Below are 63,202 nucleotides of genomic sequence, written 5' to 3' on the forward strand. Positions count from 1 at the left end.
CGGCAACACAATTTACATTTGCCGTTGATGCAGGCATGGTCTTTTCTGATTGGGCCTGCTCCAGTGGAACGATGCCAGATGGCATAATGACGTAATCGTGCCGCCTGCGCCAAAGGATAGCGCCGAATGACGAGGAAGGGAACTGATGGTTCACTTGCCTTGTCTGTGCTTGTAATTGAATTTGCGTCCTAAAGACGCAGATAGAACTGATCCGACCAAATGGTCCCGGGGACAGTGACATACAACATTGTAAAATAATACATACCTTACTTGGTGCCCTCCAGTTGTGTTGTGGATCTGTCGTTTTCCGACCAGAAAGGGCTGCAGCGCTACATAAACTTTAAGTCTGAGCAGGATCGGCCTTAAGTTGCATGTCACCCTATGCAAGAATCTCTATTGCTGCCCTCAACACACCAAAAATTAACCACATATATACTGTACAGATGTAGCCATCTTTATCTTGACTCTGGTAACTTGCTGAAGCGTGATATCACACAACAAAAGCCATTGAAAATCAATTTAAAAAGTCAAGTTAAAGTTTCTTGACACTGTGTATGAAATGCGTTTAAAGTAAAGATATAGATGGCTGTACATACATAAAGGTACATATATATATATATATATATATATATATATATATATACACATATACATACATACATAAATATACACATACCGGAACATATATAAATACATAAAGGCAAATATATACACACACAGGAACATGCATACAGGCACAGAAACACATGTACACATACAGACCCATATATACCCACACAGGCACACATATACACAGTACAGATAATGTAGTAGACGTTACCTGCAGTCCTATGTAACACCACAGACAACACACAGTGATAGCTCTCGGAGTACAGGTAATGCAGTAGATGTCACCTGAAGTGCTATGTAATACCACATATGTCACGAACTTTGGGTATGTGGATCCACTAGGCTGCACCGCCGTAGCGGAGTAGCAGCTGGCCCAACAACAGTGTACCAATTCTCTACAAAGTCCAAGCACAAGGGTACCTGTAATAGTCCAGACAGTAGCAAGGCTAGGCTCAAATGGTAATTTGACGGCAGGTGATGCAAAACGTGGCAGGAGGTACCAGGCGTGGCAGATGACATCAGGCGTGGTGTATGACCTCAGGCATAGCAAACAGCACAACACGACTCCAACACTAGAGAGGGCACAGAAACAAATACAGCATGTGATACGGGATACAGGTAGCAGGGCACTTTTATAGTCCAGGGTGATCTGGGAGTAAGTAGTAAATTCTTTACATGTGTGCGCGTTGGCACTTTAAGGCCGGGAATGAACTCGTGCACCCTACTGTTCACTGCAGGGCAGGACGGCCGCATGTGCTGGTGTCTCCAGGGAGGGAGACGCCGGCAGGATGAGAGGGGTCTGCGGTCCGCAACCTCAGCCAATACAGTACCCCCTCCCTTGCGCCCCCTCTTCTTGGGTCCAGAGCAACAGAGTCATTTCTTAATGAGGGTAGGGGCATTAAGATTTTTTTCTGGCTCCCAGGACCCCTCCTCAGGACCAAACCCTCTCCAATCCACTAAATAGAAAGTCCTTCCTCCTACCCTCTTGCAGTCCAGGATCGTCTTTACTGCAAACACATCGGAAGAACCGCTGGGAGCAACTGTAGGACTAGGAGTCTTACGGTAGCGCTTTAGCACCACAGGTTTCAGGAGGGACACATGAAAGGAGTTGGAGATTTTGAGAGTAGGAGGCAGCCGAAGCTTATAGGATACAGGGTTAGACTGTTGTAGGATCTCAAACGGACCGAGGAACCTGGGAGCAAATTTGTATGAAGGCACCTTCGAACGGATATTCCTTCAGGACAGCAAGACTTTGGGACCCGGGAAGAAACACAGGCGGCTCTCTTCTTCTTGTATCCGCTTTTCACTTCATGCGATCTACTGCCAGCAGAATAGAGCACTGGGTCTGCTGTCAGATTTGTAGAAAGTCCCCAAATGCAGAGTCAGCTGCGGGTACCTGGGATGTAGACGAAACAGGAAGAGGGATTCGTGGATGTTGGCCATAGACAATGAAGAACAGTGTGGAAGCAGTGGACTCACTTGTGTGGTTGTTATATGAGAACTCGGCCCATTGTAGAAGCTGTACCCAGTTATCATGCTGCATAGAGATGAAATGACGAAGATAATTCTCCATGATTTGATTAATCCTCTCGACTTGCCCATTGGACTGGGGATGGTAGGCTGAGCAAAAGTCCAAATTTCACATCCAGGAGTCTACAGATGGCTCTCCAGAATCTTGAGGTAAACTGAACCCCACGATCAAAAACAATATGGAGGGGCAAGCCATGCAAGCGGAAGATGTGCTGGATGAAGAGATTTGCCAGTCGAGGAGCAGAAGGTAGGCCGGTCAATGGGATAAAGTGTGCCATCTTCGAGAATGGATACATCACCACCCAGCCAGTATTGCATCCTGCTGAGAGAGGAAAATCAGTAACAAAATCCATTGCAAAGCATTGGGCACAAGCAGAGGTTGGAATAGACTGGCAGACCTGGAGTGAGCAACCTTGTTCGATGCACAGACAGTGCAGGAAGAGATAAATTCCACAATATCTTTGGGCAGCGTGAGCCACCAGAAATGACGAGCAGATCTCTAGTCTTACGAACACCCGCATTCCCCGCCAGTTTAGAGCGATGTCCCCAGCAAAGTATTCTTCTCCTGTCTGCCAACAGAACAAAAGTCCTGCCAGGAGGGATGTCTCTAACTTGCAGAGGATTAGCAGAAACAAAGCAGGACGGGTCTATGATACATTGAGGTATCTCCACAGTGTCCTCTGTTTCAAACAACCTGGAAAGGCATCGTCCCTCACATTTTTGTCAGCGGGACGGTAGTGGAGCACAAACTTGAAACGGGTGAAGAACAGCGACCACCTGGCTTGATGGGGGATTAGCCGTTAAACCGACTGGAGATAGGTAAGATTCTTGTGGTCGGTGTATATCAGGATGGGGTGAGGAGCGCCCTCTAGCAGTTGTCTCCACTCCTCTAGTGCCAACTTGATGGCCAGTAACTCCCGATTCTCAAGAGTAATTGCGCTCTGCGGGAGAGAAAAGTTCAAAATAATAGCTTTCCTTTAAAGCTTCTCTGGAACAGAAGTGCACCTGCACCAACAGAAGAAGCGTCCACCTCCAAGGAGAACTCTCGCGACACATCAGGATGATGGAAAAATCGAGCCTAAAATGAAGGCACTCTTGAGGCTATTAAACACGGATTCTGCCTCTGAAGTCCACAACTCGGCGTTCATACCTTTCTTGGTAAGGGTAGAGATGGGAGCCGTAAGAGATGAGAAATTTGGGATAAACTGCCGGTAGAAGTTATCCCAGGAAACACTGAGGACGTGGCCATTCCAGGATGGACTTGACTTTCTCAGGATCCATCTTGAGCCCCCGATCTGAGATGATGTAGCCCAGGAAGGGCAGAGAATATTTTTCAAAAAATGCACTTCTCCAATTTGGCATACAGGCGATTCTCTCTTAGTCACAACAGAACCTGGCGGACATGCCTTCGATGTATTGTCGGATCTGGGGAGAAGTTTAAAATGTCATCAAGATATACCCACGGATCGTGGCAGTTGTCTATGGACCCACTAGGCCGCACCGACTTAGCCGAGTAGCAGCTGGGCAAACAACAGTCCTAGTACAATAGTACCTTTAATAGTCTAGACAATAATGGAGGCTCGGCACAGATGAACTTGTAGACACCAGACATGGTGTATATTAGCAGGCGTGACTGGTGCCACAACACTACTCCAACAGGTTAAGGCACAGGAACAGATATAACACAGGATACAGGTAGCAGGCCACGGGAACAGGATAACACTAAGGGACCATTTGCTGAGACTAACATGGGTAAACACAACAACGCTCAGGCAATGAGTAAAACGGCAGAGCCCTTTTCATAATCCAGGGTGATCATGGGATAATTACAGATCTTACTCATGTGTGTTCACTGGCCCTTTAAGGCCGGACGCGAGCGCGCGCACACCCTATGGGAACCAGTGCAGGGATGCGGAAGCGAGTGCCGGCGTCTCTCAGGAGGGAGATGCCACCCGGCACTCATTCGTCCATGGCCGCGGTCGTCGGGGGCAGGTAAGAACGACGGTCCACGGCTGTGGACATTACAACAACCACACAGACATAGAGGAGATCTTGGAAGATATCATTCATGAATTCTTGGAAGCCCGCGGGGGGGTTACACAGGCCGAAGGGCATCACCAGGTTTTTATAGTGCCCGTCTCGAGTGTTAAATGCCGTCTTACACTCATCACCTTGACGGATTCGGATCAAGTTGTAGGCCCCACGCGAGTCTAGTTTAGAGAAGATTCTGGCTCCTCGTATAAAATAATTCAGAGATCAATGGCAAAGGGTATTTATTTTTGACCGTGTTCTGGTTGAGACCACGATAGCCAATGCAGGGTCGAAGAGATCTGTCTTTTTTCTTTACGAAGAAAAAAACGGCCCCAGCTGGGAGGAGGATTTTCATATGAAACCCCTCTCCAGATTCTCCTTGATATAGGCAGACATGGACTGAGTCTCTGGCAAGGAGAGGGGGTATACCCGTCCACGGGGAGGTGAAGCATTAGGAACCTGTTCAATTGGACAGCCGTATAATCCGATGTGGGAGAAGCATCTCAGCCTCCTTCTTGCTGAAGACTTCGGCAAACCGCGCATAATGAGTGGGTAATCCCGGTAAAGACTGAGACATAGGAGGCAGGACAGGACGGATCTGTAACAGGCAGCAGTGGGGACATTTGGAGCTCCATTGGAGAACTTCTCCGGAATTCCAGTCCAGGACTGGGGCATGAACCCCGAGCCAAGCCAGACCCAGCAACACAGGATTGACGGCTTTGGGCCTGACAGATAAAGGTTTCAGTGCATGATACAGCTGCTCTGTATACATGATACAAAGCAGCTGTATCTCATGAAGTAAAAATAATTTTTAATAAAAAGTATTTCAAATTAGCACCAAACAGACTGGTAAACTGTTTTTCAAAACAAACAACAAAAACCACATTCGAAGGTTTACATAGCCTTCAAACCTGTGGTGGGTAGTGAGATAATACCTAAGGGGGTGAAGAAGATATGATCCATATAATTTTTGTAATGTAAGCTCATCTTTTATGACCCGGCCTCCCTCCACACACAGAACAAGCAAGTTATTTTACCTTAACAAAGCCCCTGTCACCTACTGTGTGCCACCTGCCCCCCCCCCACAAAGCCTGTGCCCATGTGTCTCCTCACTGCCCTCTCACCTACAGAGCCCCTTAATCTGTGTGCCCCCTGCTCATGCCACATAGTGTCTACTCCCTGCCACTTGGCATCTCCCCCTTTGCTACAGACTTCTTCCCCTTACAGAGGCCATTTTACCTCGCACCTCACTGCCTCCACCACATAGCCACCTACTGTCACTCCTCGCTTACCATAGAGACGTTATCCCATGTAGTTATATAGAGGCACCCATAGAAAGTTGGACATCTCCCACACAGAGCCTCAGCAGATAATCCCCATCAATAAATGTTTTGTTATCAAATCCCATTTCCACTAGATCGACCATAAAAGCCTGAATGCTAAACTGTGATGCCAGGTAGGGGTCTGGTGGAAAGGTGTCTGAATTCCTTAAATAGGTATTCCGGTTACAACAAGTTACCCCCTATCCATAGGGTAGGGGGTAACTTGCTGATCGGTGGGTGTCCGACAGCTCGGACCCCCACCGTTTACGAGAACAGGGGACCCCAAGCCCCTGGTTTGAACCCAGCGGCAGGTCGCTCAAGCGCACTGCCACTCCATTCATTCTCTATGGCAGCGCCAGAGATAGCCGAGTGCAGTGTTTGGCTTTTTCCGGTGCTGCCATAAAGAATGAATGGAGCGGCAGTGTGCATGAGAGACCTGGCGCTCGGTTCAAATTAGGGGTTCGGAACCCCCGTTCTGGTAAACGGTGGGGGTCCGAGATGTCGGACACCCACCGATCAGCAAGTTACCCCTTACCCTACAGATAGGGGGTAACTTGTTGTAACCGGTATACCCATTTAAGAGGTCTGATCTGGGATCTGAATTATTTTCTGGTTTGGGGTCTGAAATTATTTAGAGGTCTGGTGTCTGAAGTGATTTTATCTTGTGGTGTCTACACAGATGACGTGTGTGCTGCGTGAGAAGAGAAGGCGAAAAAAAATCATCAAGGTGTGCCGCGGCAGTGGGAGATCTTAGGGACTGCAGCGGCCAGAACTACATCATGGTGAGTGACTCTGCAGTGTACAGGCAGCAGCTTTAGTGCAATAATTTTTTTTAATGTTGCCCCCACTGCAACCAGATTCTCTGCACACACACTGTTTCCATTTCTGCCCCCGCAGAGTCCCTGTTTCTTCCCTGTTCCTCCACAGACCCTGTCAGGTTGCATCTCCCCCTGACCACCCTCCCACCCATACCACTTTCTGTTCTCCCAGAAATCCCCTCCTCCTTCCCCCACCGAGCCCTGGCACTTAGTCTCTCCACCTTGCCCCCTTGATACTCACCAGCTGTCTCTGCCCTGCCCCTCCAAAGAGACCCTACTAGTTTGCTTTTAACAGCTGCCCTACCTCCCACCCCTTTACTTTGCGCCCGCCCCAATAGTGAGGGGGGGCACAGACTCCTTGGCTGTATGGGGCCCAGAAATTTCTCATGGCGGCCCTGCACACAGACACACAAATACATACACAGAGACACATATACACACATACTGGAACTTAACCCCTTAATGACCAGCCTATTTTGGACCTAATGACCAAGCTATTTTTTAAATTTTTCAATCGTCGCATTCCAAGAGCTATAACCTTTTTATTTTTGCGTCGACATAGCTGTATAAGGTCTTGTTTTTTGCGGGACAAGTTGTATTTTTTAATAGCACCATTTTTAGGTACATATTATTTATTGATTAACTTTTATTAACTTTTTTTTGGGGGGGAATAGAAAAAAATCTGAAATTTCGCCACTCTTTTATGCATCCTAAATCTACGCCGTTTACCGTGTGGTATAAATAACACAATAACTTTATTCAGCGAGTTGTTACGATTGCAACGATACCAAATTTGTATAGTTTTTGTATGTTTTACTACTTTTACACAGTAAAAACGCTTTTTTTTCTAAATTATTTGTTTTTGTGTCTCCATATTTGAAGAGCCGTAACGTTTTTATTTTTTCGCCGATGCAGTTGTATGAGGGCTTTTTTTTTGCGGGACGACTTGTAGTTTTTATTGGTACCATTTTGGAGTAGATGCGACTTTTGATCACTTTTTATCACATTTTTTTAAAGTCAGGATTCACAGAAAACAGCAATTTTTCCATAGTTTTGTATTAATTTTTTTACGGCGTTCACCGTGCGGGTTAAATAATGTAATAGATTTATAGTCGGGGTCGTTACGGATGCGGCGATACCAAATATGTGTAACTTTTTAACTTTATTTTGTTTTTTTAATAGCAAAGCATTTTGTAAGGGGAAAAGCTGGGTTTTTCATTTTTTTTCACATTTTTTTTAAATTAACTTTATTAAACTTTTTTTTCACTTTTTTACTAGTCCCACTAGGGGACTATAATATGCGATTCTGCGATCGCATTTATAATACACTGCAATACTTTTGTATTGCAGTGTATTACTGCCTGTCCGTTTAAAACGGACAGGCATCTGCTAGGTCATGCCTGCGGCATGATCTAGCAGGCATTCACTCCAGGCAGACCTGGGGGCCTTTATTAGACCCCCGGCTGCCATTAGAGACACAGACACTCAGCGATCGTATCGCCGGGTGTCGGTGGGGGAGAGAGGGAGCTCCCTCCCTCTCTCCAAAACTACTCAGATGCGGTGCTCGCTATTGAGCACCGCATCTGAGGGGTTAAACGTGTGAGATCGATACTAATATCGATCTCACACGGCAGAGCAGGGACGCTCCCAGCCCTCAGCTGCCTCTAGCAGCTGAGAGCAGGGAGATTTGACAGCTCCCTGCTCTGTTTACTTATTCCGATGCCGCGACGTAAAAAGTCTATGGCATCGGAATAAGGCCCGTTAGTGACCGACGTAGAAACACGATGGGCCGGTCACTAACGGGTAAAACATGGAGAAGGGAGGAAACCTCCAGCTCACCGGTTCTGCGTCTCCAGATATCTCGCTCGGATCCCCGTGACGGCCCGCGGCGTGTAGTACAAGGAAGAAGGAGAGATGATCCAGCGCTGAATGGAGTTTAAAAGGGAAAGATTGTTCCCACTTTTATTGGCAAAAATGTTTAAAAATGGAACAGAGACGCAGAGCCTACGCGTTTCGAACACGTGCAGTGTTCTTAATCATGGCAGAAGACATTTTTGCCAATAAAAGTGGGAACAATCTTTCCCTTTTAAACGCCATTCAGCGCTGGATCATCTCTCCTTCTTCCTGGAATTTAAACACATACAAACACAGAGGCAACTGGAGGCACAAACAGTAGACAGATTAAGCACTCACCATCTCTTTCCTTACAGGTTTCTTGCAGGACGGGCTGTGGGCGGAGCTTCCTCCTCTCCTCTTGCTTCTTCTGTTCCTGTCTCCTCCGTGCGGGCTCTGAGTCTGAGACACTCCAACTGTTCTTGGATTGGCTACAGCTGCTCATGTGAGCAGTTATGTCCAATCCATGAACAGAGGGCATGTCTTAGAAGCGCTGAACTGCACAAAGACTTTTTATGAAATAATAAACATGTCAGGAGAGGTGACAGATCCTCTATAAATCCAGTGACTTATAGGTGACAACTTCTCAGATTCTAGTAATTTTTTTCCTATTGTCCTCTCCATCCGGTCAAGACTTCATGACGACTTCTTCTGGCCATGACCCATTTCTGCAAAATTTGCAATTCCGATGTCTTCGGCTCCTCACTTTTCCAGCATTTTCACACCTATAAACGAAGATAAATTTCTCATGGTGCCACACACTGTGCCCCTAAATATAATAGAACCATACACTGCGCCCCTGAATAAAATAGTACCAAACACTTTACTCCTGAATATAATTGTGTCAAACGCTGTAAAGTAAAGCACCATACATAGCGCGATACAGAGCCCCCTGTACATAGCGCCACACACAGCCCCCTGTAAATAGCCCCACACACAACACCCTGTAGATAGCGCCACACAGCCCCCCTTTACATAGCGCCACACAGACCCCATCTAGATAGTTCCACACAGACCCCATGTAGATATTACCAAGCAGCCCTCTGTAGATAGCATTACACAGACCCCCTGTAGATGGTGCCACTCAGCCCCCTGTAGTGCCCCAAACCCCCCCTGTAGATAGCATCACACACAGTGGCCTGTAGATAGCACCACACCACCCCTATAGATAGCGCCCCACACACCCCCTGTAGATAGAATCCCACACAGCCCCCCTGTAGATAGCACCACAGAGACCCCCTGCAGATAGCGCCACACAGACCTCCTGTACATAGCACCACACACAGCCCCCTGTAGATAGTGCCACACATAGCCCCCTGTAGATAGCGCCACACACAGCACCCTGCAGATAGCGCGACACACCCGCTGCAGATAGCGCCCCCAAGCCATTGTAGATAGAGCCATCAAGCACTCTGTAGATAGTATCACAGACCCCCTGTAGATAGTGCCACACAGCCCCTCTGTAGATAGCGCCACCCCCTATAGATAGCGCCACCCCCTGTAGATAGTGCCACACCCCACCTGTAGAAATTGCCACACCCCTCATGTAGATAGTATCACACACAGCCCTCCCCTGTAGATAGCGCCACTTAGACCCCGTGTAGATAGCGCCACACAGACCCCATGTAGATAGCGCCACTCATAACCCCTGTAATTAGCGCCACACACCCTGCTGTAGATAGTGCCATACATCCCCCTGTAGATAGTACCACACAGCCCCCTGTAGATACCGCCACACCCCCCCGATAGATAGCGTCACAACCCCCCTCTAGATAGCACTACACACAGCCCCTGTAGATAGTATCATATACAACCCCCCCCCTGTAAATAGTGCCACACACCCACCTGGTAGATAGTGCCACACACAACCCCTTGTAGACAGCATCAAACAGCCCCCCCGTGTAGATAGCACCAACCCCCTTTTAGAAATCGCCACACAACCCCCTGTAGATGCGCCACCCCCTGTAGTTAGTGCCTCACTTACCTGTCCCCTTTCCAGCGCCGTCCTCTTCTTCGATGATGCAGGCCTGGTCTCTTCTGTCCAGGCCGCATCCAGCGGAATTACGCAAGCGGCGCGATGACATCATTGTGCTAACGTCATCACACTACCTGTATAAAAAAATAAAAGCCGACGGTTCCCTTGCTTTGCCAGTGATGTCAATTTTATCATTTATCATTATCATTTTTAAATGATTCCAGGTGCCTTTACGGACGCGGATACAATTGATTCCAGGGGCCTTTATCTTTGTCACGGTTTTTGCCGCAATACGCGGCAAAAAACGTGACAAAACTAAGATGTGGTCTTTGGGCGGCCATGGGCCCCCCGGGAGCGTCGGGCCCCGGGCGGCCGCCCATAACAGACCTATGGGGATGCGCCACTGCATCAGATCGCTGCAGCCAATCACAGGATGCAGCAGTCACATGGGATGAAACTTCATCCTAGGAAGCCAGGCTGCAGGACAGCGGTGAGACGCGTCGCCATGGCTACATAAGTATGAATCTTTTTTTCAGGTGCAGTTTTTAGCGTGGACATTCCGGTCGATAAAACTGCACACCAATTAACTGCAGGTTTTTGGCCGCAATTCCCTGCAGGTGCATTGTGTTTTTCCACAGGGTATCCGCCCTGTGTGAAAATACCCTAATAGTTCCTGTTTGTGTCTAGAAAACTGCTCCTTATCAGCAGTGAAATGATGAAATACGCAACCAGGGAATGTCAGGTCTAGGCTTACTCACTGAGACTTTACTCACCACTACTTATTCATTTGTGCGACCTTTTATTATTTGAAACCTGATATAGTGAAGCTGTAGTCACATGTGTCGCCAAGACTGTCATGGGTATTCTTGTAAAATTATAGTAGAAAAAAAATCTAAAAAAATCTCATTCACACACTGCGGAAAAAATCTGCCGATAAAACGTTCATAAATTGACCGGCAGTTTTTCAATCCGCAACATGTCAATTTATGCTTTGGAAACACTGCTCTTCTATTGCGGTTTTACCCATTAAATTAAATTTGGAGGGAAACCCCACAACAATAAGCAAGTATTGTGATTTTTGAATTGGAAAAGCAGTGATTCCGCTGCAAAAATTAGCAAATCATACATTTTTTTTAAACTTTTTTGGATTTAAGATTAAGTATAATAATAATAAAAAATTTGGTTTGTATTGCACTCCACGTTTTCTGGTAAAATTTACTATATCTGTAAAGCGTACATTAACTGATCAGCGAAACATGGGGTCATTTGATTTATCCCTCCACATTGTGAATAACATTAAATTTAAGAGATTTCTTCCAATTTTTGAGAAGCTCCAGACACATGCTTGTAAAAATACCAGCCTGTATATAGCAGTATATCAGCTCTGTAAGTTATTTGGTTGGGGAGATATGTGTCTTTATCTATCCCAATACTTTTATCTAAGGGTATGTTCACACAGGGCGGATACACTGCGCAAAAGCTCACAGTATGAAAAATTGGATACTTACCATCGCGACGTGCTGCAGCCCTGGGATGATGTTTCATCCCATGTGACCGCTGTAGCATGTGATCTGCAGCCTATGATTGGCTGCATCGGTCACATGGAATGAAACATCATCCCAAGAGGCCGTCCTGGATGAAGAAACACAGAATTCTGTGTAAGTAGAAGATTTTTTTTTTTTCTAAGTTGCATTTTCAAAAAATGCCACATTTGCTATCTGTTGTGGGTTTTACCTCCCCATTGAATTAAATGCGGAAAACCCGCAACAAATAAGCAGTGTTTACGCAAATACAATTAACATGCTGTGGACTAAAAAACCGCACTGCAGGTCAGTTTTTTTTTCGCTCACCATTTACACAGCATGTGGATGAGATTTGTTCAAATCTCATCCACTTTGCTGCTACTGTATTATGCTGCGGACTTTCTGCAAAAAAATCAGTTGCTGAAAATCAGCAGTATTTACTCTACGTGTGAACTCACCCTAAGGGTATGTTCACACACTTAACCAAAGATGTCTGAAAATACGGAGCTGTTTTCAAGGGAAAACAGCTCTTGATTTTCAGCCATTTTTTAAACAAACTAGCGTTTTTCACGTCCGTTTTTGGAGCTGTTTTTCTATAGTCAATGAAAAACAGCTCCAAAAATGGCTCAAGCGGTGACATACACTTCTTTTTCGCTGGCATTTTTTTACGCGGCCGTTTTTTCAAAACGCCCCATCGGAACAATACGCCGTATTTCCCATTGAAATCAATGGCCAGATGTTTGGAGGCGTTCTGCTTTCTATTTTTCGGCTGTTTACAGCCCGAAAAACGGCCGAAAATAATCCCTGTGAAGATACTCTAAAAATCTGCTTAGGCGGAGTGTCCTTAGCCTTCCAGCTGCTGATCAACTCAGTGCTGCATTATGATGTATTAACCCCTGAAAGCCAATTAACCTCTTCACGCTATATAACATATATCTGTCATGAGCGAGTGCTATTTCCTGCTTTGTGATGGATATATATGTCACGATGATCTTGCGGGTCCTGCCATTGTAACCACGAGATCAGCGCCACGAACGCAGCTGTTATACACAGCCGGCTCCTGACACAACTGACGGGATCAAAGAGAACTATTAGGCCGGGTTTACACGAGCGTTTGCGTTTTGCACTTAACAGCTCCGTGTGGCCTCAGCATATGATGCGCGGCTGCGTGCTTTTCGCACAGCCGCCATCATTATGACACTCTGTTTCGATGTTTGTAAACAGAAAAGCACGTGGTGCTTTTCTGTTTTCATTCATCCTTTTCACTGCTGTTGCGCGAATCACGCTGTTCGCACGGAAGTGCTTCCGTGTGACATGCATGGTTTTCACGCACCCATTGACTTCAATGGGTGCGTAATGCGCGAACAGCGCACAAATATAGAACAGGTCGTGAGTTTTTCGCAGCGGACTCACGCTGCGTGAAAATCACGCACCTGTCTGCACGGCCCCATAGACTATTATAGGTCTGTGCGACACGCGTGAAAATCACGCGCGCTGAATGGACGTATAACACGCTCGTGTAAATGAGCCTTTATCCCGGCAGTTTAACCCCTTAGATGCCATGGTCAATAGTGACTGCTGCCTCCATCAGGCCATCAGCACCTCAAAACGCGATCGTGAGGTGCCGATAGGTTACCATTGCAGCCAGGGGCCTAACATAGGCAAGCCAGATATTCCAAAGAATCATACAAATGATTAAAAGATCGTAGCTTCTAGACTTTTAGTGAGACGCAAAAAAAGTGAAATTCAATTGTAAAGGGGGCTGTGCGAACTTGACCTTGATCCAGATATATACATGTTTGAAGACATTGCAGCACTTGTAGTAGTTTCAAAATGCAAATGGTGGTTTATTCATCCATAGAACATCCATATCGTGTATAGCATGGAAAAAAAAAAGCAAAATCAATGGCGGAATTGCTGTCTATAATGATGTCTTCCACCAATAAATTTTATGTACTGTATATCAAAAAATGGTGTCCGAAAACTACAACCCGTCCTGCAAAAAGCAAGCCCTGATGATGGTTTCAGTAAAACATGTTTGGTATAGACGTCATCGCACCGACCCCAAAATGGTGCCAATAAAAACTACAACTCGTCCCACAAAAAACAAGCCATCATACAGCTTGTTTACGGAAAAATGTAAACGTTATATCTTTTGCAATGTGTCGAGGATAAAACAACTACATTTCAACAGTAAGTAAATAACAAAGTTGATCCATATCAGGTATACCATTCGATTAGAATAAGTTGTTTCAAATGTTCGTGTCTATTTAAGGGGTTAATGAGGAACTGCTCTGCCACTAGTCCTGTCTTTTCTTGTTAAAGGGGCTGGCCCTTTAATGCAAATATTCCCTAAGGCCCCTGCACTGTTTGCTTTATAACGCCGGGTTTACATTGCGCATTTTTGTTCCATTTTGAAATGCTGCCAAAAGCATCTGTAATCTGGTTTTAAATTTAATAGTTATAGGCTTAAGCTCTGTTCACATCTGCATCAGAGGCTCTGTTAGGGGCTGTTGGAGATTCCGTTGACGAAAACCCGACGGAATCCATTAAAGTCAATGGGTTCTGTTGGGTGCCGTTGGTTTCCATCACGATGTAGCATGGTATCGAAAACTTTAACGCAGATGTGAACAAAGCCTAAGGGTAGGTTCACACGGCATATATTCTCAAAGCGTTTTTTATTTTTTTGCAATCAATTTTGAAACGTATTTTGAGGAGTTTTTCAAGCGTATAGTCTAAGTGTTTTTTGTGTCAATGGAAGATTAGCTTCTAAAACGCTTAAAGTGACATGTCAATTCTTTTTTAGGAGGCGTTTTTTCAAATCAGCAGTGTAAAAATACGCCTCATATGAACTACACTGTGTATTTCTCATTGAAAATACTGTTTGGCTGTGTGGCACTATACACAAAGGGGGTGCTGTGTGGCACTTTATAAATGGGAGGCTGTGTGGCACTATCTACATGGGTCTGTGTGTGGCACTATCCACTAAGGGGGGACTGTATGGCACTATCTACAAGAGGGGGAGGGCTGTGTAGTGCTATCTACAGGGGTCTGTGTGTGGTGCTATCCACTAAGGGGGCTGTATGGCACTATCTACAAGGGGGAGGACTGCGTGTCGCTATCTATAGGGGTCTGTGTGTGGTGCTATCTACAGGGGTACGTGTGGCACTATATACAAGAGGAGGGCTGTGTGGCACTATGTACAAGGGGGAGGATTGTTGCGCTATCTACAGGGGGACTGTTTGGCACTATCTGCAGGGGGCTATGTGTGGCTCTATCTACAGGGGGCTGTGTGTGTGGCGCTATCTACAGGAGGCACAAAGGGGGCATTATTACTGTGGGGGCACAATGGGGGCACGGTTACTGATGGGGCACTTTTATTTTTTCGAGCACTGAGGGATCATTATTACCATCTGGGGCACTGTGCCTTATGAGGTAATTTAGAGGATGGGGTATAGGTGTGGGGGTGCTGGAAAAGCGAGAAACCAAAATGTCAGTTTGTCAAATTCTGTAGAGACGAGTCGTGGCTGGAATAAGTCCTCACAATGGTCTGGGCCAGATGGAGAAAAAAAGGGAAAGTGAACAACTAATCAGAGAAGGCATCACCTGTGTGTTACTAAATATAAATGTGCTGTAATCACTTATATAGTCTGCAGAGCTCCTGTGTATAACGGACATCTACCACTATATGGTCACTACATGGTGGTAATATTGGTCTTTCTTTAGTGGTTTTTATTCAGTAACAGTATGGGGGTATTATTCAGTCACTAAGTGGTTATGGTGTGGCGGCATTATTTGGACCTTATAATGTATTATTATTGGTAATATTGGTCTTATACTAGTAAGTGGTGTTCAGTAACATTATGCAGGTAATATTTAATCTGGTATAGTGGTATGATTTAATAACTGTATATGTATATAAATCATTTTTTGTGTGAGAGGGGGACATATGCTTTGGGTCTTGCAACACTCCTGGACGCCCTATAAATGCAGTTCTCTACACATCACCTTCTGAATTGACTGCATTATTGATACAGTAAAGGTGTGTTCACATCAGCGTCGGAGTTTCCTTGATGGCTTCCATCAGACCTTTCTGTCAGAGGAACCCATCAACGTAAAAGGCAAACAGAAACCATAGCTTCCGTTTGCATTAGCATTAATTTCAATGGTGATGTTTCCATTGAAAATGGTTTCCGTATGTCTCCGCTCCGTAAGGTTTCTGTTTTTTTGGAGGAATCAATAGCGCAATGGACTCATAGACTTTCTATTGAGACCATACACTGATCGGAGGAATGCCGATCAGAAACAAAGCGGCACAGCGCTCACCCGAGCCCTTCTAACGCTTTGTTTAAGCAATCGTGGGGGCCACAGAGCTTAGACCCCCACCGATCAAAACTTCTGACATTTCACGATGACATGTCAAAAGTTTTTTTAAAAGTTTAGTTACACTTTAAAGAGAGGTGTTAACATTTTTGATTTGAGGTGTTAAAAACTATGTACACCTTTTAAAAACTACTTTTTGAGATACAGCCGCTTTGTACCCTGTATACAGAGCATCTATATCTAGCACTAAAACCTGTATCCGTCAGGTCCGTGGGACTGACGGGTTCAGTGACAGCGGGATCGAGCTGATATTGATCACATCTTAGAACACAGTTTTATGTTTGAAAAAAATTATTAATAGGATTGTTTGTTTTAAAGTTTTAATAAAACTTTAAAGAAGAAAAGCATTGTTTAGGTGTCTCGCAAGGTAAAAGGGGGTTGGGGGGTTACATTGCATGTAAGGGAGTAGGAGGGGGCCCATGTTGCGTCAACAGCCCAGGGCCCATGGTATACTTAATCCGCCACTAGTTTGGGGGATTTAGGGATTTGACTGCTATGAAGATATATAAAGAAATTAAAAAGCACAAAATACTGGACCTAAAATTGACATGGAGTTAAAAGGTTATACATTATAAGGCTTATTGTTCTCCTTATTGATTTTGTGTTTATATGAAAAGAAAATTTCTAATAGAAAGTGCTCTCAGTATATAAATTTTCCTTCCCTATAAGAAATAACCATACAGTAACAAAATACGATGTTCTTTTATTGTCAATGTAGTGTAACATTGTTTATGCCACTGATTGCATATTTAGTTGGCAGCAACAGTCTGATCCACCCAGTTACGAAGCTCGGTGACGCGGGCATAAACAGCTGGGGTTGAGGTAGAGCATGTGCTGCTTCCCCATGACACAATACCGACCAGTGACCAAGAACCATTGTTCTGGCAAACAAGAGGTCCACCGGAATCACCCTGAAAGGAAAAAGATATCAACATTTTTTCAGACTGAATCCGTCAGAAAAAAAACTGTGTTCTTCCCTATAATATATGCATAATAAGGTACAGTAGACTCTCCATGCACCTCTGTGGGAGCCGTATTACGGGAAAAAGGAGCGGTAAAATGACCGTGCGCATGAGTCCTGTGATCAAGTCCTATTATGACAATTTAAACCGTAATAATTTAATTTTAATAGTTGAACACAAACCATGCAAGAAGAGGCTCCAGCAGCTCCACCGCAGACCATGATGTCACTGATGTTGCTGCCCCAGTAGGTCTTACACTGAGTATTGGACAACACAGGCAGAGCAGTTTGCTGCAGTTTGCTGGGGGTACTCAATGCTACAGGAGAAAACATAAAAAAATATATATAAGTTTAACTGTTATTCATAAGCAAGTCAAAATTATCAGTTTTATCATTGAATAAGCGTGTATTCACATATTACGATAATGATGTAGCGCAAACAGTAAAATCACATCAAAACCGTATGCAATCTTAATTTTGCTGTGATAATTGATCATTTCTTTTTAAATAAGTAGTTTGAATTAATTTAGGGGTCATTTTGGGGAACGGCCAGGGGTCTATTTTTTTTTAGAAGTCTGGTCTGGGGTCTAATTCATTTAGAGAGTTTGGTCTGGGGTCTGAATTAATTTAGGGGTCGGGACTGAGGTCTGAATTTACGGGTATTGTCTGGGATCTGAATTATTTTCAAAATTTGGTCTGGGGTCCAATTTATTCTGAGGTCTGGTTTTGGGTCTAATTAATTTAGGGGTCTGGCCTGGGGTATAATTAATTTAGGGACTCTTATCTTGGGACTGAATTAATTTAGGGGTCTGGGGTCTGATTAATTTAGGAGGTCTAGCCTGTGTCTGAATTAATTATGGGGTCTGTATAATGGGGTCTGGTCTGAGATCTGAATACGTTTAGAATTCTGAAACAATTTAGGGATCTGGTCTGGGAAAATTAGTGGTCTGGTCTGGGGTCTGATGAATTTAGGGGTGTGGTCTGAAATAATTTAGAGGCCTTGCCTGGGGTCTGATTAATTTTGGGATATGGTGTCTGCATTAATTTTGGGGTCTGTGCTCGGTCTATATTTATTTTAGGGTCTAGTAGATTGCTATGGGGTTAATCATTTTCTATGCTGTGCTTTCTAGTTAAGTCTGCTTTTATCTGTATCCACGTTCTCAGGCACTACTATTCCATCAGTATAGTATTCAGGGGCATTGGGCAGTACCTAGGACGTACCTAGGTACAACAATGGGGGCACAGTATTGGTGGTAGCAGCAGGATGGCAGTGTTATAGAATGAGGGGGGGGGGGTTTGATGGAGGTCAGAAGAAAGGGGCCAAAAATATCTGGCTCGCAATTTGGGTCAGATGAAGAAGAAAAGGAAAGATAATAACTCCAATCAGAGAAGACGTCACCTGTGATTCACTGGATTTAATAGAAATATACTCTGCCTGTAACGGCATCTGATCAGTTATATATTTTCTTGTATAGTCTGCAGGATAATGATACTCTGCAGAGCGCTTGTGTAAAACCAGTATTTGACCACTATATGGCCACTGTATGGCAGTATTATTGTCTTAGATTTTTTTGCGATTATTTTGATATATTATATGTACAATTTATGGCAATTGGGTTGGTGCTAGCACTATGGCAATGACTGGTGCAGAAGTCGTTTTTAAAGATAAGTGACCACCAGATTCCACATGCCAAGCGTCATTACATTGAAAAAAAATTAATTTAGCTATACAGGCATGTGTATGAAGGCCCCCTTGCCAGTCTTCACTTTTACTGACACAAATTAATTTTTTGTTTGTGTCTGCAAAAGTGCAATTGATTCACAATTGTTTTTTGCTACATTTCTTTTAGAAAAACTGGCTGTGAACAATGCCAGGTTAGAGCTGATTATTGTTCAGTAGTGAGGTCTACATTCCCCCACGTGTATAAATTGTTGGGGGACACACCCCTCGCTATTCTGCTTCCTAGACTTCAAATCTGAAATTTAAATTCTGCATATAATGCCACAAATTTCTAGATCTTACCATTGTATCTGGTCTTTCCCCATCCACTGGTAACACAGATGCGGCCATCATCATATACCTCACCGGGATTAGCCAAGCACACTGGGGATACAGTAGCACCAAAAACAGCAGGCGTAGCAAGTTTAATTAGAGCAATATCATTATTGATGGTGTTGGAATTCCAGTTGGGGTGGGTAAAAACCTAAAAGAGTAGACAAAAAACACATATTTATAATACATAAAGTTAAAGTTGATATATCTTTGTCTTTTTCAACCATAGCAATCATGCCATTTTGAAACCATGGGCAACAAACACTAGTGTAGCATTATACATAGTAGATATAATTCATTAAACTTATTCATGTATGATTATTTTGTACCGTGCTATTACTTTGACAATATTAAATAGTATATCAATTTCTTCAAGAAATGTTTGTGTTTGCTTGTTTTTATGATTTGTAGGTGATATACTTATTTGATTTGTCTTCTGGGATTAAAGCAGGGGTGTAGCTAGGGGGGCAGGCGGGGCATGTGCCCCAGGCGCAACTGGGAGAGAAGGTATTAGGGGGGTATATTGCCAACGCTCTACCCGAGGATTTTGCTCCTGGAGAAGCCCATATATGGATATTAATGTCAGGGGCTCCTCTTTTAGGAAAGGGTCGTTACGTAGTAAGGGCAGTTGTTTCTGAAGTATGCCTTGGATATCGCTGTGTGCATGATTATAGGTAGTTAAAGTTGGTATGGGGTTCATTTTGATCAGTACTTGCCTATTTGCAGTAAACATGTTGGAATTGCTTATGAAAGGGCACTCTGATGCACTGTTTAAAAGGACACTCTGCTGGCATTGTTTATGTGGGGCACTTTGCTGGCACTATTGTTTTTGGGAGGCACTCGCTAGCAATATTTATGGGAGGGCAATCTGATGGGACGGTTACTGCGGTCACCGATGCTGCTGTTAATAAAGGCAGGTTACTGTACTTTTTGAATAAATACCTATATAGAACCAGACCTAACAATAAACGTTATGGTAAACGTCCACACATATCAAAGAAGAGCAAACAATAAATACCTATAACTGTATGTGAGGACAGATATTAGCACCCCTAAGGGAAAAATATAAAACCAAGTACAACCAAAGAATTTGCAAAAAATATATAATCCTTTATTACAATAAATACAAGAACATGTTGGCCATCAAGACCTAAAAACCACAAACAATTAAAATATGCACAGTGGACAACATGAGGTTTATTGACAAATGGCATATATACAATAAATCAGAAAATGCCAAACAAGAGTCATACTGACAGTCATGCCATAAATGTGTATAATCAAATAAATATATATAGCAGAAGCCTGGAGCTGTATCTCCAGAAAGATATGCAAAGCCTGAACAGTATAATATAGACCCTGGTCAAAAATGACATGCAAAAAAGACTAAGTAGCCAGCACTGAGTAGTCAGTGTGAGTATGTAGGTATAGAAACCAGGAAATCACCTAAAGTCATAATAAGTCCCAGAAGCCATACCAACCAATATATTGCATGCCAGATCAAAGAAAATGAATGTCCACAGCAGGGGCTCCTGCATGCAATATATTGGTTGGTATGGCTTCTGGGACTTATTATGACTTTAGGTGATTTCCTGGTTTCTATACCTACATACTCACACTGACTACTCAGTGCTGGCTACTTAGTCTTTTTTGCATGTCATTTTTGACCAGGGTCTATATTATACTGTTCAGGCTTTGCATATCTTTCTGGAGATACAGCTCCAGGCTTCTGCTATATATATTTATTTGATTATACACATTTATGGCATGACTGTCAGTATGACTCTTGTTTGGCATTTTCTGATTTATTGTATATATGCCATTTGTCAATAAACCTCATGTTGTCCACTGTGCATATTTTAATTGTTTGTGGTTTTTAGGTCTTGATGGCCAACATGTTCTTGTATTTATTGTAATAACGGATTATATATTTTTTGCAAATTCTTTGGTTGTACTTGGTTTTATATTTTTCCCTTAGGGGTGCTAATATCTGTCCTCACATACAGTTATAGGTATTTACTGTACTTTTTGGCCGGTTTTATACAGAAAGAAAACTTTTTGCCATATCTGTAGTCTCCCTAAGAATTATTCTTAAAAATAGGCAAGTACAATAGAGTTTTGAAGGTCCAAAAGGGTCTGACTTAACTTAAAAATTCTATATAACTTACTCTTGAAACACCCAGAGACTGGATTGCTTCAGCAGATGAGCTTCTATCATGTTCTCCCAGCACAACACGGTCACTGGCCCTGTGAAGATACAGTTTACCATGTCACAAACAATGTCACAAAAAAATCACGTTGTTGTAGTTTTGTTGCTTTTTTTTATTATTAATTGCTCCAAAACCATGATAAAAACATTGCGCTTTTACCTAACTATGCAACAAAAACTGCACCAAAAGCTGCAAGTGTAAATCCAGCCTAAAAAATTCCTTAAATTCTGGTAGTTTATTCCATATTTATCAAACATATGATTGTAAAGCCTATACAGCTTTTATTGTAATTTCCCCTAAATAATACCGCAATACAGTATCCAAATAATGCTACCATATAGTACCCAGATAAGGGTAGCATAGAGCACCCTCTTGATACCTTCATAATGTGCCCACACGATACTGCTATTCATTGTCCAAATAATACTGCCATACAATCCCTTAGCAATTCCCCCATATAGTGCCCAAATAACACTTCCAAATGCAGCCCATATAATGCCGCCCTACAGTTCCCACAAGTAATATTGAGTGGTCAATGTTAACATCCCTAGTATTCTAGTACAGTTAAAGTACCTGGTTTCCTAGGGCAGTTAAGGGCTAATGGTTAAGTTCCTGGTGGTTTAGGACAGTGAAGGGGTTAATGTTTTAATTCCATATGTCTAGGCCTAATAGATGTTCTGCTGTAACAGAAAGCCAGTTTTAGGCCCTGCTCACATTAAGTATTTTGCCTTCAGGAATTTTGAGGCAGATTTTGACCTGCCTGCCTTTTCTTGCCGCGGGTTTTGCGACCTTTTTTGTGGCGTTTTTTGGCCACTCCCATTGAGCGCCGCGTGCAAAAAACGCAGCGAAAAACGCTTTCTCTGCCTCCAATTGACCTCAGAGATGGAACAGCGGAAAGAAAGAGCATGTCACTGAAATCAATAGGAGGCGGTTTCGGGCGGTTTCTGGCGCGTCAAAATTGGCGCCAAAAAACTCTGTGTGAACTGCAGGGTCTTGGTTATTCAAATCAGTGAAGGGCAGGGGATACAGAGTACTGTGCTGTTACATTACATCAGGATTGCCAACCGTCCGTAAATTCATGAACAGAGCATAAAAATAGGAGACTTTTTTTCAGTGTCCGGAAAAAAAAATGCATGTGTCTGTTTTTGTTTTTTGTTTTTTAACTAATGGATCTTGTGCAGGTTTGAATTTAAATATCCTCTTTTCATGGTTTACAGTAAAGGCTATTTATATGCGCATATCAGTATCTGAGCTATAGACATGTATTATATTTATACATTTTAAAATAAATTTTATTTACATTTTTCAATGTTGTCTGTCTGTGATTTTTGGATAAGTTATCCAGAAAATAGAAAAATATAATGTTGGCAACCTTGTATAACAGCCACACAGTCCTCTGTATGGTCAAACAGAGTGTTCAGTGTAAATGATGTTTCTGTGTGACTACTAGAACAGACAGTGAAGATGAATATTTTCTAGCACCCCTGCTAGATTGCTAATAAGGTTCCCATTATGAGGGACCCCTAAAAAATAGGGTTCTTGGAAATTGCCCAGCTTACCACTTCCTAATGCCAACTCTGACCCGTGTAGCTACTAAAATGCATCTGAATAACAGTATTGCCCTCCTGGTCCTAAAATGTCAACTTTGATTTCTATAAATCTATCTATGTTCATTTCATGCAACTGTGAATTACAATGGAAGGAATGCTATTCAGCTATAGCGGTATGATAATTCTAATGTAATATCTGTAAGAGACAGAGATATCTTACTATACAAATAAATGCCTGGCTTTCATTATGCATATAAATCTACTGAGTGTGAAGTCTCTGTACAAAACTGCATGCAGTGGTTAAAGGGAACCTGTCCCCAGCATTTCACCTATTGAACTCTGCTCACCCCTCGCTGGCCGCTGCTCTCAAAAGTTCATTGCCGTTATCCCCTCTCCTAAACTTGTCCCCTGACTGTAAATAACGGTCAGCAAACATTTTGCACCTTTTATGGTATTAATCTGGCAGTCACATTCGTTCCTTTTCTTATGACCGCCCACTGCCAAAAACGAACCCGCCCTGAAGGCCGAAATCTCATCTCAAATAGCACGCATGTGCCCATCATGTATAGTCCGACACCCTTCCCTGCTTCGTTTGGGCCTCAAATCTAGTTACTGCGCATGCGCTGTTATGGTGTCCCATTGTACGCACGCACCAGAACATGGCATCGGTGCGCAAGAGCAGGATTTCGTGTGTGCTGGGGAGAGGCGAGGAGCTGTCAATCGAAAGTAAGGTGGCAGGGTAAACTCGGAAAGGCTTGAGGAATGAAGATATGACTCTTTTCAAATGAAGATATGACTCTTATGCTCATTAGCATACGGCACAGGAACACTAAAAAATGGAATACTGAAGGCACAGAGCTACTTAGAAGATAATTATAGGTTACATAAAATGATTTTTCACCCACTTCCACCAGGTATTGCTGGTTTAATAGGTGAAATGCTGGTGACAGGTTCCTTTTAAGGGGATAAGGTTATGGTTAGTGGGAAAGCTTGGTATGTATCCACAGAAAACTAAAAGCTATGAATCTGCCCTACGTATTTCAAAATTCTAGTCCATGTTTCAAACATCAATATAGGAAAGGGTTCTTTACAGTTAGAGTAATCAAACTATGGAATTTCTACCCCAGGAGTAATGGCAAATAGCATGTCAGCATTTAAAAAAGGGCTAGATGTTTATCTAATGACGAATGGCATTGCGGGTTATAAGTAATCTAGCAATGAATGACGAATAATGGATCTTTTTTTCAACCTATGTAACGATGTAATTAAGAATTGTTTTTACATAATCTTTCTTCTGACTGATGAAACTTACGCAACACTGCAATGAGCAGCAGTCACCGCCCATCCACTGCTGATCAGGGAGCCACCGCAATAATGCCATCCAGTACGGTCCTACAGAATATAAAACATTACATAATTGAGCGTAATATGTGAAATGGTTTGACTATAGTCAATTATCATGAAAGAGTTTCCTTGCTGCAGTCATGTCAAATACTGACACAGAAGGAGATGGCTGCAGCAGGCACACCCTTTCTGTGTTCCGCACATTGCACATTGGGAAATCGGGGTGAGACCATGTATGTACAGGCATGTTTACATGCAGCAGTACTCAGTTCTGTAGAGCGGGAGGGATTTCTCTTTAATATATTTTATTTAAAAGTCATCTTATTGCTAATGAATAAGGATATGTTCAAACAAAGTTTTTTTCACGTGAATTTCAGCACGTATTCCATGCCAAAATCTGTATGAAATCTGCCTCCCATTGATTTTAATGGGAAATCTGCATGTCTGTATAGACATTGCGTTAATAAGAGACATGCTGGCGGTTTTCCACGTGCCGATTAGCCCCATTTAATGGAGACAATATGCATGCGGAAATGTAGGCTAATTTGTGTAAAAAATTATTGGATTTCTGATCGAGATTTATCTTGAAATCCGCATCAGATTTTTCTGCTTTTAAATCCATTGCTTGAGCATAGCCAAAGAGAACAAAGTTTCAAACAAATCCTGGAAAACCCCTCTAGCATGTTATGTGATTTGTTAATTTATCATTCATATATATATATATATATATATATATATATATATATATATATATATATATATATATATATGTATATATAGTAATGAGCATATTGCATTGTATAACTATAACAAGGGGACATCTTCTACATCTAGAGGAAAGAGAGTTTCTGCAAACATATAAGGGCTTGTCCACACACAACGAAATTGCTGCAGAAAATGTCTGCAGTAATTCCATTGAAAAACGCAGACGTTCTACTGCGGCAAAAACGCACCATTTCCTGAGAAAATAGGAGATAGGTGACATATCTTCTGAAAAATGCAGCAATTCTGTCCACATTCCGAAGCAGGAATTGACATGCTGCGGTCCAAAAAATATGCACTGCAGTTCGATTTCTGCTTGGAATTTTTACGCAGCATGTGGATGAAATTTGTTAAACCTCATCCTCTATGCAGCTACTGTATTCTGCTGAATGTGGACGAGCCCTAAGAGGGTTCTTTACTATAAGAGCAGTGAGACTATGGAACTCTCTGCTAGAAGACATTAAAAAAAAATTATTAATTAAAAATTGTAATGGCTAATTCACTAAAAGAGTTTAAGAGGTGTCTGGATGCTTTTCTTACAGGGAACCTGTCACGTTAAAAATGCAGTTTGATCTGTAGGCAGTATATTATACAGCAGGAGGAGCTGAGGAGATATATATATATATATATATATATATATATATATATATATATATATATATATTTTTTTTTTTAATTATTTTTTTTTGTGGAGAAAACATGTTGTATAACTTGTAATTTATTAATTTAAATCTCTGCTCAATCTGGGTTTAGGAGTCCAGTGGGCGGTCCTACTCAGTGATTACCGTCCAGAGCTGGCTGTCAATCAGTAAATAAGACTGCCCACTGGACTTCTAGACTTTTAGCAGAGATTTAAATTAGTAAAAATACAAATAATACTGTATCTTTTCCCACAATCCTACATATCAATATGCTCTCCTCCACCTGCTCTATAATATGCTGCCCGCAATTTGGACTGCAATTGCAATGTGACAGTTTCCCTTTAAGTGTAACAGTATTAAAGGTTATGTTTACTAGATGGGTCGTTAAGCCAGGGATTTATTCTGATTGCCATATTGGAGTCGGGGAGGAATTATTCCCTAAAATGTAGAAATTAGGTTTTTGCCTCATGGGGGTTTAGCCTTCATCTGGATCAACATTGCAGAATAATAGGCTGAACAGGCTATGATACTATGGTACATATATAATTACCACTCATGAAATATAACAATAACAAAATGGCAACACGCAAGTAAATGCTGAAAACGTAAGGACAGAGTCAATTAAACTATAAGTAGTAGTATTTTTAGTCAATCTCTCCACAAATGTAACAGGCAGTATTTAATGTACCATGTAGGTGCCTGATTTACTTATATGCCAAATTTGGTGCAAATTGGTCCAGTCGTTTGGCCGTCCATAAAGAATCCAAACACCTGAACTATTTGACCCCAAATTTGGCACATAGGTACATAAGGTGTTCAGAAAAGTCTTCATAAAGGTCCCGACTTGCTGTTGTTCTCTGTTATCAGCCATTATTACATGATTACGATCCAATACTATAAAAGCAAATACAGACATTCGCTTTTATAGTAAAGATGTTTTTATCTGGTCGTAGCAGGTAGTGCACTTTACAAGATAATCCTAGATGGGAACATACAGGGGAGCGGTTACCCATAGCAACCAATCAGATTACTGATGGCCAGGAAGAAAGCTACATTACTAGGTGCAGAGACTCCTCTTGCCCAACTGCAAGCTGATCACATGCGTCATACTGCTGTTCGAGCTGCTGAAACTCCTCAGCAAACTCGGGCTTTCTCAGCAACAGATCAAACAGGTGGCTTTCAGAAGCGCAGAGACTCCTGCCCGAACCCGGGCCAGAAAGCCAGCTGCCAGCACATCATGTTCAGCGGATGGATGGGCTTTCATGCATGATGCGGTTTTCAATTATGATCCAACCATAGTCTATGGCCAACTAGTAATAAAATTGACAATGTTGTTAATCAACAGGCTCTGTCACAGTCTTATGACTCCATTTCCTACCATTTTAACTGTTAAGTATTTAGGAAATTAAAATTTAAATAAACAGTGTGTAACCGCCGGGGTATATAAGGCTACTATCGATTTCCCCCGTAAACTAAGAAAATATGGGGGCATGGATTAGACTCCTGGGCACCTTGGAACAAATCCAATGAACACACAAACAGACAGACCGACACGTTATACCTGGGCAGCGCCGAGTAGTTTTTCTAGTATGTTATATTTCCTAAATGGCATTTTTTTTTTTTAGCTTTTTGTGCATATATTGGATCGTTGGCTGTAGTTTATACTTAGTAAATTTATCATCATGGGCATATGTGGTGAATACAAAATTGGCAATACTAAATGTACTTATTAAACAATGTAATTATTAAACAATGTAGTGAAATATATGCACTATTAGAATTTGTATCAGGTAAACATGTTTATAATATAAATTCTTAATTACCTGCAGGGAAACTTGCCAAGGCCAGGATCCAGGTACTGCCTCTTCACCATTCACAATCCTGGCAAATCCAGTGATCACTGGTGAAACCTGGGGAACTCCGCAGCCTAGATAAAACAGTAAGATTGAAAGTAGAAACGTCTTACATTGTTCCATTTATTATACAGATGTAAAATCATTTTATAAAGTCCCAAAAACACAGATATAAATATTTTTATAAACAATATTCTTTATTTCGCTTTTTGGGGAACTATATTGACATCATATTCACAAATATCTTAGTTAATGAATGATGCAAAAATATAAAATCTCATGCACATGATCATATTTGTGATCCATATAACGTGGATCCCACGTGCGATGGTAATGAATTTCAATAGAACCATGTATACTGTCATATAAAAGAAATTGCAGCATGCTCCATCGATGCCATATATTGGTCCGTGATATGGTACCGCGCACAAAACTACAGTTTTATATATACCCCCCAACCAGAAGAACTGTCCCGGATTCTGGCCGGTGTCCCGCTGTCCTGGGCAGCCGGTGGCATGTCCCGGTTTAAACTGTATCTGCACCCTCAGAATGCAGATACAGTTGAATCCAATGGTGGAGCAGGGAGCCGTCATCTCCCAGATTCACCATTCACTATGTGACACCAGCCATGAGTGGCCTGGCACAGACAGGTACGATGCAGTGACATAATCACACCTGCCTGTGCCAAGCCACACACAGCACAGACTGGAGGAGACCTGCCGACAGATCTCCTCTACTCATCGTGGGAACGGGACTAGGTGAGTATGGTATTTATTTTATTATTTTTATCAGGCACTATGGGGGCATTATACTGGAAGTAGGGTGCTGCTGTTGGGGCATTATACTGAGTGTGGAGGGTAGCTAATGGGGCATTATACAGGGTGCGGAGGGCAGCTATGGGGCATTATACTGGGTGTGGAGGGCAGCTATGCAGGCATTATACTGTGTGGGGCGCATCCATAGGGGCATCATACTGTACGGCGGGCATCTTTAAAGGCAATATAGGGCAGCTATGGGGGCATAATAATATATTGAAGCAGCTATGGGGCATTATACTGTTGGGAGGCACTATAGAGGCAATATACTGTGTGGATGGAGCTATTGGGTATTATACTGTGTGGGGGGCACTATTGGGCATTATACTGTGTGGGGAGGCACCATAGGGGCATTATACTGTTTTTGGGTACTAAGGGGCATTATACTGTGTGGGTGGCACTATGGGGCATTATGGTGTGTGGAGGCCACTATGAGGGCATTATACAGTGTGGGGGCCAGCTATGGGAGCATTATACTGTGTGTAGGACAGCTATGGGGGCATTATATTATGTGATGGGCACTATGGGGGCATTATTCTGTGTGGGGGTCACTATGGGGGCATTATACTGTGTGGAGGCCACTATGGCGGCATTATACTGTGTGGGGGCACTATGGGGTATTATACTGTGTGGGGGATTCTATGGTGCTTTATACTGTAGGGAGGCACTATAAGAGCATGATACTGTGGGCTGAACTGGGTGTGTATGAGCAGTGATGGGGGGGGGGGGGGTTAGAGGCGTGGCTTACCAGGGGAAAAATTCTTCATTCGCCGAATCAGTTATCACTTTTTACAATAATTTAAAGTTGGGAGGCATGGTTTTAAATTGTGCACCATATTACAGGCTTAATGTAACATGTCTGCATGAGATCTAAGAGTGATCTTAAAATTATAAATGCCAAAAATATAACAAGTCTTTAACCATGGTAATATGATAAGAAATGCTTGAAGAGAAAGAACAAACGCTTTTGTTAATCCGACTTTTACCGCACCATAGCAAAACCGCAAGTATATAAATGCTTTTTTTTTTTTTTAATTATAGTTTTGCCAAAGTTGTAGTTTTCTAAAACCATGACAAAAACACATATATTTACATGAGGGTTCATATTATAGAGAGATGCATTCACAGTTCTGCGGGTTGGTATAGGAAACAGTCAACTAGCTTAGCTAAGCTGATATATTGTAGCGGGACAATAATTTTTTTTTAACATCTACTAATACTACTGTGCAGTGCCTAGAGTAAAGACTGAACTTTAAATAATGCAATGCCCCAGATGTCGTTCCATGTAATCAATAAACAAGCAAGGAATGCTGTAAGATTTCAGCTCTAAGGCCTCATGCACACGACCGTAAAAACTCCCGTTATTACGGGTCGTAATTACGGGCTCATAGACCTCTATTGGCGACGGGTGCCTTCCCGTTTTCTCACGGGAAGGTGCCCGTGCCGTTGAAAAAAATAGAACATGTCCTATTTCAGGCCGTAATAACGGCACGGACAGTCCATAGAAGTCTATGGAGCTCTCGTAATGACGGGTGGCTACATGTGTGCACCCGTCATTACGGAAGCGTTGCTAAGCGACGTCAGTAAATAGTCACTGTCCAGGGAGCTGAAAGAGTTAACTGATCGGCAGTAACTCTTTCAGCACCCTGGACAGTGACTACCGATCAGTATAAACCTGTAAAAAATACAAATATAAGACGTTCATACTTACCGAGAACTTCCTGCTTCCTCCAGTCCGGTCTCCCGCCCGTTGCCTTGGTGACGCGTCCCTCTCGACATCCGGCCCGACGTCCTGGATGACGTTTCAGGCCATGTGACCGCTGCAGCCAATCACAGGTCAATCACAGGCTGCAGCGGTCACATGGACTGCCGCGTCATCCAGGGATGTCGGGCTGGATGTGAAGAGAGGGACGCGTCACCAAGACAACGGCCGGGTAAGTAGGAATTTCTTTAACTTTTATTACAGAAAGGGCTGTCCCTTCTCTCTATCCTGCACTGATAGAGAGAAGGGGCTGCTGATTAGTGCAGTGCTATTTTGCCGCCAAAAACGTGCCCGTAAATACGGGTGGAATACGGGTGACACCGGACCCATATTTAAGGGCACGGGTTCGTAAAATACTGGTGCAAAACGGGTCGAATACGTGTGACACCGGACCCGTATTTACGGGTGGGAAAAAATACAGTCGTGTGCATGAGGCCTAAAGCCAAATTTCAGCTCTAATGCCATTGTGAATGCAGCTCTGGAGAATTATGAATGCTGTAACTCATAACCAATACAAGATAAGTATTGTAATATATATATATACAAAAATTCTACGTTTTGTATGTAGAATAGCTCTATATATAAACTGTAAGATGGTGTTTAAAGGGGAACATGTTTATAAAAGTTGTAATTTCTACCCATCAGGTCTCTAGTAAAGATTTGTAGCTGGTGATGAATAAATGCATTTAATTATTTTGTATCTAATGAATGTAAAGCAATTCATAGCGATTACGGCTGATCCTTGTCAGAAAAGAATAATTCATCTAATGTGATTCTATGTTGTTAACCAGCAAATTATTAAACTGACCAATGAAGGGGGTGGTTAGAATCCTTTTTATAAGATGCTCTATAAAGTACTGTATAGTTGAAACAGTTCTAGCTGATATGTATTAATATTTAAAGTCTAATAATTATACTTACCATAGGCTGCACTAACAAAAGCCAGACAGACAACTCACAGAAATGCCATAACTGCTACTGGATGTTCGCTCTATTCCGTGGAAGAACTTATATATGAAAACTCGATGCTGATTTGTTTAATGTTTCAGTGATAAGCGCCAGCTCAAGGACAACAACCTTAATCTACAAACTTCTATGGGTTAAAAATTTACAGTAGTGCTAAAGGTTAACTTAAAAATAAGCATGTATGTATTTAATTTTAGATTAAATGAAATTAACCCCTTAACGTCCTATGATGTACTATTATATCATGGGTGTTGGCCTGTTAACGCGAAATGCCGTACAATTATGGTATCGCGTTAACAGGCTACTGTGTCTTCCGACATCGTTTTAAAGCAGTGACAGCTTAACGCTATCCACTGCTGCAAGGCCAAGGCCGGAGCTAGCCTCCGATCTGGCCGATTAACCCCTTAGATGCAGCGCTCAAAAGCGAGCGCTGCACCTATGGGGTTACTAGCAGATCGGCATTGCGGGGTTACCGATGGCTGCTTTGGCAACCGGAGGCCTAACAATGGCTCCCGTCTGCCAAGTACAGAGGCCTGTTAGGCCCTGCCCAGAGGCATGTCCTAAAAGGCCTCTGATCAGAGAAGCTGAGCCTACGTCATCAGCCGTGGGGGTAAGCTGTAAGCTACAGCTGACACCCTGCTGTAACGGCAGGGAATGGAGCTAGCTCCGCTCCCTGCCATTAACCCCTTAGATGCTGCGATCAAAGCGATTGCAGCATCTTAGTGGTTTGTAAACAATCGGCATTGCCGCAATGTAATCGCAGGGGTGCCGATGGTTGTTTTGGCAACGTGGGTAGTGCAATGCATTAGAATAAAGATCAGGGCTTCAGGCCTTCACGTCCCCTAGTGGGACAAAAAAAAAAAGTTAAGAAAAATGTACAAAAATAAAAGTTAGAAGTTGAAAAAACAAAAACTGCTTTTTTTCCCTATGTCTTATAGGAAAAAAATGAAAACGTTAAAAAAGTACACATATTTGGTATTACTGCATTCGCAACAAGCCAAACTATAATATTATTTTTCCTGCAAAAAAATAAGACAAGAAACAATGCCAACATTACTATTTTTTGGTCACCAGCCCTTTCAAAACATAGAATAAAAAGTGATCAATAAGTCATACATACCACACAGTAGTACCAGTAAAAACTACAAGCCGTCCTGCAAAAAATAAGCCCTTACACAGCTTTTTTGATTGAAAAATAAAAGTTATGGCTCTCAGAATATCATGACACAAAAAATGTATTATTTTAAAAAAAGTGATTTTATTAAGCAAACGCTGCAAAACATAAAAAACCTATATACATAAGGTATCACCGTAATCGTATCGACCCGCAAAATAAAGTAAAATTTTCATTTACAATGCGCATTGAACAGTATAAAAAAAAAAGAATAGAAAACATTGTCAGAACCGCTGTTTTTTGGTCACCTTGTTTTTACAGGAAATGGAATAAAAAGTGATCAAAAAAATCATGTATCCCAAAATGGTGTCAATGAAAAGCACAGATTGTCCCGCAACAAATAAGCCAGAAAACACTATATGTTGGACACTATATACAGGGGTGGGCTATATGTGGAACACTATCTACAGGGGGATATATGTGAGGCAAATCTACAGGGTGGCTACATGTGGGGCACTGTATACAGGGGGGCTATATGTAGGGCACTATCTACAGGGGTGGCTATATTTGGGCATTATCTATAATAATGGCTATATGTTGGAAACTATCTACAGGGGGCTGTATGTGGGGCACTATATACAAGGGCTTTATGGGGTCACTATCTACAGGGAGCTCTAGGGGGGCACTATCTACAGAGGGCACGGTGTGTGGGACACAGTGTATGGTGCTATTATAATTAGAGGTGCAGTGTAAGGCGCTATTATATTTAGGGGCACAGTGTCTGGCATCATGAGAACTTTATCTCTGTTTATAGGTGCAGAAATGTTTGAAAAGTGAGAAGCTAAAGACATCTGAGTTTCAAACTGCAGAAATGGGCTGTGGCAGGAAGAAGTCGTCATAGAGGTCTGGACCGATTGGAGACGAAAAGAGAAAAAGAACAACTAGAATCTGACGTCACCTGTGAGTCACTCAATGTAAATGTTTATTCTGCTTCTAATCAGCGCTGTAGTCACTGTATGATCTGCAGCGAGATGATGGGTGTTATGATTATTTTTTGTGAAACAGCAACTTCCAGCATATCCTTAAGATTGTTTGGGCCATGCTTGAAGCTGTATACAATTTAGTGCAAACCAATACGGCAGGGGTTGCACTAAATTGAGCTGTACTTGTGCTGGTGTTGTATTTATGTCCTGAGCTTTGTTCTGGTGCTGTATATATGTACTGATCTTTATTCTGGCACTGTATATATGTACTGAGCTTTGTTCTGGCTCTGTATATATGTACTTATCTTTGTTCTGATGCTGTATATATATACTGAGCTTTGTTCTGGTGCTGTATACATGTAATGAGCTTTGTTCTGGTGCTGTATATATGTAATGAGCTTGGTTCTGGTGTTGTATATAGAACTATATTACTTGTAAAATTTACAAATGGTTTATGCTCGAGTTACATAAAAAAAAAAATGTGAAAAGAAAACGACACCTCATTGGTTGGTAGAGAAAACAAACATGGCGAGGAGTTAGGAGATGTTGGGAAAGAGGTTCGGTGGGGGGCCACCAAACGAAATATTTGCCCCAGGGTGCTGGAGAACCTAGTTACGCCTTTGGGCCTACCAGAACCATATGACTACTACCTGGCCACTCATCTGAGTAGGTAGGATTCCCTCTGTAGGAAAACTGAGAACGCCCCTCACAAAGATATCGAACACTATCTTCTGGGCAGTACACGCTGCCCATTATTGTGGGGATTACTTTGTCATATATCAGTGCCGAAGGGCATCAATCATCTTTCTAGGGGAACAGTCCAAGCTTTCCATAAATATCACTCATCCTTTGATTGCCCTAGACAGTTCCCCCCAAACTCCTCACTGAGTATGATACCAATAATTTTGGGAGTGAAACCCCCACTAGAAGGAATTTTTAAACTACTAAAAGAGGTACCTCTTTCGGAGGTATTCGACAGCCTTCAAATGCTAAACCCAACTCCCTTCATTCAACCGAACAACTCTAACTTTCTGCATTTGTCGTGTTTCAGAAGTTCCTGTAGAGATTTCAAAAATAAATACCCCGCTATCCCAGAGTCTTCCTGGTTAGACATTCTTAATTGCTTCCCCTCACCATCGCTAAAATTATTGTCTAAAATATACTCAGATGTTACTCATCATAAAAGCTCCTGCAAAACCAAACTTTTTATTAGCTTGGGAAAAAGATCTTCAAATAACCTTGGGTTCACTATATGCGTTCAAGTTCAAGAGAAACAATTGACATTTGTTGACGCTGCAATGACCATACTGTTTCACTTTCACATATCTGGTGGAGCTGCCTGAAAATTAAACCTTTCTTGCTGGCGATCTCCTCCTTTATTTCATCCATCTGCAGTATTACCATTGACAAATAGGAAAGGCGGTGGTGTATGTCTGTATGTGAGAAGTTATATGAAGGCGAGTGTCAAAGAGACATTAGAGGGTGAAGATTGTGAGGAGATTGAAACCTTGTGGGTGGAACTAGAAAGGGAGGTAAACACTGAAAAAAATACTTTTGGTGTAATCTATAGACCCCCCAATATAACTGAGGAGATGGAAGGTCAGCCATATAAACAGATGGAGCGGGCTGCACAGGCTGGTACTGTAGTGATAATGGGAGATTTTAATTACCGGGATATTAATTGGTGTCATGGTTTGGCTTCAACTGCAAAGGGGAGACATTTCCTCAACCTGTTGCAGGAAAATTTTATGGGCCAGTTTGTGGAAGACCCGACTAGAGGTGAAGCTCTGTTGGATCTGGTCATTTCTAATAATGCAGAGCTTGTTGGGAATGTCAATGTTCATGAAAACCTCGGTAACCGTGAACACAATATAGTTATATTTTACCTATACTGTAAAAAACAAACAGAGGCTGGGAGGGCAAAAACACTTAATTTTAAGAAGGCCAATTTCCCCAGGATGAGGGCTGCAATTCAGGATATAGACTGGGGAGAACTAATGTCAAATAATGGTACAAATGATAAATGGGAGATCTTAAAATCTACTTTGGGTAATTATAGTGCAAAATGTATTCCTATAGGTAACGATAAACGACTAAAATTAAACCCCACATGACTTACACCTTCTGTAAAATGGGCAATACATGACAAAAAAAGGGCATTTGAAAAATACAAATCTGAGGGTACAGCTGTAGCCTTTTTAAATTATAAAGAGCTTAATAAAATCTGCAAAAAGGTAATAAAATCAGCAAAAATACAAAATGAAAGGCAGGTGGCCAAGGATAGTAAAAAAAATCCCCAAAAATTCTTCAAGAATATAAATGCAAAAAAGCCAAAGTCTGAACATGTAGGACCCCTAGATAGTGGTAATGGGGAGTTGGTCACAGGGGATCAAGAAAAGGCAGAGTTACTAAATGGGTTCTTTAGCTCTGTATATACAACAAGAGAAAGAGCAGCTGATATAGCCGGTGTCAGTGATGTTAAAATATCAGTTGATATACTGAATTGGATGAATTTAGATATGGTCGAAGCTAAATAAAATAAAATAAATGTACACAAGGCCCTGGGACCAGATGGGTTACACGCTTGAGTTGTAAAGAGCTTAGTTCAGTTATTTCTGTCCGCCTCCTCATAATATTCAGAGATTCTCTAGTGACTGGTATAGTGCCAAGGGACTGGCGCAGGGCAAATGTGGTGCCTATTTTCAAAAACGACTTTAGGTCTTCCCCGGGTAATTATAGACCAGTAAGCTAAAGATCCATTGTGGGGAAAATGTTTGAGGGACTATATACAGGATTATGTGACAAATAATAGTATTACAAGTGACAGCCAGCACGGTTTTACTAAGGACAGAGGTTGTCAAACTAACCTGATTTGTTTTTATGAAGAGGTGAGCAAAAGCCTAGACAGAGGGGCCGCTGTGGATATAGTGTTTTTCGACTTTGCAAAGGCATTTGACACTGTCCCTCATAGATGTCTAATGGGTAAATTAAGGACTATAGGTTTAGAAAGTATAGTTTGTAATTGGATTAAGAATTGGCTCAAGGACCGTATCCAGAGAGTTATGGTCAATGATTCCTACTCTGAATGGTCCCCGGTTATAAGTGGTGTACCCCAGGGTTCCGTGCTGGGACCACTATTATTCAACTTATTTATTAATGATATAGAGGATGGAATTAATAGCACTATTTCTATTTTTGCGGATGACACCAAGCTATGTAATATAGTTCAGTCTATGGAAGATGTTCGTGAATTGCAAGCGTTTTTTAACAAACCAAGTGTTTGGTCGTCTAGTTGGCAAATGAAGTTTAATGTAGATAAATGTAAAGTTATCCATCTGGGTACCAACAACCTGCATGCATCATACGTTCTAGGGGGAGCTACACTGGGGGAGTCACTTGTTGAGAAGGATCTGGGTGTACTTGTAAATCATAAACTAAATAGCATGCAATGTCAATCAGCTGCTTCAAAGTCCAGCAAGATATTGTCGTGTATTAAAAGAGGCATGGACTCGCGGGACAGGGATGTAATATTACCACTTTACAAAGCATGAGTGAGGCCTTATCTAGAATATGCAGTTCAGTTCTGGGCTCCAGTTCATAGAATGATTCCCTGGAGTTGGAAAAAATACAAAGAAGAGTAACGAAGCTAATAAGGGGCATGGAGAATCGAAGTTATGAGGAAAGATTAAAAGAATTAAACCTATTTAGCCTTAAAAAGAGATGACTAAGGGGAGACGTGTAACGTCCGTGGTCGCTGACCACGAACTCCTTCCATCCAGTCGACGCTCTTCTCTCAAGAGATGTCTGCACATATGGCCGTCCTGCTCCACAGTGACCACCAGGTTGCGCTCACAAGCTCAGTCCAGACTTAAGAAGCCAGAGCGCACACATGTTGGTGATTGAGCTAATTGCTCCAGAGCACCCTGGGCTATAAGAAGGTCCCAGCCCCATCCTCCCACGCCTGAGCTTTGTTGTTATATTCCAAGTCTGTCTTGCAAATGGTCCCCTAGTGTTTCCTGCTCCCAGTGTTCCCTGTTCCTGTATCCTGATCTTTTGCCATGCTTAGCTGTAGCCGTGCTGTACACCACGCCTGTCCTGCTTCTCCACGCCTCACATCTACCTGCTGCCTAGTTCCTGCCAAGCCTGCCTTGCTACTGTCCGAGCTGCAACAGGTACCCTATATAAACTATAGACTCAGACCTGCGCCCTGTTGGCCAGCTGCCATACGGCCAAGGCGGTATGGCCCAGTGGGTCCACGAACCCTACGTGACAGTAAGGTCAGGCCATGAACCCGCTGGTCGATCCAAGATCATGACAACGTCACAAGAGATGCGGGCGGAAATGCTAGACCTGCGGTCTCGACAGGACCAACTCCTCCAGGCTTTGAACATTCTCGCACGTCGGCAGGAGGCACGAGCTGCCGTTCCTCCTACTACACCTCCTGGCAGTGTTAATCCTCCGACTACACCTCCTGGCAGTGTCGACCAGCGTTTTTCTTTGCCACTTCAGGACGGCTATGATGGAGACGCAGGTGCCTGTTGTGGATTTTTGAACCAGTGCCAGATCCACTTCAGCCTGTATACTAGGACATATTCCTCTGACGGCGCAAGGGTCACTCTCATAATCTCTCTCCTCACTGGCAAGGCTCTTGCATGGGCGAACCCTATCTAGGAGACACAAAGACCAGAGACCCGTGACTTTCAGGGCTTTCTCTGGACTTTTCGCATGGTGTTTGAGGAGCCTGGACGGGTCTCATTTGCAGCGGCTTCCTTGATTTACCTACGCCATGGAGATACCTCCGTGAGCGAGTACGCCATCCACTTCCGCACCCTGGCGGGAGAACTGTTATGGAACAATGAGGCCCTGGTGGCTGCATTCTGGCATGGACTGTCTCCTAAAATTAAGGACGAACTTGCCGCTGGATGACCTCATCCTTCTGTCTGCCCGGATTATGCGGATCCCAGAACGCCTCCATGAGGTTCGTCGGGAGGGAGGCCTTCCTAGTCTGGTCGCTACTTTGCAGCAACCCCTGCTGTCCTCAGATGTCGATCCTCCTAAGGAGTCTGTGATGATGGACCAGTGTATACTATCCACCCAGGAGAGACAACGCAGACGCACCTCAGGACTCTGTCTATATTGCGGCCTCGGTGGCCATCTTGTGCGCCTGTGTCCCCAAAAAATCCCAAAGCGTAGGGTTGCTAGGAGAGGCAACCTTGAGTAAGAGAGGACTTCTGAAATTGTCCATACCTGTGACCATAGTGTCCGGCGAGAGAACGCATCAGGTCTCTGCGTATCTGGACTCTGGATCCGCTGCTAATTTCATCCATAGAGACCTGGTGGATCTTCTTCAATTACCCACCACTCCCCTGGAGAAGCCATTGACGGTTGCATCAGTGAATGGACTACCTCTGCCAGATCCAGTTATAGCTGTGACCAAGCCGCTGAGGCCTGGTACAGATTTGTTCAGCTCAGCCTTCGCTGCCTCGGTCATTGGCAGGATTGGCGGGTAATTATGCTGCACTTTCGGACGTCTTCAGCAAGAGGGAGGCGGAGGCATTGCCTCCACACCGGGCGTATGACTGCCCTATCGAGCTGACTCCTGGTGCATCCCTTCCCCATGGTAGGGTATATCCTCTCTCCTTGCAAGAGACTCTGTCCATGACCGCCTATGTGAAGGAGAACTTGGAGAGGGGCTTCATACGGAAGTCTTCCTCCCCGGCAGGAGCCGGGTTCTTCTTCATCAAAAAGAAGGATGGTTCTGTTCATCCTTGATTTGACTACCGAGGTCTCAACCAGATCACGGTGAAAAATAAAATATCCGTTGCCACTGATCTCAGAACTGTTTGATCATTTACGTGGTGCCAAGATTTTTTCCAAACTAAACCTGCGTGGGGCTTACAACCTAGTCCGGATTCGCCAGGGTGATGAATGGAAGACTGCATTTAACACCCGTGATGGACACTATGAATATCTAGTAATGCCCTTCGGCCTGTGTAATGCTCCCGCGGTCTTCCAGGAGTCTGTTAATGACATTTTCCGTGACCTCCTCTATGTTTGTGTAGTAATCTATCTTGATGATCTCTTGATTTTTACTCCAGATCCTATGACGCATCAGAGACATGTCCGTTGTCCGTCAAGTTTTGCTGCGGTTAAGGGAGAATCGTCTGTACGCCAAGTTGGAAAAGTGCGTGTTTGAAAAAGATGATCTACCCTTCCTGGGCTATATCGTCTCGAATCAAGGTCTCGAGATGGATCCTTAAAAGGTAAAGTCTGTCCTGGAATGGCCACGCCCTCAAGGCTTGAGGGCCATACAGCGCTTTCTGGGATTCGCCAATTTTTACAAACAGTTTATTCCAAACTTCTCCTCACTGACTTCTCCTATCTCTAACCTCAATAAGAAGGGCAAGAACGCCAAGGCGTGGGCTCCTGAGGCAGAGTCCGCATTCAATAGCCTGAAGAGTGCCTTCACGTCAGCCTCTATCCTCCATCATCCAGATGTTTCTCGACAGTTCTTGTTGGAGGTGGACGCATCCTCTGTCGGTGCTGGTGCACTCCTCTTCCAGGGAGGCTCCAAGGGCAAGTCAATGGTATGTGGGTATTTTTCTAAGCTCTTTTCTTCCGGAGAACGCAACTACTCGATTGGGGATCGGGAGTTACTGGCCATCAAATTGGCTCTGGAGGAGTGGAGACATCTACAAGAGGGCGCAGCTCATCCCATCCTGATTTTTACAGACCATAAGAACCTTACCTATCTTCAGGTAGCCCAACGGCTGAACCCTCGTCAGGCCAGGTGGTCACTGTTCTTTACCAGGTTCCAGTTTGAGCTCCATTATCGTCCAGCTGACAAGAATGTGCGGGCCGATGCCTTGTCCAGGTCTTTTGAGACAGAAGACCATGGAGATTCCACAGAACATCATTTATCCGTCTTGCATTGTCTCTGTCAATCCCCTGCAAGTTGGGAACATTCCTCCAGGGAGGACTTTTGTGCGCCTGGCTGACCGTGGAAGAATCCTCCGATGAGGGCACTCCTCTAGACTGGCAGGTCTCCGTAAGACCCGGGATTTGATTGCTCGTCATTTCTGGTGGCCCACGCTGCCCAAGGATATTGCGGACTTCGTTTCTTCCTGTTCTTTATGTGCAGCCAACAAGGCTGCCCACTCCAGACCTGCTGGTCTGCTCCAGCCATTGCCTGTGCCCAATGCTCCCTGGCAGCATATAGCTATGGACTTTATCACGGACCTGCCTCTCCATGCTGGATGCAGTGCTGTCTGGGTGGTGGTGGACTTTTGAAGATTCTCACTTTGATCCTCTGACCGGTCTTCCTTCTGCTCCTCAGTTGGCCAAGTTATTCATCCAACACATCTTCCGCCTGCACGGCTTGCCGCAGCATATTGTGTCTGATTGGGGGGTTCAGTTTACCTCGAGGTTCTGGAGAGCCCTCTGCGGACTCTTTGGCGTGAAGTTGGACTTTTCCTCAGCCTACCATCCTCAGTCTAATGGTCAGGTCGAGAGGATCAATCAGATTTTGGAGAACTACCTACACCACTTCATCTCCAAGCAGCATGATGACTAGGTGCAGCTGCTTCCCTGGGCTGAGTTATCATATAATAATCACACCAGCGAGTCTACTAGGAATACACCATTCTGCATTGTCTACGGCCAGCACCCACAAATTCCTCTCCCGGTGCCTGATACTTCCGAGGTCCCAGCGGCTGACTCCACGTTTAGAGACTTCCTGCAGATCTGGCAGCAGACTCGATCCTCTATCCTAATGGCAGTGGACCGCATGAAACGGAAGGCTGACACAAGGAGAAGAGAGCCTCCTTGATTTCTTCCTGGCACAAGGGTCTGGCTGTCTTCCAGGAATATCCGACTGAGGGTACCGTCATGCAAATTTTCCCCCAGGTTCCTCGGACCATTCGAGATCCTGCAGCAGATCAACTCTGTCACCTACAAGCTTCGGCTGCCTCCTTACCCTCAGGATTCCCAACTCCTTCCATGTCTCCCTCCTGAAACTGGTAATTCTGAACCGCTATTCCAAGACTCCCAGCCCTGCGGTTGCCTCCAGCGGCCCTTCGGACATCTTTGAGGTCAAGGGGATCTTGGACACCAAGAGAGTGAGAGGAAAGACGGTACGGCCCAGTGGTTCCACAGACCCTTCGTGACAGCCACTCAAAGTTTTAGTAGAAAAAAAAACCAAGAAAAAAACCTTTACATACATGAACCCGTTCCCGTGCCGTCCGGTAACAATGCAGACCTGCTCTCTTCTAAGCAGGTCTGCTGGTGCTGAACTAGCGGCGCGTCGTTCAAAGGCACTGATTGGCAGGGCAGAATGACTTGCCCCGTCAATCAGCGCCTTTCAACCACGGAAGCGCTGATTGGCAATCAGCGTCATTGTAAGGCGCTGAATGGTCGGGCACGGAACGTGCCCGGCCATTCAGCGCTAATGTATTTGTACGTGCGTGCTATAGATGCAGGTACAATTACTGCAAGAGCGGTGGCTGTTGCTAGCACCGGGGCCCCCTCCGGTGCTAGTGACGCCACCGGGCATGAGAAGGCCCATGCCGCCCGGTCCATAAATGTTAGAAATTCAGTGGCGTGGGTCCCGTATTAGCGTCGCTGCTAGCTGTGCCACCGGGCAAACGGGGGGGGGGGGGGGGGCGTGTCGGCGGGCAGCACGGGCCCCCTCATGCTGCCGCTGAGGCAGTAGTTACGCCACCAAGCCTTGTTTTATCTGGGAGAAATTTAATTTTTTTCGGTGCGGTTTGGGAATACATATAAATGACCATGTAATTTGTTTTTTTTGTGGTGCTAATATAGAAAAAAATTTGATTTTCTGCAGTTTTTTGGTTTATTTGTTATACTGTTCGCATTTCTCACTGAATAATCTGATAAATTAATCGTCCAGGTTATTACAATCCTGTCTCTATGTCCTGTCCTCCAGTGATGACATGTCGTCATAAGTTATATAGTGAGTACGGTTGAAAAAAGTCCTATGTCGTCAAGCAGCGATCATGGGCCTGCATGACACGTCATCACGTGGATACAGAGACCAGCGATGGACCTGACTAGCGTTACCAACGGAGCAGCAGAAGATTGGGAAGGTGAATAGTGTGTTTTTTATTACAATTGGCCAAACGTATGGATTTTTCTGTGGATCCGTGAGTAATTGGTATTTGTAGCAGATTTTGACCACCCTGATAAAATCTGCAACAAATCTATGCTCTGTCCAGAAAACATTTAAAAGTCTGCACGGCAGATCAATTTCCATGCGTAAAATTTTCTGTAGTGTATAGAAAAGATTTAATACTGTATTCCGCTGTAGATTTTCCGCCCACATACCTGGATGGAAAATCTGCAGCATTCCTGCTATGTGTGAACATAGCCTTAGTGTAATGCCAAATCATTTGAATGGGGGCACAGTGGCCCGGTAAATTTACAGGTAGCAATAATTGACTGGTGTAAAGGTAGAAAAATCAACAAAACCAAGTCTGAATGTAAAAAAGTGATACATGTGTGTACACCTGCTATTCATAATTTTGTAGCGTACCCTGAGCAGTTCTCTCAGGCGCCACTACTTCCACATTGAGCTTCAGCTTGTCTACTCAGACATAAGGGTTACCACTAGATGGGGGTAATGGCTCATGTTTTGGAATATTCCAGTCTTGGTGTTTCTGTGCAGACAGAAATACTCTGGTCGCTGATTACTGGTAGTATACAAGTGGCAGTGGCAGAGTTAAGTAGAGTTAGGGTATGATCAGATGGGTCAGATTTGCTGCAGAAAACTATGCAGCTAATTTGACCCAGATACTGCAGGGAATTCCTGATGAAAGTCCACACCAAAACGTGTTTAAAAGGGGTTTTCCAGTCCTAAGAAATTGATGGCCTATCCTCAGGATAAGCCATCAATACCTGATGGGTAGGGCACCCCCACCAACCAGCTGTTTTGAAGGGGATAAAAAAGAAATAAAAGTCCATACTCACATCTCCCTGGTCTCTCATAGCAACACATTACTCCTCACAGGGCTAGTGTCTCTGTTGCCAGCCTCCTGCCATGATGCTTTCTCCCATGTTACCATTGTAGCCTATGATTGGCTGCGGCGGTCACATAAGATGTATTATCATCACAAGAGGTGGGCAGCACTGAGACCAGACGGGTGGAGGAGTGATGCGTCGATATGGGAAAACCTGGGGAGGTCAGTATGGACTTTTTTTTCCTGTGAATTTGCATTTTTTTCCACAGCAAAATATACAACATTTGCTACGTGATGCAGAATTCCACTTCACCACTGAACTCAATGAGTAAGGCAGCAACAAACATGCAACAATGAGCAACAAACATGCAACAATGACGCAGCATAAATTGACATTTTGTAGATAACAAAATTCACACCACAGGTGAATTTCTGCATGGAAATATTCTATAGCGTGTAGATAAGATTTTTAAAATCTCATCGACTTTGCTGCTAATGTAATATCCTGCAGATTTTTGAAAATCCATGGCAATTATTCGACGTGTGAATGTAGCCTAAGCGTTTGTGTGAAATATGACAGATGTTTTTAGATGCACCAGAAGTGTGTAAAGAAATGTCAGTGTTTTGAAAGGCAACAGACCAGCTAGGGAGACTCCTGACTGCTGGGATCTAGCATATTATTGAGTATCATTACAGCCCTGTTTTCTACTCGCTCCCCCTACTCCCTCCCTCCTGAGACATCGTCTCCAGCCTGGGCCCAACCCGAGACCTCCACTCCTCCGACATTCACTGACTGACGGGGACACTGAGGTACAGTGCAGAGCTGTGGAGCCAGGGGGGGGGGGGGGTGTGCGGTGGAGAACCAGTGTGTGGCCATTTGTATGGTTGAAATCGGCTGTGGGGAACCAAAGCTCAGTCCCCATAGCAACAGCGCATAGTTACTGCAGCCGAAGTCGGGAAAAGTTTCTGACGTATACGTCAGACGGAGGCCTGAGACGGCCGTCATACAGTGCCATTTGTCACAAATAGGCTTTCATGTTAAAAATGAAAAAAAAAATATATACTGCGAGGTATACTTTTTTTTTTTTTTTTTTTTTTACTGGATTCCGTTGCATGGAATAGCGGAGTCCACTGCGCTATTCCATACATTGTTTTTAATGGTATACCGATGCATACAGACCCAACAAAGGCTCTCTTTTGGCCTCCATTGGACTAATGGAGTACTAGGATTACACTAAGCCGAGAACTTTACTGATGTACATTCTAAACTGAAAACCCAATGTGATTTGAACAGGGCTTTACTCCCATAGTATTCATTGTAGAGCCCATATTTTCATTCATTTAGAGGACCTCCGTTCTGGAGATGGGTGCAGGTCCCAGTGGTGGAATGCTAGTTAGCGTTGTAGGGGGTTACTAAAGGCATATTGGGAATGGTTGAATGCTTGTTAGTGGTGTGGGGGTAATTGTAGAGGCTATGTCCTAGTGGGCTAAAGGGGCTCTGATAACTTCATGCGTGCGTATAAGAGGGGCACATGAAGCAGTCTGTGTGAAAACAGGGAGCAGTGTGTGTGTGTGAGAGAAGGGGGCATAGGAAGCAGTCTGTGTGAGAGAAGCAATGGCGGATTATCATTGGGCATTTTGGGCGGCCGCCCGAGGCTCCCAGGGGGCCCATGGCTGCCCCATGTACAATGCGTTTTTGCAAAAACCGCGACATAACGGCATTGTTTATGTCCTGTAAAGGACCTGCAGACATAAAGGTCACATAACCTTATGTCTGTAGTTCTTGTTACTGATTAGAGACCGGCTTGTCACATGACCGCAGCTCCTACAACAGCAGCAAGAGAGAAGACCGGGAGGTGTGGTGAGGTGAGCTGCTAGGTAAGTATAGGGGGATCATGGATTTGTCTAAAGAGTCTGTATTTAGGGGGTCTGGTCTGGGGTCTGTATTAGTTTAAGGGGGGTCTGTATTTAGGGGGTCAGCTTCTGTATTAGTTTAGAGAGTCAGGTATGGGGTCTGTATTAGTTTATGGGGTCTGTATTTAGGGGGCCGGGTCTGGGGTCTGTATTATTTAACCGTGCTTGTTCTGGGGTCCGTATTTGCTTGGGGGGGGGGGGTCTGGTTTGGTGATGGCAATAGTTTAGAAAGTCTGGGGTCTGTATGTATTCTAATTTATTAGTCTGAGTAAAAGGGGTCGTCCGGGCACATCGATAGGTCATCAGTATGAAAAACTGGTCCGTGCCCCGACAACCCCTTTAATTTATGGTTCTGGGCCTTGGTGTCTACATTTTTTTGTTTCTATAGAGGCTAGAAATGGCTGCAGAAGCGAGGAGCAAGTCGCCATACTGGTTTGTGTCCAGATGGAGAAGAAAAGAGAACGACCTCCATCAGAGAAGACGTCACTGGATCTATAGAGGCTCTGTCCCCTCTCCTGACATGTCTTTTGTAGGAAATCCTTGTATTCCACATAAAGTCTTTGTGTACCCAAGACTAATATACAAATGCATGTTACTATTCCCATTATCAGGAGGATATGTTCCTACACAGTGTGATACGGTCAGCGATGGTTGAATACTGTCAGTATGTAGGGACACAGCCCTTTGACAAGAGGAATCGTAACACCCATTTGTCAATGCTCTCACAGGAAGGTGGTGTTCACTATAGACACAGCAGAGCGGCGGTGGGGAAGGAGGGCCCAAGTTTGTGGAATAGTCCAGGGCCTACTTAATCTGCCACTGGAGGGAAGGGGGCATGAGGAGAGAGGGGGAGAGAGGGAATGGGGGGGGGGGGGGGGATTCTCTCTACTTTGGCACCTTGTGGTGAAGATGTTCTGCATGAGTGGGATATGTAGGGTGATGCTCTTGAGAAGATGATGGGGTGGCAAACTGCAAGGTAGCATTCTGCATGAGAACATGTCCTAAATGTGCCACATGTGATGTCAGACCCTCCTCTGCACTAGTCTTGATTTTGTGTTATTTCTAATATTTTTTCTGAATGTAAAGAAAAAAAAAAAAAACACCCTCAAAGGCTTTATCAATGTTTTTTTTGTTTTTTTGTGAAACAAAGAAAAACGGTGGGCACGACACTATATGTAAAAAAGTGCTTGGAGTGCTGACTCAACAAATGTGTAACAATTACACAAGAAGAAGAGGAAGAAATGCTATTAGAGCTGCACATTCATCACAATGTAAGTTACTTCATTACAATATACATGAAAAAGTACAAACAATGGGCACAGCAGTACTCAAAAGGAAAAAATAAATAATAATAAATTTTTATATATATATATATATATATATATATATATATATATATAAACAATTGAAAAAATAAAAAAAGAGCGCACATGTCCATGACTTGAATAAATGCCAAAGAGAAACCCACTTTTGCCCTAATAGAATTTAGACAGGAGAAACGACACGCGGAAAAAATCTGCATTTGAATGGCTGAAAATGCAACGTGAAATATAGCATGCAAAGGCAATGCAAGCAAATAAAGACAGTGTGCAAAATAGAAAAAGGTGCGATTACCACACCATGCTGGTGGAATTAAAGGCCAGGTCCTGTGAGGGCAAGAGTGGGGTGAGGGCAAGAGTGGGGTGAGGGCACCTTTGGTACAGCTTCATCAGGGGGGGTAACTCTCTTTGGAAAAAATGCTGTATTTTATATCCCTAATGGTACAATATAATCAATGGGTACATAGAATTGGCAAAGGAATGGAACTAGCGGTGGCTGTGATGTACATGGACAAGACTCCCCTCAGCCCATAGGACGTCATGCCTGATTTACAAAAAACACTCTCCATCCCACACACAATTTAGGCACCAAATCTAAACAGGAACTAGGAAGTTAATGACATTCACATTACACACACTGCCCGACTTCCTGCTTCAGATATCCATATTGCCCCACTTCCTGTTACCGGGATACACACTGCCCCACTTCCTGTTACCGGGATACACACTGCCCCACTTCCTGTTACCGGGTTACACTGTGCCGCACTTCCTGTTACCGGGATACACTCTGCCCCACTTCCGGTTACCGGGGCACACACTACCCCACTTCAACGGTTTAAAAAAATACACACTGTCCCACTTCCTGTTTACACATCAAATAACGATAAGATATGCGCAAGCGCTAATAAATAATGCAAAATAGTATGCGTAAATGAGTTGTCTCCCCTGATAAGGAGTCAAACTCAGACAATAGAAGAGGACAGCACTCTGGTAAAAAAAAAAAAAAAAAACGTCTTTATTCGGTCATTTTAAAAAAACAGAACAATTAAAATTTAAATCCCTGAACCACGCTTCCGCGTTTCGAACCTCTGGGGTTCTCAATCATAGCTCGGTAACCCACTTTTAGGTTCACATATTTATACCTTATATCCCAAGTTAGGTGATATCCTGTGGGTTAGGTTAAAAATGAACCATTTCACAATTTTACTGAATCTTATGACAACATTTATTTTCTAAATACATTAGTATGTGTTTGCTGCTAGAAATGTATTCATTATTATAAGGATGATATATTCATTTAACTTATAACAAAATTCTAACAATAGTTTGGACATGACTTGAGAAATATCTTTGATTGATTCCAGACTAGCTCAGGTGTGTTAGCTCCATGAGGTCACGTAAAGAGTGTGAAGGCCGTATAAGTTGTATTATAATTTGACAGATGTCAAATGTGTAAAAATACTATAATTTGACAGATGTGGAATTTCACCATTACAACATTTTTCAATGTAATAATAAGTATTTGTACACATTTGACATCTGTCAAATTATAATACAGCTTATATGGCCTTCACACTCCTTACGTGACATCATGGAGCTAACACACCTGAGGTAGTCTGGGATCAATCAAGAAAGATATTTCTCAAGTCATGTACAAACTATTGTTAGAATTTTGTTATAAGTTAAATGAATAAATCATCCTTATAATAATTAATACATTTCTAGCAGCAAACACATACTAATGTATTTAGAAAATAAATGTTATACCGATGTTGTCATAAGATTCAGTAAAATTGTGAAATGGTTCATTTTTAACCCAACCCACAGGATATCACCTGACTTGGGATATAGGGTATAAATATTTGAACCTAAAAGTGGGTTACCGAGCTATGATTAAGAACCCCAGAGGTTCGAAACGCGTAAGCGTGGTCCCGGGACTTTCATTTTAATTGTTCTGTTTTTTAAAAAAAATAAAGCCGATTTTTTTTTTTTACCAGAGTTCAGGATACACCATTTTTTGTCCTCTTCTATTGCCTTGTATACCTGCTGTCGACTCAGGATTCTTCTTGGAGTATTTTCGAGCACCTGCAATACTTAAGACGTGGAATCAATTAACGCAGGAACTAACACAGTGGAAACGCGTTGAGCGAACCTATGTAATTACCTCTTTCTATTTTCCTACTAATTATAAGTCAAACTAAGAGACAACCCAGATCATGTCACGAAAGTGACGTACCCAGGTCTCACTTCCGGTATAAGAAGCTTCAAGGAGTGGCGATATAGCGAATAGCACACATCTTTGAATAAAACCCAACAAAAATTTTTTTAAATAAAAAGATGCAAAAACAACCATGTTAAGTGAAACGATATACATATATAGATATAATCATTAACAATAACTGTGAAACGAGAACAGTTTAGTATCACAACCCATGTGATAGTTACCCACAAAATATAATAGGCCTCTGTTATATATAGTACATAAGAAAGGACAATAAATAGGTAACCATGTGTCATTAAGAAATATAAGGGGCCATAAGCCTTATTACAAAGAATGTGATTAAAAAAAAAATTAAACAAAGGAATAAATTATGTTTCATCGGATATAGTACCTGTAATGTCAGTGGTCGCTGACCACGAACTCCTCCCATCCTGTCGACGCCCTTCTCTCCAGAGATGTCTGCACATGCGGCCATCCTGTTCCGCAGTTACCACTAGGGTGCGCTCGCGATCTCAGTCCAGCCTTAAGGAGCCAGAGCGCACACATGTGTGAGATTGAGCTGATTGTTCCCAGATCACCCTGGACTACAAGAAGTGCTCTGCCCCTCCCTGCATTGCCTGAGCGTGTATCTACCCATGTCTATCTTTGCAAATGGTTCCTTGAGTGTTTTCCAGTTCCAGTGTTCCCGTTCCTCGGCTGTGTCTGCACTGCCAGAAGCTGGGCGTTCTGAAGAGAAGTGGATGATACTTCTCGTCAGAACGCCCAGCTAGTAAAAGTAGTAAAAACGCCCCGATGTACGCACATAATACACGCCCACTTGGACTTTTACTTTAAACACACCCACTTGGACTTTTGCATAAATACAAAAATGGCCATAACTTGGCCAAAAATGCTCGTTTTTTAAAAATAAAAACGTTACTGTAATCTACATTGCAGCGCCGATCTGCTGCAATAGCAGATAGGGGTTGCAAAATCTGGTGACAGAGCCTCTTTAAGTGGCGTGGTGACTAAAAAACAGCAATTCTACTATTGTTTTTTATTCTATTTTTTTTACAGCGTTCACCGTGCGATATAAATGACATATTCACTTTATTCTGCGGGGCGATACGATTACGGCGATACCATATGTTTATAGTTTTTTTTATGTCTTATGACGTTTGCACAATAAAATACTTTTTGGAAAAAATCATTCACTTTTTGTGTTACCTTATTCTAAGAGCCAGAACTTTATTTATTTTTCAATCAAGAAAGCCGTGCGGGGACTTGTTTTTTGCGTAACGAACTGTAGTTTCGATCAGTACCATTTTTAGGTACATGCGACTTTATGATCTCTTTTTTATTCCATTTTTTGGAAGGTGAAGTGACCAAACAATTGTGATTCTGGTATGGTTTATTATTATTTTCTTTTATGGCGTTTACCGCGCGGGATAAAACACAATATAATTTTGGAGATCAGGCCGTTAAGGATGCGGCGATACCAATTATGTATAGTTTATTTGTTTATTTATTTGTATTAATAATAAAGGACTAATAAGGGAAAAACGGGGATTTTTACTTTTAAAACTTTTATTTTCTTATTTTTACACAACTTTTTTTTTACTTTATTACTTTGTCCCACTAGGGGACTTGAGGGCAGGAGGCCCTGATCGCAATTCTAATACACTGCACAGTGCAGTGTATTGGAGATGTCAGCTAATCACTGACCGAAATGGCCGTTACTCCCGTGACGTACTATTCCGTCATGGAGCGCGAACGGGATGGTTTCCATGACGGAATAGTACGTCACTGAGCGTTAAGGGGTTAAACTGCCACCGTGTCAATAGACATAGTGAAAGCGTCCTGATCGCAACTGTCATAGACAGTTGCCGAGCAGGACTCACGGCACAGGACCAATCAGAGTGGTCCCGTGCCTGCAAGCACTGTGATTGGCCAGTCAAAAACAGCGATCTGCCCCTTTTGCCTTTTGTGCCCACTGATCACCACCTTTGGTGCCCACTGGTTATCAAATATATAATTATATAATTACATAATTTCAGTCACCCACAGTGTCCTTCTGCCGTGCTGTGATCTGTGCCTAGCTATCACTTGTCGCAGTACCTGGTTGCCATCACCCTGTTGTGTCCCTAGATTGCCCACTGCTCAAGTTCCCTGTTAGGTAGCAATGCCATGTCTCATTTCGTTTTTCCCCCGGTAGATAGGGTACCCTTACTAATTGAATACAGCAGGGTCGCTTGTCTGTTCTCATATCCCAGTTGAGAGTAGCGCTGTTTATTTTTTGTTAAAAAAAATGTTTTTTTTAAAAAAGTTACAAAAAAAATGTGTTAGTTTGTAGCTGAATTAAATTATTTAATATGGTCAAAAGAGTCTTCACAGCCGAGAAAGCATATCAAATTATGTGTTCCGATACGGACAGCGCAAGTGAAGGTGAAGCACAGTTCGTGCTTTCATCCTCATCTGTATCCAGTGACTCTGAATCTGCCCCCCCCCCCCCGTAAGCGCAGAAGAGCTGTAGGTCCTGCTCTGCCTGAGCTGACCTGGGAAGCTGCGGACAATTATACCCCCCAGGTGCCTGAATTTACAGCCTCCTCAGGCATTCAAATTGACACTATGGGTTTCAGCCCCATTGATTATTTTAACGGGTTTTTTTTGGACGCCCTTTTAGATTTAATGGTCCAGCAGACCAATATCTTTGCGGAACAATTTATCTCCCAGAATCCTGACTCTTTTTATGGGAGAGGCCAAAATTGGACCCCCACAAACGCAGTGGAATTGCAAACGTTTTGGGGCTTATTTTTAAGCTTTGGTCTCGTAAAAAAAGCCCAGTATTAGCGACTATTGGTCCCCTGATATTTTATATAACACCCCCCTTTGCCGCACAGTAATGACAAGGACACGATTTGTAGCCATCCTAAAGTTCCTGCATCCATGCCCACCCGCACAGGTCCCAAATTTTGATAGGCTCTATAAAATAAAACCATTAATTGCCCACCACTCCGAAAGATTTTCCCAAGTTTATACCCCCCAACAAAATATTTCTGTGGATGAGTCATTGGTAAGCTTCAAGGGTAGACTGCACTTCAGGCAGTATCTACCCAATAAAAGAGCCCGGTATGGCATAAAACTGTACAAACTATGTGAAAGTGCCACCGGTTACACTTACACTTTTAGGATTTATGAGGGAAAAGACTCCCATATAGATCCCCCAGAATGCCCCCCCTTCCTAGTTAGTGGAAAGATTGTATGGGATCTTACTCATCCTTTGCTCGGCAAAGGATATAATTTATATCTGGACAACTTTTATAACAGTGTCCCATTGCTAAAAGTTCTCTCATCCAGATCCACCTTGGCGTGCTGAACAATCCGCAAAAATCAGAAGGGTCTCCCCAAAAATTTGCTTGGTCAGATACTAAAATTAGGAGAGAGCAGAGCTGTCCGCAGCGACGATCTGCTGCTCCTGAAGTATAAGGATAAAAGGGATGTCCATATACTGACCAGCATTCACGACAGCAGAGGCAGCTTTGTCCCTGTACGTGGATCCAACACCCAAGTTCCCAAACCATTTTGTGTACAGTACAACAAATATATGGGTGGCGTTGACCTGGTCATAAAACCATACAGCGCCATGCGCAAGACCAAGGTATGGTATAAAAAGCTGTCTGTGCATCTTACACAGATGGCTTTATACAACGCCTTTGTCCTCTGCAGATATGCCGGCAGTGGGGATACGTTCCCCTAATTTCAGGAAAAAGTTATCAAGTCCCTGATATTTGCTGACCAGGTAGGAGTTTGCAGTTCATCTGGTTCTTCTGTCAGCAGGATAATTCCTGGCCAGCATTTCCCCACAGAACCCCCCCCCCCCCCCACTAAAAAAAACCAGAAGCCCGCGAAAAAATGCTGTGTGCGCGACAAGCGGGGCATTCGTAAGGACACCACATATGAATGTGAGACGTGTCCCACAAATCCCGGCCTGTGCATGAAACAATGTTTCAAAATATATCACAGCTCCTTGGATTTTTTATTTATTTATTCTTCATTCACCTTTTCTGTCTCCCATATTGGCCATGACCAATTATTTATTTTTTTACTGAACAGTCCAATTTAAAATTAGATCATTTAAAATTTGTAAAAAACCAACTAAAACAAAACTAAAAATTCTCACTGTACCAAGGACCCAAGAGAGTGTCTGTCTCATCCAGGTTGCAAATCTGGGTGAGAGGAATAAATCCAGATGTGATTGGTTGTCTGAGCAAATCTCTTTTTGCTGAGGCCTTTGATTTATTTTTTGGGTTGGATTTTATGGAATGGTGGGTAGGTTGGTAGTGGGACCTGCCATTCCCTCTCCCTCCATTACGGGTTTTCCAGGTTGTCCTCCTTAGTTACTAAAATTAAAGTATTTCTTATTATACCCCTAGATGAATACCTAGAGGGTTGTCACTTCACAATTTAAAAATTCCCACTATACCCCTAGATGTATACCTTGAAAGGTGTTACATTACAATCTAAGTCTTCTCACTATACCGCTAGATTAATTCTTTGAAGGGGTTTAGTTTCCTAAATGGGGTAACTTTTCTGGGTTTCTAATGTTTTCACACCCCAGATCCTCTGTTTTCATGACACAGGGCAGTAAATGCCATCGTAGTAGGCCTCATATGTTGCATGGTGCTCTTTACCTTCTGAGCCCTGCCATGTGCTCAAACAGCAGTTTATCTCCACAAATGGGGTATTGCTGTATTCAGAAGAAATTGCGTAACAAACTGTGGGTGCTTTTTCTCCTTTAACCCCTTGTGAAAAATGCTCACTACACCACTTGAAAAACTCCTTGAGGGGTGTAGTTTTCAAAATGGAGTCACTTTTGGGAGGTTTCCACTGTACTGGTACCTTAGGAGCTAAATGGTGTGCCTTCCCTTCTGAATCCTGCCGCTTGCCCAAACAGCAGTTTATAACCACATGTTTGGTATTTCCGTACTCTGGAGAAGTTGCTTTACAAATGTTGGGGTGCTTTTCATCATTTATTTGTTGCAAAAAGTTAAAAATTTTGAGGTAAAGCTACATCTTATTGGAAAATAATGTATTTTTTCATTTTCACTGCCCAATTCTAATGAAATCTATGAAACACCTGTGGGGTCAAAATGCTCACTACACCCCTAGATGAATTCCTCAAGGGGTGTAGTTTCCCAAATGGAGTCACTTTTGGGGGATTTCCACTGTACTGGTACCTTAGAAGCTTTACAAATGTGACATGGTGCAGAGAAATCAATCCAGCAAAATCTGTGCTCCAAAAGCTAAATGGTGTGCCTTCCCTTCCGAGTCCTGCCGCTTGCCCAAACAGCAGTTTATGGGGTGTTTCCTTTGTTTCGGCACCACAAGACCTCTTTTAACCTGACATGGTGCCTGAAATATAATCTAAGAAAAGGAAGACCTTTAAAATCCACTAGGTGCACCTTTGCTTCTGGGGTCTTTGTTTCAGTTGATTAGCACACTAGGGCCACATGGGGGATATTTCTAAAATCCACAGAATCAGGGCAATAAATATTCAATTGTGTTTCTCTGGTAAAACCTTCAGTATTACAGGAAAAAATTGTTAAAATAGAATTTCTGCAAAAAACAAATTACATTTGCAAGTTTCCTTTCCACTTTGCTTTAATTCCTGTAAAACGCCTAAAGGCTTAACAAACTTTCTGGATGCTGTTTTGAATACATAGAGGGGTGCAGTTTTTAAAGTGGAGTGATTTGTGGGGGTTTCTAATATATAAGGCCCTCAGAGCCACTTCACAACTGAACTGTTCCCTAAAAAAAAAATTCTTGAAAATGTGAGAAATTGCTGCTAAACTTATAAGCCTTTTAACATCCTAGAAAAATAAAAGGATGTTCAAAAAACGATGCCAATCTAAAGTAGACATATGGGAAATGTTAACTAGTAACTATTTTGTGTGGTATTACTATCTGTCTTACAAGACAAAAAAATGTGGTCGATATAGAAAATGTTAATTTTTTGCAAATTTTCTCAAAATTTTGCAGTTTTTCCCAAAAAAATATTCAATATATCGACCAAATTTTTTCACTAACATACAGTACAATATGTCACGAGAAAACAATCTCAGAATCGCTTGGATAGGTAAAAGCATTCCGAAGTTATCACCACATATATTAACACATGGCAGATTTAAAAAATGTGGCTCTGTCATTTGGTCCAAAAGTGGCTGCGGCGGGAAGGGGTTAAGGGTGAGCTTACACAGGGCATACTTGCACTGTATTTCCTCAAAAGTTTACAATGTATGCCTATGGGAAATATATTTCTCAACCCCATAACTATAGAAATCTGTTTGTGTTACAGATTATATTTTCTATAGGCTTACACTGTATTTTTACTCAGCAAAAATACAATGCAAGTATTCCACATGTGAGTGCACCCTAAGTCCAGTAAATTGCGAGGTGTGGCCTCCATGAATCGGACTAGTTTTTCCAGAATATTCCACAGATGATCCATCAAATTGAGATCTGGGGAATTTGGAGACAACACCTTGAAGTCTTTGTTATGTTCCTCAAACCAATCCTGCACAATGTTTGCAGTGTGTCAGGGGGTATTATCCTGCTGACAGAGGGCACTGCCATTAGTTAATATCATTACCATGAAGGAGTGTACTTGTCTGCAGCGATGTTTAGGTAGGTGGTACTACCGTACTTGTCAAATCCACATGAATGCCAGATCCCATGATTTCCCATCAGCACATTGCCCCGAGCATTACTCTGCCTCTGCCAGCTTGTCTTTTTACCATAATGCATCCTGGTGCCATCTCTTCCCCAGGTAAGTGACGCACACGCACCAGGCCATCCACATGATGTGAAACGTGATTCATCAGACCAGTCCGCCTTCTTCCATTGCTCCACTTCTGATGCTCATGTGCCCAATGGTGGACAAGGGTCAGCATGTGCACTATAAACGGTCTGCGACTACGCAGCCCCAAGCAGAAAGCTGCATTGCTCTGACACTTTCTATCATATCCAGCAGTAAATTTCAGCAATTTGTGCTACAGAAGCTCTTTGGGGGATCGGACCAGAGGGTTAGCCTTCTCTCCCTGCGCACAGCAATGATCCTTGGGTGCCGTTACCCAGTTGTCAGTTCACCAGTTGGCCTTTTTTGAACCACCTTTGGTTGGTACTAACCATGGCATACTGGGAACACCCCACAAGACCTTCCGTTTTGGAGATGCTCTGACCCAATCGTTTAGACATTACAATTTAGCCCATGTCAAATGGGCGACATTTATCTTGATTCCAAAACATCCACTTCAAGATCTGACAGTTCACTTGCTGCCTAATATATCCCCCTTAAAGAGGCTCTGTCACCAGATTTTGCAACCCCTATCTGCTATTGCAGCCGATAGGCGCTGCAATGTAGATTACAGTAACGTTTTTATTTTTAAAAAACGAGCATTTTTGGCCAAGTTATGACGATGTAGCTACTTACCTGCAAACGCTGATGCTGCTGCAGAATCAACTGTAGCCTCTGGTGCCGATGTGTCCTCGCTGGTCCGACACGATGCAGGACCTGTGAGTGACGACACAGCGTGATCTCTCGAGAACACGGCTGTGTCTGCACTGCCAGAAGCTGGGCGTTCTGAAGAGAAGTGGATGATACTTCTCGTCAGAACGCCCAGCTAGTAAAAGTAGTAAAAACGCCCCGATGTACGCACATAATACACGCCCACTTGGACTTTTACTTTTAAACACACCCACTTGGACTTTTGCAAGCCTCATTTGCATAACTACAAAAATGGTCATAACTTGGCCAAAAATGCTCGTTTTTTAAAAATAAAAACGTTACTGTAATCTACATTGCAGCGCCGATCTGATGCAATAGCAGATAGGGGTTGCAAAATCTGGTGACAGAGCCTCTTTAACCAGATAATCAATGCTATTCACTTAACTTGTCAGGGATTTTAAGGTACGGTTCCATGTTGCGGCAGGATAATCCACGCCCACTTGAGGTTGACCACTGGCCGCACAATTTTACCGGTAAAACTGGTATGTGGCTGAGGCCTCGTGGGTCTGTACCCCAAATACTATGGCTGATTGGTGTATATTATTATTTATTGTTGTTAAGAATAGAGTGATCTTATTTTGCGAATAACGTCTTAACCCCTTAATGACCGGGCATGTTTGTACCTTAATGACTAAGCCAGATTTGTCAAATCTGGTATGTCTGACTTTATCAGAGAATAACTCTGTGAAAGTTTTGAATATCCAAGTAATTCTGACATTGTTTTTTCGTCACATGTTGTACTTTATTTTAGTGGTAAAAGTAGACTGATACGATTTGCGGAAATTAATTAAAAAATAGAAAAATTGAAGAAATTTTGTAAAAATTACCATTTTCCCCTATTTTTAACTGCAATATGTCACATATGTACACACATACTGTACAATTTTTTTAATTAAATATATATTTCTATCTCTTTACTCCATTTTGGCAGCACTTTTGAAAAAATAAAATAAATTTTCAGCAATTTAGAGGACTTACAAATTGAATAATAATTTTATAAATTTTGAAGTACATTTTGTTTTCCGGCACCAAGCCAGGTTTTCAGAGGCTCATAGGTCTCAGAGTGATGGAAACCCCCACAAATGACCCCATTTAGAAAACTAGACCCCTTAAGGTATTTACCTAAGGGTATAATAAGTATTTTGACCCCACAGTTTTTTGCTAAATTTAATACATAGCAGGTGAAAAAAAAAAAATTCACTTTTTTCATAAAAGTATCAGTTTGAAGACCAATTTCTTTGTAAAGCGACCATGAGAATGAAGAAACACACCACAAAATCTATCACCCTGTTTCTCCTGTTTTCAAAAATACCAACATTGTGGCCCTAATGCGCTGCCTGGACACACGGCAGGACCCAAAATGAAGGGAGCACCCGGAGGCTTTCAGGACTCATATTTTGATTGAAAATGTTTTAGGCCCCACTGTACATTTGGAGAGGTTTTGAGCTGCCAAAACGATAGAAACTCCCCATAAACGACCCCATTTAGAAAACTAGACCCCATAAGGTATTTATTTAGGGGTATAGTAATTATTTTGACCACACAGTTCTTTGCTAAATTTAATGCATAGCAGGTGAAAAAAATAATAATTTCACTTTTTTTCATAAAAGTATTTGTTTGAAGACCGATTTCTTTGTAAAGCGACCATGAAAATGAAGAAACACACCCCAAAATCTATCACCCTCTTTCTCCTGTTTTCAAAAATACCCACATTGTGGCCCTAATGCGTTGTTTGGACACACGGCAGGGCCCCAAAGGAAGGGAACACCCGGAGGCTTTCAGGACTCATATTTTGCTTGAAAATGTTTTAGGCCCCAATATACATTTGGAGAAGCTTTGAGCTGCCAGAATGATAGAAACTCCCCATAAACGACCCCATTTCGAAAACTAGACCCCTTAAGGTATTTATCTAGGGGTATAGTTAGCATTTTGACCACACAGGTTTTTCGCTAAATATATTGAAATTAGTCTGTAAGAATTAAAATGTACTTTTTTTCTGAAACAACATAGAAATTTTTATTATTTACAAGGAATAACGAAGAAAATGCACCCCAACATTTGTAAAGCAATGTCTCCCGATTACGACAATACCCCATATGTGGTAATAAACTGATGTTTGGACCCACAGCAGGGCTCAGAATGGAAGGAGCGCCATTTGGATTTATGATTTTGCTGGAATGGTTTTCGGTGCCATGTCGCATTTGCAATGCACTGGAGGGACCAAAACAGTGGAAACCCACCAAAAGTGACCCCATTTTGGAAAAACCTTCAAGGAATTTTTCTAGGGGTATAGTGAGCATTTACACCCCACGGGTCTTTTGCAGAGTTTATTAGAATTAGGGCGCGAAAATTAATATCAAAATTTTTTCCACTAAAATGTTGCATTTTCTCATTTTCACAAGGGATAAAGGAGGGAAAAAACAACCATTTTTTTATAAAGCAATTTCTCCCGAGTACGGAAATACCCCACATGTGATCATACGTTTTTTCATTAGAAATGAATTAACCCTTTCAGGACTGATCCATTTTTTGCTTTCATATTTTAGATTTTCACTCCCCGCTTTCCAAGAGCCATAACTTTTTTCTTTTTCCATCAATAGAGTGGTGTGAAGGCTTATTTGTTGCGGGACAATCTGTAGTTTTCATTGGTACCATTTTGGGGTACATGCGATTTTTTTTTAACACTTTTTATTCAATTTTTTTGCAATCCTGAGCAAAAAACAGGAATTCTGACACCGTTTTTTTAGGTTTTTTTTTTGCGGCGCTCACCATACGCAATAAATGACATTTTTAATTTATTCTGCGGGTTGGTACGATTACGGCGATACCATATGTATATAGGTTTGGTCCTTTTTTTTTGCGTTTGCGCAATAAAATGACTTATTTATAAAAAAAAAAAATTCTGTGTCACCATATTCTGAGAGCCATAATTTTTTAATTTTTTAGTCAAAAAAGCTGTGTAAGGGCTTGTTTTTTGCGGGACGGATAGAAGTTTTTATTGGTACTATTTTCGGGTACATGCGACTTTTTGATCACTATTTATTCTTTATTTAGGGAGCGGTGGTGACCCAAAAAATTGCGATTCTGTCGTAGTTTTTTATTGATTTTTTTTGGGGTGTTCATCGTGCGGGAAAAATAACATTATAGTTTTATAGTTGGGTTCGTTACGAACGCGGTGATACAAAATATGTGAACTTTTTTAACGTGTTCATTTTTTTTCTATAATAAAAGTCTTATTATAGGAAAAAAAGCATTTAGTGTTTATAGAACTTATAACTTTTATTTTTCCACTTTTTTTAAAACATTTTTATTACTTTTTTTTACTTTTTTAACTTGTCCCACTAGGGGACACTTAGTCTTGCAGCTTTGATCGCTGCTAGATTACATTACACTACACACGTAGTGTAATGTACTCTAACTGTCATTGTGACGTGACTGTCACACTGACAGGAAGCAGAGGAGGAACGGCCGGAGGCTGTTCCTCCGAGGCTTCCGTGCATGGCAACATGGAGGTCATTATCTGACCTCCGATTGCCGTGACAAGCATCGGTAGCCCCCACGATCACTTCGTGGGGGCTGCTGATGTGCTTCAAACCACTTAAATGCGGCGACGGCAATCCGTCGCCGCACTTAAGGGGTTAACTGCCGAAATCAGCGGCGATGGTCCGCTGTCCGGCAAGACTGATGTCTCAGCTGTCGGGGACAGCTGTCAGCGCGGGTCTGTCACTCTGTGTTTACACAGAGTGACAGTTTGAAATGCGGACGAAAATGTACGTCATGGTGCGGGAACTAGCAGCCGACCATGACGTACATTTTCGTCCTTGGTCGTTAAGGTGTTAAGCACATCATTACTTTTTACTTCAACCAGACAGCTTACTAATTAATGTTTGCAGCTATAAAAACCCACCAAGTAAATAAACGGAAAAGGTCCTTCTGGAGTATGGGTCAGCTAAATACCATGACTAAAAAACACCATACCAGTATGAAACCTTCTCAGTATATAACACATGGAAAAGGTCCTTCTGGAGTATGGGAAATACCCAATTCTATGTAAGTCGGCTAAATCCCATCACTCAAAAGAACCTCACCAGTATAAAACTTCTCAGTGCATAACACATGGATAAGGTCCTTCTGGAGTTTGTAACTTGTGTCCGTGACTATCCAGTATCCGTGTTCAGTCCTGTATCCTGAGTCCAGTGTCCGTGACCAGTCCAGTGTCCGTGACCAGTCCAGTGTCCGTGACCAGTCCAATATCCGTGTCCAGTGTCCATGAAGAGCCCAGTATCCGTATCCAGTGTCTGTGACCAGTCCAGTATCCGTGTCCAGTGCCCGTGACGAGTTCACTGTCTGTGACCAGCTCTGCTTCCGATAATCCAGCACAAGCCTACCTTCAGTAATCCGGCACCAGCCTGCCATCAAGGTACTATCGACCAGTGACTGTCTTATACTTGTCTGGCCAGCTGCTACTCCGTTATGGCAGAGTAGTCCGGTGGGTCCACTTTCCCAGTGGGCGTTACAGTGTGTTCAGGCCATGGACCCCACTGGCAAACCCAAGACGGCAGTTCAAGTCATGCAAGACGATATGTGAGACCTCCAATTATGCCAGGATCAGCTTATGCAGGAGGTTTACACCATAGCCAGACGTCTGGACATCGCTCCTGTTCCTACTCCGACAGCTCCAATTACATCTACTCCTCAGCCATCAGTAGTTCCAGTCAGCTCTGGAGCCGGAATTCAAGTGACACTTCCATCCAGCTATGATTAGACTCCAAGACCTGTCAAGGCTTCCTCAACCAGTGCAAGATTCACTTTAAATTGCATGCCCACCTGTTCCCTGCAGATCAGATGAAGATAGGATTCATTGTCTCTCTGTTGTCTGGCAAGGCCTTGGCATGTGCTAGAAGCGGGTCTGCTCCGGGACTCCAGCTCTGGGCAAGCCATTGACATCACTGTCCATATATGGCACTGTGGCAGCTTCTACAGAGGGCACTGTGGCAGCTTCTACAGAGGGCACTGTGGCAGCATCTACAGAGGGCACTGTGGTATTACCTATAGGTGGGTGTGTGGCAGTATCTACAGAGGACACTGTGGCATTATCAATGGGTGGGTGTGTGGCAGCATCTACAGAGGACACTGTGGCATTATCTAGGGGTGTGTGGCATTATCTACAGAGGGCACTGTGGCAGCATCTACAGAGGCACGGTGGCATTAACGATGGGTGGGTGTGTGTCAGTATCTACAGAGGGAACTGTGGCATTATCTATGGGTGGATGTGTGGCAATATCTACAGAGGGCACTGTGGCAGCATCTACAGAGGGCACTGTGGCAGCACCTACAGAGGGCACTGTGGTATTACCTATAGGTGGGTGTGTGGCAGTATCTACAGAGGACACTGTGGCATTATCAATGGGTGGGTGTGTGGCAGCATCTACAGAGGGCACTGTGGCAGTATCTACAGAGGACACTGTGGCATTATCTAGGGGTGTGTGGCATTATCTACACAGGGCACTGTGGCGGCATCTACAGAGGCACGGTGGCATTAACGATGGGTGGGTGTGTGTCAGTATCTACAGAGGGAACTGTGGCAGCATCTACAGAGGTCACTGTGGCAGCATCTACAGAGGGCACTGTGGTATTACCTATAGGTGGGTGTGTGGCAGTATCTACAGAGGGCACTGTGGCATTATCAATGGGTGGGTGTGTGGCAGCATCTACAGAGGTCACTGTGGCAGCATCTACAGAGGCCATGATGGCATTATCTATGGGTGGGTTGGTGGCAGTATCTACAGAGGGCACTGTGGCACTATATACAGAGGAAACTGTGGCACTATTTTAAAAGGGGCTGCCCAATCTTGACATTTGTGTGTCTGCCAAACGCTGCCAACTGAGCCGCCGGACTGCATTTAGCAACACTTAAACTGGATGCGTGCAACTTTTCGATCACTTTTTATTCAATTTTCTGGGAGGCAAGGTGATCAAAAAACAGCGATTCTGGCACTGCTTTAGATAAAAAAATTTTACGGTTTTCACCGTACAGTATAAGTGACATTCTAACTTCATTCGGCTGGTCAGTACGATTACAGCGATACCAAATTTATATAGTTTTACTACAGGAAGGAATGTTTCCCTCCGGCCTGCACATCAGGATGTTTTTTCTCTGGCACTTTTTTTTTATTTTTCGGTCGATGGAGCTGTGTGAAGGTTTGTTTTTTTGCGGGACAAGCTGTAGATTTTATTGTTACTATTTTGGGACACATGCAACTTTTTGATCACTTTTTATTACATTTTTTGTAAGTGGAAATGACAAAAAAAATGGAAATATTGGAATTGTCTTTTATTGTTTTTTTTTTGGGCGTTTACCGTGCGCCATAAATTACATGTAAACTTTATTCTGCGGTTCGTTACAATTACGGCGATACAAAGTTTATATCACTTTTTTTTTTATGTATTGCAGCTTTTGTACAATAAAATCACTTTTTTTCAAAAAAACAAACATTTGTTTTCAGTGCCGCCATGTTCTAAGAGCCATTACTTTTTTATTTTCACGTCGACGAAGCTGGGTCAGGTATTTATTTCTTGCGGGAAGAGCTGTAGTTTTTACTGGTACTATTTTGGGGTAACTTTGGAATGTGACTATTCCATTTTATGGGAGATGTGACCTATTTTTTTTTAGTCCCACTAGGGGACTTGAAGGCCTGCCCTGCTGATGGCGCTTCTAATACATTTCACTACCTATGTAGTGAAATATATTAGAGCGATCAGTTATACACTGACAGGAAGCCTATTAGGACCCGCCTAGGCTTCCGTACTTGGCAGACCAGGAGGCCATTGTTAGGCCTCCGGTTGCCATAGTAGCATCCATCGGCACCCCCTAATTGCGTAGAGAGGGTGCCGATCGGCTACAAACCCATATTGACCGCGGCATTTATGGGGTAAATCGGCCGGATCGGAGGCTAGCTCCAGTCTTGGCCATTACAGCAGGGTGTCTGCTGTTATATGCAGCTAACAACCGGTGGTGATAGTGCGGGCTCAGCTTCTGAGCCCGTGCCATTACCGCACAGTAATTGTACTGCGGTTTTCGGGAACCACTTCCTGACAGCTATATGCGCCGCATGTCGGGGAAGGGGTTAAAT

At 43.0% G+C, this 63,202-nt stretch overlaps 1 protein-coding gene across 1 annotated transcript; it reads right to left on the reverse strand.

Moving 5' to 3' along the window:
- Window positions 1–16,767: 16,767 nt before the first annotated feature.
- LOC142660157 (chymotrypsinogen A-like) lies at window positions 16,768–55,309 on the reverse strand. Its single transcript, XM_075836740.1, has 9 exons — window positions 55,170–55,309; window positions 48,542–48,602; window positions 46,942–46,984; window positions 27,429–27,532; window positions 24,171–24,250; window positions 21,267–21,345; window positions 19,069–19,249; window positions 17,229–17,362; window positions 16,768–16,995 (listed from the first exon to the last, which is right to left on the reverse strand). The coding sequence occupies exons 1-9, from the start codon at window positions 55,307–55,309 to the stop codon at window positions 16,834–16,836; spliced, it is 984 nt and encodes a 327-aa protein (XP_075692855.1). The 3' UTR covers window positions 16,768–16,833.
- Window positions 55,310–63,202: the final 7,893 nt, after the last annotated feature.

This window comes from Rhinoderma darwinii, chromosome 9 (genome assembly GCF_050947455.1).
Source record: "Rhinoderma darwinii isolate aRhiDar2 chromosome 9, aRhiDar2.hap1, whole genome shotgun sequence".
NCBI lineage: Eukaryota > Metazoa > Chordata > Amphibia > Anura > Rhinodermatidae > Rhinoderma > Rhinoderma darwinii.

Bases quoted from the DNA above. Each gene is read 5' to 3' on its own strand.
- LOC142660157 (XM_075836740.1), bottom strand. From the start codon at position 55,309: ATGCATTATGGTAAAAAGACAAGCTGGCAGAGGCAGAGTAATGCTCGG. The intron at 27,533-46,941 runs GTGTGTAATGTG...TGTTTTATCTAG, and splicing joins GAAGCAGGAAGTCGGGCAGT to GCTGCGGAGTTCCCCAGGTT. The intron at 19,250-21,266 runs GTAAGTTATATA...CTACTCTTTTAG, and splicing joins AGTCTCTGGGTGTTTCAAGA to GTTTTTACCCACCCCAACTG.